The 72,089-nt window shown below is 35.9% G+C and overlaps 2 protein-coding genes and 1 long non-coding RNA gene across 9 annotated transcripts; 1 reads left to right on the top strand and 2 right to left on the bottom strand.

The window, feature by feature from the left end:
* The first annotated feature begins 13,903 nt into the window (after positions 1-13,903).
* Positions 13,904-24,158, top strand: LOC113348228 (protein NETWORKED 1D-like). Of its 3 annotated transcripts, none has more exons than XM_026591935.1 (6): positions 13,904-14,222; positions 15,300-15,372; positions 15,455-15,584; positions 16,071-16,460; positions 16,902-22,597; positions 22,816-24,158. In XM_026591935.1, the coding sequence occupies exons 3-6, from the start codon at positions 15,512-15,514 to the stop codon at positions 23,893-23,895; spliced, it is 7,239 nt and encodes a 2,412-aa protein (XP_026447720.1). In that variant the 5' UTR covers positions 13,904-14,222; positions 15,300-15,372; positions 15,455-15,511; the 3' UTR covers positions 23,896-24,158. The 3 variants fall into 3 exon arrangements, with proteins under 3 accessions (XP_026447720.1, XP_026447721.1, XP_026447719.1); XM_026591936.1 differs by lacking the exon at positions 13,904-14,222 and adding an exon at positions 14,869-15,167; XM_026591934.1 differs by lacking the exon at positions 13,904-14,222 and adding an exon at positions 14,869-15,167 and having other exon boundaries at positions 15,300-15,584.
* Positions 24,159-24,821: 663 nt separating this feature from the next.
* On the bottom strand, positions 24,822-26,774 carry LOC113348229 (berberine bridge enzyme-like 25). Its single transcript, XM_026591937.1, has one exon. It carries the CDS (start codon positions 26,668-26,670, stop codon positions 25,096-25,098), a length of 1,575 nt encoding a protein of 524 aa, XP_026447722.1. The 5' UTR covers positions 26,671-26,774; the 3' UTR covers positions 24,822-25,095.
* Positions 26,775-29,862: 3,088 nt separating this feature from the next.
* Positions 29,863-33,428, bottom strand: LOC113353642. Of its 5 annotated transcripts, XR_003361436.1 has the most exons (10): positions 33,151-33,428; positions 32,825-32,894; positions 32,397-32,557; positions 31,595-31,658; positions 31,426-31,499; positions 31,319-31,357; positions 31,123-31,203; positions 30,836-31,013; positions 30,339-30,513; positions 29,863-30,034 (listed from the first exon to the last, which is right to left on the bottom strand). It is a non-coding gene; the product is annotated as an uncharacterized LOC113353642 (long non-coding RNA). The 5 variants fall into 5 exon arrangements; XR_003361439.1 differs by having other exon boundaries at positions 31,319-31,499; positions 32,850-32,894; XR_003361438.1 differs by having other exon boundaries at positions 31,319-31,499; positions 32,406-32,557.
* Positions 33,429-72,089: the final 38,661 nt, after the last annotated feature.

Raw genomic sequence — 72,089 nt, forward strand, 5'->3', positions numbered from 1 at the left:
AACGCCTCGCATGGAGTTGTTAGATGAGGCCATGATAAACCCGAAGGTTTTGAGCCAATGAATCAACACCAGGATATCATCATCACAATCTCTTTAGATGATAATGATTGATTGTGAGCGTTCGGACCCCCTCGCAGGTTTGTGTGCTCACACTCTCGGTAATAGAATTTTTTTCCATCGAAAATAACTAAACTCATGATACTAAAATCAGAACCATCACGACTAATATCATCATCATCATGGCTAGCATCAACCAATCGCTTCTGATGTCTTTTAGGTCCATCGCGGAAACGTTGACGTAAAAGATGTAGATGAGCAAAGGCAGCATTATTTTGGAAGTGTAAGAGATTTTTCCAAGGTTTATGCAATCTAAAACTAACTTAACTGGTAACCTAGAGAATATATCTAACTTGCTTTTTACCAGCAGATCGTTAAAAGAAGTAGCTTGATCCATTGAAAAAAATTTAGGCAAGTGTTTGAGTAAACCGTAGATTTGTGTGTATTACAAAGTGAGAATTAGACACTTCCGTCTTCCTTTACGAAGAAGGATTACTCCACTAACTAACACGTCTACACCGATACGGCCCGGGAGTTACAAGATTATCGTATCGTGGCCTGCAATTAGGGGTGTAAATTCGGACAAGCCGGGCCGCCCGACCCAAAAACTAAGACAGTCCGGGCAGGCCAGGCTTAATATTTGTGAGCCCGTAAACAAATTCAGGCCGGACAGGCCGAGCACAAGTAGATAATTTACTACCCAAAGACCGCCCAAAGCCCGCTTTTTATACGGGCAGGCCAGATCGGACCGGACAGGCCACTATTTTGAATTTTTTTTTTTTTTAAGTTTAAATTTTCAAATGAACGGTATTAAATACAATATCCTTTCCTTTCCAACATCGCGTATCGTAAGTGATAGTATTATTTTATATTTAAATTACACTGATAAATTTTTAATTTTAGTATTAATAGAGTACAATAAACTTTCTAATTAAGAAAATATATTACCATTAATGTTTTGTAAAGGTTAATTATAAGTAAAAACAATTATATATTTTATTTTTCTTGACACAAAATTGACAATTATAAAATTGTAACTTTTAAGTCTTCTTAAGAGGATATTAAATGATTAATGGCACATAGGCCGGGCACCAGGCCGGGCATCAGGCCGGGTATCAGGCCGGGCATCATAATTAATCGCAAAGCCCGTGACCGCCCAATAAATTAATCCAGACCAGTCCGGGTGGTCCATGACGGGCCATAACAGGCTTTGGGATACTTCGGGTACAGGCGGGCTCGGACGGATACAGGCAGACCGAGTATTTTCGGGTATTATTTACACCCCTACCTGCAACTGCCTTAATTAGTGCTTACTCTAAAGATAATGCCAGTGGGATAGTGGCGGGTGCCCCGAATCCGCATGCTTTAAGCGTCGTACGTTACAACATCGTTTAGAGGGTGAGGATTTTATTTTTTCATGACACATAAGATTTTATATCCTCATTTACATTAAATGCATCTCCAATAATGGGTCATATAAAATATGATGGGTATTAAAATAAATACGAAGGTCTTGGAGAATGTCTTATTTAGACCTTGGGAATGACCTCCACATCATCATGTTAACTATATTTTAATTTTTTTATTTTTAAATAAATTGTTATAAACCAATAGGAAAGAGGGAATCAATTTTATCATTATCTAAAACAACAAATCTTAAAAATATGACCCCACACTATTGGAGATAGTTCATGAACAAGGCATTACTATTTTTGCCACATATATAACCTCATAAATAAGGATCTAAATAAAAATTCTACATAGGATTTTTAGCACCCACCGTTAGGATGCTCTTAGGGTGCCCACAAGAATGTCGTTTCTTACTTGAGCACTCGATCCATGTCCGGTATTTTATTTATGAGCTACCCTGACATGACAATGGTCTCTTAAAAAAAACAAAAAACTATTCATTCCGTCCCGCTATTAATTGACCTAGTAGTACAATTTAGAAATGATGTATTTCTCAAACTATACCACGGATATTCATAAATTTTATATCATTGAAAAGCATTTTAAAACACTTACGCAACGAATATAAACATGAGTATCAAATGATATAAAATCAATTATTATTGGGACAAAATCTAAAAATAAATAGGTCAATTAATAGTGGGACGGAGGGAGTATACAATACCACAAAAACCCTAGAGAACATTAGAAAAGCGATTTCTGTCGAGAGTCTCGGAACATTGCGTCACCTCTAACTGCTCAGATCTAAGCAGATCTGAGCAGTAACCATTTCAAATATTCATATAAGCATCCTAGAACTCGTATTAGTCTCCATATTTATCTTAGAACCATAAATCAATAACTATGGTTCTCGCCGACCTAATCGGCTAATCTCGACTCGCCGACCCTTCGTATTCAGTTAACGCTTGTTGCTTATTCTTTTGTGAAACCCAACCTTATACCATGATTTATCATCGTTTTGTTGCTGCTGGGATTTGATTATTATTGGATTTTATCTCAGCTCTGGTCTTCATCGAATACCCTTTTTCAGCCTGATTTCAGATCGCAATCTCAGTTTTATTTTCAGGCTTTAATCCGAAATCTTTTGAATCTGGTTTTCCATATCTTTAATCCCTGAGAACCCCATTGTCTGTTATTTCTAGCTGCTCAAAGAAAAAAAAAAGATTTCTAAGTTCTTTAAACCTTGATCTATAATACCCTTGCAATTGACCTTTCAATCTCAATTACCTTTTGTTGTTTTGGTTAAAGTTTGTTTCTGCATGTGAATCATGTGGTTCTTCATACCCTATGGAGAACTCCCCGTTTTTATTAGTAAAGAGTTTGTTTTGGTTTGAAGGCATTTCTTCCCAACCACCAGTATAGTTTTTAGCTTGCGGGTTGTTTTGTTTTGTTGGTGGCGTCATGTGTTTGTTATTGGTCTTTCCCATGCCTTGTTTGTCCGTTGGTTTGTATTGCAATGTTTTCTATAGTTTAAGCTCTTATTTAGTTTGATTGCTAGGATTTTTTTTACGATCAAGTGTTAGGTCCTTTGAGAAGCTATTTGTTTTGTGGTTGAATCCTATTTAGCCCTAAAGATACATGTTTTGTGCTTTGACATGAGCAATCAAAGCAAATATCATAGTCGGTTTGCACTCTTCTGCACATTCAATCGTCTGCACCTATTTTGAGATACCCAATCATGGTTTCATGTACCCAAATTCAGTTGGACTGGCAGTATTTCTTCAGCTTCAAATATGATAATTCATTCATGGTTTTCTATATGCCATCCTTGGTGTATCGGTGGTGCAGCCAAAACTAAGCCGTAATCAAAACCTTCTCACCTTGGTCCTATATTAGTATTCAGAATCATTTACTGTCTTGGCCAAGGTGATAGAATTACAACATCTAGCAACATAAAATTTCGTCTCCTCAGGTTGGAATTCATGGGTACTGCAATTACAAGAATATCAGTTTTTCTTAACCCTTACTACAACAACAAGCATTATCCTAATTGATATATGATTGGGCTGGTGAAAGAAAGCCACCTTTTCTTCTCAAGTTTTTCAATTTCCTGCATTTTACATTTCAAGTGAACTTGTATTCCTTTCCTAGTTTAATATAGTTGAGTCTGTAATTCGTATTGTATCTTTACTTCGGTATATTTAGTTACATTTGTAATAGAAATATTAGCACTAAACCTTCAAGGCATGAGATTGGACTATACTATACAAGACTCAATCAAAACTAGAGCCTCAATTTCAAGTGATGGATCAAGCCGAATATCAAAGAAGTAATCAGATTTCAATCGGGCAGTTCACCGCAGCATCAAGATATAAAGACTTGGCTAGCAACTTCAATCCATTGCATCGAACAACTCTACCACCAACTAAGTTTCTGTGGACACTGTTGTGTCAACCAAACGTACAATTTTTCTTGTGGAAAGCACTGACCGAAAGTTTTTTAACCTTCGACTCCAACATTCTCCCTCGATGCAACTACGTTCCTAAGACATCTTTCCTCATCCAATATCATGTTTCTGCAAACTCTCGGCTTACCATTAAAATTGTATTTGATGAATCTTGAGGTATTATATACCCTTGTGTAACAGTCTCTTAGTTATTTAATGAAATTCATGCTTCAAAAAAAAAAATGGTCCATTTTGAAGAAAATTGTGGAAGACAAGCTTACCCATGTCATTATTGCAAGTGATGTTGAAGACCTTGATTAGTTTCACGCTGGAAATTTTTATGGTGATCAACATAAGAATGCCCTATGTAGAGATATTTCTTACTTTAGTATTTGTACAATGGCTTGTAAGTTTATTTTGGCTTCTCTTAAATATAAAGTTATCCCATATATTTATTAACCATAACCCAGTTTATTTTCGCTTTTCAGTCCTCAAATCTGTGGTGATGCATCTTGATACTTCAGCTGATTTGGCTCCTGTTTATAGTTGAGGCTGACCGTTGGCCTGTTTTCCGATCCCTCATTTTTAAAATAAATAAATAAATAAAATGCATTTCTTCGTTTCTTTTTGATGGGAAGGTTAAAATATATTAATTATAGAAAATATAGTACAATCGGTTTACAATTTCATTTTTATCAAAAATATTCGAGCATGAGGTAAATCTTTCAAAATTATCTTGGTTTCCTGCAAAGTGTTTTCTGTTGTCCAAGGAATTTATGTGCTTTCCTCGTTGACGTTGTCTGCCAGGGATTTTCAATCGGTGACTACTGAAACGCTTGACAAAATATTTTCTTTTAACGATGTAACTGCCTTTAACAAGGATTTGGTTAATTTCCTCATGAAAAGTTGAAGACGCCCACTCCGATCCCGCTGATATGTGCGTGAAAGTCTCATGGTACGATGAATAAAGAACAAAGGCATAACCCATCGAGAGATCTTATTTCTTAAAAGAAGCGTCGATAAATTTTAAGGGGAGAATTTATCCAATCTGTGTTTATGTAGGACCATTTATATCTGATTGAAGTCGCCTTCTGGAGGTTTGTTTCCTTTTGAATAATTTTAGGGGGAGAAGATTGCATATATCTATTGATCTGATCAATTAGATTAATCATATCTGGGTTTATTCTCTCGGAAACAACCAAGCATCTATGTTCCCAAATGAACCAAATAATGGTGGCTATTTTTTCCGCAAATTGAACCAACTTTGGGTCTGATAGCCAACCTTTAACCCCAAGAATTAATCAAGTTTGTATTACTTCTCGAAATTATATTTTCTAGAAAAAGACCGAACCAAATAGCTCTAGCAAAAGGACACGATCTGAAGAGATAATGTTCAATTCCTGTTCTTGAGAATTACACACCTGGCAATGAGGATCGATATCTGGATTATGGGCACCAAGTCTGGAAGAAGTTGGAAGAGCTTTTAGTGTTAATTTCCAAATAAATAGTCTTATTCTTAGGATTACCTGAATTTTCCAAACTTTTTCCCAGGAAAAATCCATTGAGTTATCACTATCTTGATCTTGCTTTACTAGAAAATTGTAGATATTGTTAAGCGAGAAATTTACTGAATGATGATGCTTCCATCTAATTTATCTTGCTCTTGTCTCCTTGGAGTTATAACTTGAATTTTTTTTTGTTCTCTGGATGAAAGTATTTGTTCGGTTTTCCCTGATCCCATTTATTTTCTTCAGTTATTAGCTCTTGAATCATTTTTGGTGTCGGTTTTTGTAAATTAGATGGTTGGGAGATTATATTCGCATTAGGAATCCATCGGTCCTCCCATATTTTCGCAGACGCTCCATTTCTGACTTGCCAGACAAAATTCCTTTTGATCAGGTTTAAAACTTTTGGATGCTAGTCCAAATCCACGATAAGTTCGAGGTTCTGGAGGCTTTTAATGGGCACTTGGAAAATATTTAGCTTTAATAAGTTAGACCCTTAATTGATCTTGTTGGGTAATAAGTCTACTGGCAAGTTTTGTGAGAAGCGCTATGTTGAATTAGTGAAGGTTTTTAATTCCTATCCTTCCTTGAGAAATAGGCTTGCATATGCTGGTCCAAGCTTTGATGAACCCGCCCTGTCTTTTTTGCCCGTATTTTTTCCACCAGAAGTTTCTTTGGATACGATCTAGTTGATCCAAAATTTCTTTAGGGAGAACAATCACTTGCATTTGGTAAATTGGGTAGGCTTGGAGAACGGGTTTTACTAAACTGTCCTACCAGCTTGAGATAGGAGTTTAGATTTCCAGCGTTGTAGAGTGAAGTAATATTTTTGTAGGAGAGGCTCAAAGTTTGTTTTTCTATTCTTATCAAAGAAGAAGGGGGTGTCAGGATATATATCATTTTTACCTGCCTAGTTTGGGATCTAAGACCATTATTAGGGGCCTATGACTATAAGACAAAAAAAATATTTTGAAGTAAAAAGGAAATACCTTTATTCAACTATTTTACTAAATGGAAAAATTACCCCTGATTAATTAGTGCTAATTTTTCAGATTAAGTGATGTTTAATCAAGTTAACCCTGAAATCAACTATCATTGATTCATTACCAAAACTTGAATATTTTTTTTTGTTTTGTTTAAAAACTCGACCCAGAATCAGATGATGTTAGTGCAGTTGTAGAACGATTCTGGGTTGAATTTTTTCAATTGACGAAGAAAACCCAGGATCGGTTTTTGTAAATATCCACATACACCTATTATCATACACGGAGTTTATAAAAGTCCACATGATCCGATTGTGACATAATTTTAGAAACAAAATATTCACTACATGGTTTAGGAAATTAGCGCATTACATATATAGGACAATTCAGTATGCGAATTCCTGAATGTGATACATCAATACATAGTCAATAAACCTCCGAGCACGACGATGCAACACCGCATATTACTTGTGGTGAATGAACTTCTTTTGCCCATTACGAACCATATGACGTTGAATCATCCCACCCGTAATTAAATCAATTATTCGATGTTGTATGCAAACATTAACGATGAGATAGGTATTAAAATATAGGATTGCTCACTTTTTCAAGACGAGGAGCTTGTGGACTATGGTCGTTCACCATTTTTTTAACTTTAACATATTCTCGCATTGAGATTTTTGTGTATGGGAATCAAAAATCTAAGTCTCTCCATTTACGGTTTTTTGGATTAGTGGTGCGCTCATAATAGAACTCTTTCACTTTCTTCCACAACATTGAATATAGTTCTTTGGCATGTTCGTGGAAGACGTGGATGAAAGATTTCACGAGTTGCATATCTTCTTCCGGATCCCATTCCATTTTCTATGCTCGGTGTGTGATGCGGGAGTGGCTCAAAGAGGTTGTCCTTATATAGATAAAGACTCAATGACTATTTTTTTCGAACTCAATTCATACAATCGATTTTCAGGAATGTCCACATAGACCGATTTTGGCCTTGCAAAATCATATAAAATATGCCTCTCAATAATCGGTATTTAATATTGCACTTCTAATACGATTCTTCTCAAAAAAAAAAATACATAAAAAGTGCCACTTTTCCTTACTAAAATCGGATTATATAGGATGCCCACATAGACAGATTATGAAGGTTGTCAAAATTCCGGGTTTTTGTTTTTTCAAAATCAGTCTTTAACGATACCCACATAAATCGATTCTGAACACCTACAAAAAATGTGAATGAAATTCTTAGAATCGGTCTATGTGGTGCACTCCTAAAACCTGATTCTCAAATCTTACCCATGGAGAAATTGAAGAATAAAATTTTATATAGGTAAACGTAAACTGATTCTTGCTAAATAAATTGCCAGATCCTGCATTTTTTGCACGAGTTGGTTCTTTTGTCGCATCTTAGGGAAACACAAACAATTTTAAGACATAAGTTTTGACTCGGTCATTCATAAACTAGAGAACATGACCAAACATAATTTGACAATAAGTTTAATACATAGGTTTTGACTCCATGATTATCCATACTTAAAGACATAAGTTTGGAAAACAAAGAAACCATGCATTCATCAATATCCCCACCACAACCACATCCAGTACCACGACCACCTCGTCCTCGTTTAGCATGTCTTTCTCCACCGGTATCATGTTGGGCACTGCTCGATTTAGCTTGAGGTACATGTTCGGACTGGTTTTCCTCTTCTTTTTCTTTGTTGTCCACTGTTAATGGTGGAAAGTGAGATTGGTCCTACACGTCCTAGTCACAACAATGACAACACCTTCCTAGAATAGTATGAGAGAGAGCCTGCTTTTCATTGTACTATGTCTTTCCTTTTATATGCTTTTTCCAAAACCTTTCTTCTCATGACATCATGCCACATGTCATAGGAGTTTCCTTATTTATAATTATTGCGATTCCTCCTAATGTGACCTTCTACTTCTCTAATAATCTCTTCCTTGTCCTTTATACTTTATGAATATATATTCTATTAGGCTTGGGATTTAGTCCCCAAGCCCCCTATGCTTCATGATAGGTATATCTTCCCTTTAGGGGATCCCCAGCCCTGCTAAGGGGTAAAATATTTTCATATATCAACGTTAGTCCCCTGTCTATTGGGTTAATTATCAAAGAACCCGATAGTTAACTGACTTCCTTATGTGCGCCCCCTTGGGAACAAGAAGAGTTCCTTTTATCAACCCCACACCCACTACGACGGTTGGTTTCTACGCGACGTGCTAGAAACCTTTTCAATTTTCTTTCAGTTATTTCACCTTTTGTAACTGCCACGTTATCTTTCCTCAATATCGCCTATACATACGTCCTTCAAGTTATTTCTTCACAATGGTCGACACGTTCCTCCCACGGATTATATTCTCATTCCTCGCCTTTTTAACCCTTCCGCACTACCTTACCCTCCTGCACCCGGATGGCTCATGCATGTATCTCGAACCGGAGGAGCAAACCACCTTGTCGTTCAAGAAAGTCCCGTGTATGGATATTCACCGTGGTGTTTATAGTCTTCCTATTATCGAGATCCGTTCCACTATTGTAACGCCGTCCATATGGACGCACTAGGTATCTTATATCCTTTACAACCCCGGCTATGTAGCCATTCTTCGTTCAGCGGGAATCGAGGAAGCTATAAACTTGTCTCATCATTGGGAACTGGTTAGATGCAAATGTGATACGACTTTGCTATCGTTGAGAGCCCCCTGTCCATACTCTGTTCTTTGTGTGTGGGGAGGCTACTATCGTCCTTGAGGATGTAGTCGCGCTTACACGACTGCCCGTTCATGGAACTTTATGATGAGGCGGCTATCTTCAAGGATTTTAATGATGAAGACAATGAGTTGTGGACTTATTTACTAGATTGCAAAGATGACCGGCGCAAGGAGCAGGCGAGGAAAAATCAGTTGCTTACAAGTCCAAGGAAGGGGGGAAAGCCTAAAGCCACTGATCAGAAAGAAAAACTGACTCCCGCGGCCAAGGGAAAGTCCAAGGTAAGTTAGAGTAAGAAACTCCCTTCACCATGCCCAACATGTGAGCGCTTACTTGCCAGTTCTATCCGTGCCCATGAGGCGCTTCATGGCCCGGCTGTCGCGTCTGCGCGGGCTGCCACTCCTGATTTTGTTATTAAACATCACAGACGCGCCACTTTCCCCCTTTGGATCAAATACTGGGATCCTATAAGTTGGATGGTAAGAAGGTCGAGCCTCCCCTTAGAAAAGAGGAGAACCCTCGCGCCGAGTTGGCGGCCTTCATTGATGTCGGGACACTATTAAGAGCGAGCTTATGCCCATGGCTATATTGATGTCGCGTGGCGTTTCTTTTCCTCTAGTTTCAATGTTTTAGGAGGCCTATTGTCAGTTGGATCTGCTTTTCCATGATATTCATAGAGTCAACGCAGTTCATGAGGTCGAGACTTTTGTTCCTGCTTCTTTTATGGAGGCGTGGTCCTGAGAACATCTTCCTGAGTATGATCCCGAGCCTAATGTATTAGAGGTTCATCGTGAAGAGGAGGTTCAACATGATGATGGTGCTATCGTTACAAGTATTGGCACTTATAGTTATCTGAGAATATCACTTTGGCGCGGTAGAGGAAAGCTGACTAAGGGTTAATATAGCGAAGTTCATGGATGTAGCTAAAGATTTCGAGCCTTTTCCTTACCATGATGGTTGTTCCGGCCCAGCACATTATGATTTTACGTCTCCGCTGGAAGGCTCGAATTTGGATTCATCACAAGTTTTGTTAGCATCGTATTTTGACTCGGTGATGGCAGTGTTGCCCGGTTACCTCCCTGGTAAGTTCATGGTGATGTCTTATAACCCCGTCCGCGTATCCCGACAAGTGGGGTTCGACCAAGGAGTTCCTCGCCCCTTTCTGCCCTTTTCTGATTCTGGCATTTTGGAAATCCGCTCTAGATTGGATCGTTTTATCTTCAAGGGACCAACTCGCCTGAGTGATTATAGGATTAGCCTTTCTTTCCAACAACCTATACCTTAGCGCCTTTTAGACGTAAATGAGGCGGCCCATGAATATCAAGATCACATTCGTTGTCGCAAACTGAATTTCGTCTTCCATGAACCGGATTCCCCTCTTTTTTATGACTTTTGAGGATCTCAAATTATTGCACGCGTCTGGCCGTGTTAAAATGAATGATAAGGTGGCTGAGGAGCACGGTCTCAAGTCAGGTACTAAAGGTCTTCCTTTGGAACCGTTAGTAACTTCTTGGGCTCTGCCTGAGGGGGCAAACCTATCAGAAGAAAGAAAGGCGGAAAACCTCCCTCTGTTAGAAAGCCTGTTGCGCTTCATATTCCAAGGTTGTCGCCAGTTCTCCATCGCAGGTATTTTTTCTATTTAGCGTTGCTATGTATTTTCCTCTTCTTTTCTTTTTTTGCGTATTTTGCAAGAGCGGGTGTTGCTTTCTCAGGGAGTTCCTTTATCCGATCCCGTGGGGGTGGAAACCTCCTTCATATTTGATGGAGGAGTACCTTAACATGCCTTAGTCTGATTGGTCTCCGAAGAGTCTAGATAAAAAGGCTATACGTGACGCGGCTATATTATCTAGTACCCACGCTTGTTCCTATGTTGATGCTGTTGATAAAATTACTAATAAAGTAACTGAGAAGAAGATACTTAGCTCAAAATAATGTTGTTGATGTTGCTGCACAGAGAATGTAGAGGCACGTAGACTACGCTGTCCTAAAGGCAATATCGCCTGCCACTCCTCTGAGATGCTACAGCAGTTGGCGAGTCACCTCCAGGATACAACTACAGTTAGTACCCCTCAATGTAGCATACAATGAGGGTACCCTTAGAGCTTGGCAGAACTTAAAACAGTAGAAGAGATGTTTATAGAAAAACTGAGGGAGAGTAGAAGAGATATTTCTCTGTGGTGTGTATTCTGAGATTACAACTACTCTCTTATATAGTGTTTGTGTAGTTACAAACAAGAAAGAAAACCCATGCGTATGACAGGAAAAACTGGTTATGTTGGGTTAAAGATAGTGCAAGAAAAGTTGTTTTGACAGGCATGGAGCAGTGTGTTGCTGCCAAGCCAAATACGTACATACAAGAGAGCCAGGACAAAACACGTACAGACAAAGAAGCAAAGACAAGCACGTTCAGACAAAGAAGTCAGGAGAAAACTCGTGCAGACAAAGAAGCCAAGACAAGCACGTTCAGACAAAGAAGTCAGGAGAAAACTCGTGCAGACAAAGAAGCCAAGACAAGCACGTTCAGACAAAGAAAAGATTCTTCTACTTGTGTGGAAAACACGTACCAAAAATTTCAGCAAAAAGATAGGAACCCACACCCAAACGGACGGGCGGCGGCGTGCGTGCTTCTGTGCGAAGCACCGCGCGTACGGGAAAGGCAACCTTGCCCTAGTCTAAGCCTCCCCCCAAGCACAAAAGTCTAATGACCCAAGGGCCATGCCCTTATAGCCAACTCTATGGTATTTATGTCTAAAACTCTTTAGATTTTAGTCAATGTGGGACTATTGTTTTATCTATTCAAAAGAAAAAACAACTAATGGACAATAGGTCTAGGGATCAAAACATAGTCCATGGAAAAATTGGTAATTTTAAAGCGTTTTTTCTAACAGATGCCTCACCTATGTTTCCTGTACAGACTCAGAGGGGTGCTGATGGTAATTTTTCACAGCCTCAGCAAGATGCTAGTGGTAGTCCGACTCCTTGATTCGTGGATCGTTTATAGGGTCTTGGTGTCACATTTTCGAAAGGTTCTGGATGGTAGTCCGACTCCTTGATTCGTGGATCGTTTACAGGGTCTTGGTGTCACATTTTCGAAAGGTTCTGGATGGGTATCTCCGCGCTTGTTCGTATCCTCGGTTAATCCATTACGAGCAGAAATCATTCATGTTAGGGGTCAGGCTCTGGAGTTTGCCAGTGACGTATTGGATTCACTGAGTCCTACCACGTCGACTCGTTTGGTTATGGGTGGGTCTTCTGCTCAAGTGACACCTCGGTCAAATTTTCATGAAGGTAACTGCCCATCCTCTGTCTCACACGTGTCTCGTTATTTAATTCATGGTGTCTTTTTTTTTCTTCTATATGGTCAAAGCTACATGGTCTTTCTGGTTCCTCGGCTTCTCGGTCAAAGCTACATGGTCTTTCTCCTGATCCTCATATTTCCGAGGTTGGCCTCTCCTCCCTCTCTCTCTTTTATTAGGTGTTTTCTGTTTGTTTTATTGTATTGTTGTTTCTTACGTACCACGTTCTTTATGTCTTTCTCTTTTTTTTTTTAGGAACATGGGTGTTAAGCGTAAAGATTATGTCAAGCAAGATGGTTCTAGTAGTGTGATGGTGGGAAACGCGTTAATCTTGATGGTAATGGATCTGCGAAGCGCGTTAAACTTGATGGGGATGGATCTGTGCCGGCTGGGCGTCTGGAGAAGCGTTCTATGCTCTTCTGATTCGTTGTTAATCCCTGGGGATGTTAAATTTCTTTTCTCGACAGCGGTAATACTGTCGAGGCTGGTGTTGAGCAACAAATACATTTATAAATTAAGGAATGCAATTTTTACAAACCGTGGCTAAAATGTTCATAAACTGATTCTTTTGAATCAAACCGATTTTCCTTCAATTGTGTCTTGCATACTTCCATGAGAATATAAATAATTGAACAACTCTATAAGTAACACAATTAGATTCATTTGAGTATTATTTGTCGTTCAAAATGTTGAACAAATCTAACATTTTGATGATACGTTCCTCTTATAAGACTCTATATTCCTACCAAAAATGAGCACAATTTGAGACGTATAACACCACCATTTACCTCTTTAAATACCAGCCGTAAAAAGTTAACGGTTGAAATTAAAATCCGTAGATGATGAGGTTTGGTATCTCGAATCGTGCTCATTTTTTATAGGAGTGTAAAGTCTTATAAGAGGAACGTATCATCAAAATGTTATATTCAAATTTATTGTCGTTTGGATTTTACAGCGAAAATGACTCAAATCATATATGATAATGTCCGTGAATCATTCCTCATGATGAATTTTGGCTATTATTTTTTCATGTTTACGATGAATTCGAGGACTAAAATAAACACCGAATTTTTGAAAATTTACCATTAGACCTTTGAAGCAGATGTGGAGCCTTTCCATTTGGAATGTACGATTGTCATGTGACACGCCCAAATTTTAGCAAGAAAGTGAAATTGAACTTGATTCCGGGGCATATAACTTAAATTTGTAAAGTCCAATATGATACCATGCCTTGTTACAATGTTGAGTTGACTCTTCTTTACCGTTTGACAAAATTGAGTTGACATGGCAATAATTTAGTCGTTGAAGTCCTTACAGAAAGAGCAACACCGACTGCAGTACGTAAGACATCACGCTACAGTAAATATTATGCCAAAAGAGCCATTTTGCGTATGAGTGGTGAGTTTATGTATGTTGGGTCTTATGTTTGTCCATTGTCGAGTTCAACTCACTTGTGGTGGTTTATCTTGACACTCCATCAATGTAGTCAACAACTCAACATCTCTCAATAATATCACCAGCTAAGAAATATATTCATGTCAGAATAAAATGACCAGCTACTTCAACATCATTAATGCTACCACTGTTTTATCAAAATATAGTTCTGCCATGTTATTATTATCATCAACTGGTTTATATGATGATGATCATGATCCACTTTCAGAAGAAGATGATCTTCAACTTCATAGAATACTAAATCAGGAATCAGGAATGATTTATAGTATGTCCATTCCTCGTATCGGACTCTCAATAGCGAATTGGTATCGGACTTCCGTGCCGGTGTGCCGGTAAAACAGAGTATGTAAATATTTTGATTCTTACTTCTTAGCTTTGAATAGTTGATGTTTGTGCAATTTATTCTTCTTCCTTTTTGAGTTTTATATGTTTGATTAAATTCCTCAATGTGATTCTCTTCTTCTTACCCTGAAATTGAAGTCAACTCTTGCATGATAGACTTTCATTTCAATTTCATTGAGCTAACCTTAGTGGAATCAAATCATGATATTGAAATCAAATTTCCAGAATTACACTGGACTTGATAACACTAGAAATGAAAAGAAAGGGAAGAGATAAAATTAGTGTCCCTTTCTTTCACTTTGATCTTGACTTACTCCTACCAATCTGCTTCTACTTTGAAGAGGGAATAGACAAAAGGATGAGTGCTGGTAGAAATCTAGAGTAGTTGGAATATTTCCTGCATTTTACTGACCCCAATCCACCTGACTAAATCAATGAAAATCGCAAAATAAAACTATGCTAAAGAGGTGGGGGCACAAGCAAAAATCACCAATATTGGAACACCCTATTGGTGTTTTAAAGGGTGGGGCAAGTGCCCCACCATAGTATATTAAATCTGTCCCTTTGAAATACTAGTGTGGATTTGATGTTAATATTTTTTTGGGTTAATTATCATGTTGTCTGTTTCTTTTGTTTTTGTAAACGATTATCTTGTGTGCTGACTGCTTGTTGAGAACCATTGTTGAATCTTGAGATTAAGGCTTGCTGGCTTGGATTATTTTATTTCTTCCTCATCATGGGTTCTTAAACAACTGGCTCGTTGACTAATTTTAACTTCAAAAGAATGATTATTTGATTGTTTATATGGGATCACCCAATAGTTGGCTACTTTGGGTTGCTCCAATATGCATATATGCAATTGCAACTTTTCATAATTTCATTCTTTTGCAACTTAAACAAACATGCTGTTAGTTTCATAGTGTCTATCTACTGGTTTGCCACTATGTAAGGACAAAAACAAACATGTGTTTCTTGCTTGATTAAACATGCTGTTAGTTGTGTAACTTGTTTTACACCGTTTGACTTGTCAGTTATGAAGAATCAAAAGATCAATGATTTGTAATTTGTACTTTGTAGGGTTCGATTTCAAGTATGAATAGAGCTGTCTTGATCTTGGGGATCATGAGTACGATATCATTTTGGTGTATAGGTACAAGGAGTAACTACTAAATTTGGGTGGTTTTTGAAACCTTTATTTGGTTGTTTTTCTTAATCGTTCGATCAAATTTCAGTGTTTTGTGTAAACAAAAGAAAAGAAGAAGAGATATTTTTGGTGTTCTCGTTTAAGCATGATGACCTTAAAACGCAAGTACTCATGGTGGAGTCCAAAGCATTCAAAATGGCTTCAGGGAAATCTTACAGGTACATATTGGTTTCCTCTTTTCGGTTTTGTTTTGCATCTTTTGTTTGAGTTATGAATATTTTTGTCGAGGAATAGTTCAATTGTTGTCTTTGAGCTATGGTAATTAGAAAAATTTGTATTCTTGTAGTGTTTGGTATGATTTGATTGGAGTCGCAATCTCCAGCAAGAAATTTTAAATTCTCAATATGAAGTTAATGTTGTTTTATGTTTTATCAATTATCTCCCTTAGAGTTGTAGTGACTAGTGTAGATTTAGGCTGTAACAGTGCTGGTTGTCCAACTATTAAATTCCCAACCCATCTATTCCAACAAATAGCAGAATTTGGTGTACTCGAGTCAAGCAATGTAGTATTGATTTTTACGATCTTCAAAATTCAGCTAAACACGAAATCCCTTTAATGTTGCACCACTTTGGGTTTCATAGTCATAAGTCTCGCTTTTGGTTTGCTTACAACTAAAAAATATGCAATTACCTACTTGATACAGATATGGATGCAAAAGTAACTGTGATGGCCAATCTCATAAAAGAGGATGCAAATTATTTCTCAAGAAGGACAAGGATGTATCACAAGAAGCGACCTGAGTTACTGAAACTGGTTGAAGAATCTTATCTAGCATATCGGGCTCTAGCGGAAAGATATGATAATGCAATAGGGGCACTTCACCAGGCTCGTAAGACTACGTTAGATGTTTTTCCATACCAAATTCCCTTCAGTGTTGATTCATCTTCCTCTCCTGATGGTTTGCACAAGGAAGGTTCAGGTCTTTCTCCATCGCAATCTCGTTCCGCTGGCAAAAAAAGACCCGGACAGGTAAAACGCAAGTACTCATGGTGGAGTCCGAAGAATTCAAAATGGCTTCAGGATAATCTTACAGGTAAATATTGGTTTTCTATTTCCGATTTCATTTTTTGAGTTATGAAATCTTCTGTCTATCAGTAGTTCAAATATTTTGTCTATAAGCTATTGTTATTAGCACTTGTTGTGTTTAGTATGATTCATTGTAGTTTCCATCTGCAGCAGGCAGTAAATATATAGGCTGTAAGAATGCTGAATGCTATTTGTCCAACTATCAAATACCGAACCCTTTTATCTATTCTAAGCATGTCAAACAACAAACAGAATTCTGTGTCCTCGAGTCAAGCAATGTAGCACTAATCTAAGAGCTGCAAAACTGAGCTAAGCACGAAATTCCTTTTAGTGTTTCCAGTTCTGTAGTAGAATTTAGGCACAGCACTTTGGTTTCGTAAATGTAATTCTGAGACAAGCTATTTGTTTGTTTATTACTAATAAATATGACATTACCTACTTGAAACAGATATGGATGCAAAAGTAACTGTGATGATCAAGCTCATAAAAGAAGATTCAAATCATTTTTCAAAAAGGCCGAAGATGTATTACATAAAGCGATCTGATGAGTTACTGAAACTGGTGGAAGAATCTTACCGAGCATATCTGGCTCTAGGGGAAAGATATGATTATGCAACATGGGCACTTCGCCAGGCTCATAAGACTATGTTAGAAGCATTTCCGAGTCAAATTTCCTTCAATAATAATTCACCTTGCTCGGGCTCTCCTGCTGCTGAAGGGTTTATACTGCCACAGCCAATACGTGCATTTTTGTACCCTGATGGCTTGCACAAGGAAGGTTCAGGTCTTTCTCCAGCGCAGTCTTGTTCTGCCGGCATAAAAAGACTCAGACAGGGAAATTATCTATTTGGGTCAGGAGGAGGAGCAGAAGAACAGGCGAAGTTCGCCAAAAGAAAAGTGACGAAGGACCAAAACACTTGTGACAAAGATAATGATCCTAAGGTGCTCACTGAACAAAAGGTCAAACAGCGCAAACAAAATTCAAAAACTGGTTTATCTGGACAGAATATCAAGACAGGGTTCATGTCCGAGGATGAATTAGTTGGGAAAGTTGATGATGTAGTTCTGAAACTAAAGCAACTGATCGCAAAGTTACAATCTGGAAATAAAGCTAGCCTTCAGTACCAAAAGAGTTTGGAAAAAGTATCTAATATGAAATCCAGAGAACTAAGCGAGCAGGCAATTAAAGAAGAAAGTGAATTTGGAACTTTAACACACTCTTTCTCTAAGGCTGGAGCAGGGGTAACCAACTGTTTAGAATGCTTAGAGAGTTTATCTGATCTAGAGACCAAACTTTCACATTCCCAAGAAGATGCCGCAGTCCTGAATGAGCGGGCAAGTAAATCTGAAACAGAAGTTCAAATCCTAAAGAAAAACCTCACCAGATTAGAGGGTGAAAATGAAGCTGCTATTCTTCGAGATAAGCAATGCTTGGAGAAGATATCAAAATTGGAGACTAAACTCTCTCGTGCTGAGGATGAAACTAGAAGACATATCGAGAGAACCAAAGTTCTTGATGAAAAAAACTTGTCTTGTACCATGTCGATTAAGAAGTTGCAAGATGAAGTCTTGTGCTTGAAGGAAGCAGAAGAGGCCGGACTACAGAATGAGCAAGTATTGGTAGAGCGAGCAAGTAAAGCTGAAGCAGAAGTTCAAATCCTAAAGCAAGACCTCACCAGATTAGAGGGTGAAAATGAAGCTGTAATTCTTGGACATAAGCAATGTTTGGAGAAGATATCAAATTCGGAGACTCAACTCTCTCATGCGGAGGATGAAATTAGAAGACATATCGAGAGAACCAAAGTTCTCGATGAGAAAAACTTGTCTTGTACCATGTTGATTAAGAATTTGCAAGATGAAGTTTTGTGCTTGAAGGAAGCAAAAGAGGCTGGAGTACTGAATGAGCAAGTATTGGTAGAGCGAGCAAGTAAAGCTGAAACTGAAGTTCAAATCTTAAAGAAGGACCTCACCAGCTTAGAGGGTGAAAATGAATCTGCTATTCTTCAATATAAGCAATGCTTGGAGAAGATATCAGATTTGGAGACTAAACTCTCTCATGCTGATGATGAAACTAGAAGACATAATGAGAGAGCCAAAATCCTTGACGAGGAAAACTTGTCTTGTTCCATATTGATTAAGAATTTGCAAGAAGAAGTCTTGCTCTTGAAGGAAGCAGAAGAGAGTCTTAAAGAACAAGTTGAGCTTCTTTTGGGAGAAAGAAATGCTTTTCAGCAAGTGATATACTGTCTTAAAGAAGAAATAAATGCATTGAATGTGCAGTACCATGGTGTTGTGGAACAAGTAAAGCATGTTGGGTTGAAACCAGATTCCGTTGAGTTGTCTGTGACGAGCTTACAACAGGAGAATTCTGAGATGAAAGAGCTGTACCATGAGGCGAAAGAAGAAAATGCATCTCTTTTGGCGAAGATGGAGCAAATGGAGAAGTTGCTGCAAAATAATGCCCATTTAGAAGCTTCTCTTTCAGATGTGAATGCAGAGTTAGAAGAGTTGAGGAGAAAACTAATGGCAGTGGAAGAAACCAGCAAGTCCCTTCATCAAAAAGAATCTAATCTTGTTGCTGAGAAGGCTGCCCTTGTTTCCCAAGTAGAGATTTCTACTGAGAATCTAACAAGACTTGCGGAGAAAAATATCTTCCTTGAGAAATCTCTCTATGATGTTAATGCTGAGCTTGAAGAGTCTCGTACTAAATCAAAGAACTTGGAAGAATCTTTTCACTCTCACAAGAATGAGAGGTTGGGTCTTGTTACCGAAAGGGACACACTGGTTGCCAAGTTAGAAAGCATGCGTGAAAGGCAAGAAGGTCTCGAGAAACGTTGCACAGAGTTGGGTGAAAAACATGTGTCTCTGGAGAATGAGAAAGAGGCAATACGTCATGAAGCCACAGAAGTACAGGGCTTACTGGACCAAGAAATAAAAATGCACGCAAGTGTTGCTCAGAGCAATGAGATCCTTATAGGTAATCTTGTTGCTGAGAAGGCTGCCCTTCTTTCCGAAATAGAGATTGCTGCTGAGAGTCTTGCAAGTCTTGCGGAGAAAAATATCTTCCTTGAAAAATCTCTCAAAGACGTTAATGTTGAGCTTGAAGAGTCTAAGACTAAATCAAAGAGCTTGGAAGAATCTTTCCACGCTCTCAAGAATGAGAGTTTGGGTCTTGTTACCGAAAGGGACATGCTGGTCGCCAAGTTAGAAAGCATGCGTGAAAAGCTAGAAGGTCTCAAGAAACGTTGCACTGAGTTGGGTGAAAAACATGTGTCTCTGGAGAATGAGAAAGAGGCAATACGTCATGAAGCCACAGAAGTACAGGGCTTACTGGACCAAGAAATAAAAATGCATGCACATTTTTCTCAGAGCAATGAGACCGTCATAGGTAATCTTGTTGCTGAGAAGGCCGCCCTTCTTTCCCAAATAGAGATTGCTACTGAGACTCTAGCAAGACTTGCGGAGGAAAACATCGTCCTTGAAAATTCGCTCAATGAGGTTAATGCTGAGTTTGAAGCGTCTAAGACTAAATCAAAGAACTTGGAAGAATCTTTCCACTCTCTCAAGAATGAGAGGTTGGGTCTTGTTACTGAAAGGGACACACTTGTCACCCTGTTAGAAAGCATGCGTGAAAGGCTGGAAGGTACCGAGAAACGTAGCGCAGAGTTGGCTGATCTGGAGAAGGAGAAAGAAGCACTACTTCATGAAGTCACAGAAGTACAGGGCTTACTGGACCAAGAAAAAAAAATGCATGCAAGTTTTGCTCAGAGCAATGAGGTCCGTATAGGTAATCTTGTTGCTGAGAAGGCCACTCTTGTTTCCCAAGTAGAGATTGCTGCTGAGAGTCTAGCAAGACTTGCAGAGAAAAATGCTTTCCTCGAAAAATCTCTCGATGATGTTAATGCTGAGTTTGAAGAGTCTAAGACTAAATCAAAGAGCCTGGAAGAATCTTTCCACACTCTCAAGAATGAGAGGTTGGGTCTTGTTACTGAAAGGAACACACTTATCACCAAGTTAGAAAGCATGCGGGAAAGGAAGGAAGGTCTTGAGAAATACAGCGCAGAGGTGGGTGAAAAACATGTGTATCTGGAGAAAGAGAACGAGGCACTACTTCATGAAGTCACGGAAGTACGGGGCTTACTGGACCAAGAAAAAAGAATGCATGCAAGTTTTGTTCAGAGCAATGAGATCCTTATAGGTAATCTTGTTGCTGAAAAGGCTGGCCTTCATTCCGAAGTAGAGATTGCTTCTGAGAGTCTTGCAAGACTTGCAGAGAAAAATGCTTTCCTCGTAAAATCTCTCGATGAAGTTAATGCTGAGCTTGAAGAGTCTATGACTAAATCAAAGAGCTTGGAAGAATCTTTCCACACTCTCAAGAATGAGAGGTTGGGTCTTGTTACTGAAAGGGACACACTTATCACCAAGTTAGAAAGCATGCGGGAAAGGAAGGAAGGTCTCGAGAAATACAGCGCAGAGGTGGGTGAAAAACATGTGTATCTGGAGAAAGAGAACGAGGCACTACTTCATGAAGTCACGGAAGTACGGGGATTACTGGACCAAGAAAAAAGAATGCAAGCAAGTTTTGCTGAGAGCAATGAGATCCTCATAGGTAATCTTGTTGCTGAGAAGGCCACCCTTGTTTCCCAAGTAGAGATTGCTGCTGAGAGTCTAGCAAGACTTGCAGAGAAAAATGCTTTCCTCGAAAAATCTCTCGATGGCGTCAATGCTGAGCTTGAAGAGTCTAGTACTAAATCAAAGAACTTGGAAGAATCTTTTCACTCTCTCAAGAATGAGAGGTTGGGTCTTGTTTCCGAACGGGACACACTTGTCACCATGTTAGAGAGCATGCGTGAAAGGCTGGAAGGTCTTGAGCAATGTTGCACAGAGCTGGGTGAAAAACATGTGGATCTGGAGAAGGAGAAAGAGGCACTACTTCATGAAGTCACTGAAGTACAGGGCTTACTGGACCAAGAAAAAAAAATGCATACAAGTTTTGCTCTGAGCAATGAGAACCTTATAGGTAATCTGGAGGACCACATTCATATACTGCAGGAAAAGCATCGGTTGATGGAAAATGTACTCGAAAAAGAAGAGGATAAAGCTATGAAAGCTCAGCTGGAGATCTCCATCTGGCAGATATGTGTCCAAAATATCGAAGAGATGAGTTACTCCCTTTTGGTTGAATGCCAGAAACACCTTGAAGCATCCAAGTCATCTGAGAAGCTTATCACAGATTTGGAACAGGAAAATCTCCATCAGCAGTTGAATGTTGATACTTTGTCGAACCAAGTGGACAATCTGAAAATGGGGATCCGTCAAGTGTTGAAGCTACTTAAAACTAATGTAGATTATGCGTGTCCAGATAAACCTGAAGAAGATGAGAGACTTGTTCATCATATTTTGAAGAAGATTGAAGATGTTGTTTGTGAGTTATCCCAATTACAAGATGACAAGCAGCAATTATTATCTGAGAAGTTGGTTCTTGTTACTGTTTTTCAACAACTAATATGTGAGTTGCGAAACTCAAGCTTACTTTATCGAGATGAAAACTCAAAGTTACTTGAAGAAATCAAATCTTTGAGAAATGACTACTCAAACTTGAAGGAAGAAACATGCATGCTAGAAGAGGAAAGCATTTATCTACTCGAGGAAACCATGTTTCTGAGCAACCTTTGTTTAGTTCTGAAGAGTTTTGGTGCTGAACTGAAGAGTTTTGGTGCTGAGAAAGTTGCTGAACTTAAAGGGCTTGGAGAAGGTTTGGAATCCCTAGAAGGAATAAATGATGGTCTCGAGCAGGAAATTAAAATGATACATGAAGGGATTAAAATGGTCGAAGCAGAAAATTTCAATCTCAAAGCCGCAGTTGAGAAGTTGGAAATTGAGCTTAACGCAACAAGGAACCAGAAAGATATGGAGCTCAGACCTGTAGAGGTTTGCAACACGGACCTCGATGATGAACATACTGCAGAATTTGTAAAGCTGAAAGAAAGTCTTTGTGCATTGGTAGGTGAAAATAAAGAAATGAAGTCTGACATGACAAGATATGCACAAGATATGGGTCCTCTGGTCGAGAGTATACATAATCTTGAAGATCTTATGTTTTCACATATAAGCTCCGATTCAGCAGATAGTCAGGAGATTAAGGTAATTTATACTTTCTTTTAAACTGCTCCTTTGATTCTGTCTGAGGATAATAGTTCATTAAAATGCTAGTTCCCAGTTGTAAGATTTTATTAGGTCATGCTATGAGTATGATATATTGTCCATTGTTATCAGGCAAATGGCACTTGGCAAGTTTTCTGTTTAGCTGAAATTGTCCCTGAACTTCATGAGGAACTTTCTATTAATGCCTTAATTTACAGGATGTGGCGAAGCCTCGACATGATAGGAGCTCTCAGCTGAGTGGTGATCAGACTCTCACAATGTCAGTTGGAATCCCTGACTTGCAAGATCTGCAGAGAAGGGTAAAAGCATTTGAAAAGGCACTGATAGAGATGAAGAGACTCATTCAACAGGAAAGCATGGGCGCCAACAATAAGATGAGCAAAGCTGTTCAGGTGGAACCCCAAGAAGTGGAACATAGGGATGGTATCATTGAAGGGAATGAGCTTGAAACTTCTAGCGGTGCAAAGAATGTGATTATAGTGAAAGACATTCCACTCGATCAGGTTGCATCGTCTTCATCTTACGATCACCGACGTGACCTATATGCAACTAGCTTAAGAAGAAGCGCTCCAATTGATGAGCAACAGCTCGAGTCATGGGGCATTGTTGAGAAGGACTGCACCAATCATATGACAGTGAACAATAACCCAAAAGGGGCATCTCCTGTGAGGGAAACTGGTAATAGTGATTGCCTTCAAGAGCACAACTCTTCAACAATTTTACAGGAGGAGAAGGAGATGGTCATCGACCATCTAAAGGTCCCCAAGAGAGTTTCATGGGCACAAGAAGAAGGGAATACACAGAAAGTCCTGCAAAGACTAGCATCCTACAATATGCAACTAAGCAACCTTAAAGGAACTGTGCAAGGATTGAGAAAAAAGGTCAAGAAAATCCCGAAAAGCAGGAGGACAGAAAATTCCGAATATGATAAGGTGGAAGGGAAGCTACAAGAAGTTGGTGAAGCAATCACACAGTTGCTTGATAGCAACAAAAAATTAAGAAAAAATCTAGAAGAAACCGTTCCTGTGAAACTTAATGGAAAGAGTGAGTTAGAGTCGAAAGAAAGCAGAAATGTCTCAGTGGAAGCACAAAAAATGTGTGAGAAGATCCAGTGCCTAGATTTGGAGGTGCAGAAAATGCAGATTGTTCTAATGAAACTTGACAATGAACATGGGGAAGGAACCTCATCAGATCCTGCTAGAAGCTCATCAGCTCCTGCTAGAAGAAAGAGACTTGCACTAAGAGATCTCCTTTATAGTGATAAGGAGAAGCAGTAACCGCAGAATGAAAGACAGACAGGTCTTGTGCATGTACGGGACCTTCCATGTAACGAAACCGAGGTTGGTACATCTACTGTTGTTTGATTATACAACTTGTAAAGACCTCATCTATTAGCTTTCCATTGTATATTTTTCTTCCCTTGATTTACAATTTTCTGAAAATTGAATGTGGTTTATGTGTATAGACTAAAGATGTGTTCCTGGAACAAAATAATGCGTAATTTCTTAATAAAGCTGTGCATTTCTGAGATTGATGCAAACGACCAATTTATGTGGGTAGATTTTATCATTTGATTGTGCACAAATGGGATTTGAGTAGTTCACTTCCTACATTCTCTAGAAGTTTTTGTCTTGACAAACTTATTTACCTAAGCAAATATATCAAGGCATTAACAAATACAGAATTGAGTGCAAGGCATTCGGTGAAGTCTTCATCATCATTTCCTAATGAAGCTTATGAGAAAACAAAGAACAACAAAACCACAAGTATGGTATAACTTGATTTGTTATGTTTATTCATAATTGTGAAATTTTCTTTGAACTTCTTTTGAAAGATCTGGAAATGCTGAATTCATGAGTAGCAGGCTGGCAAACAGTTAGGTTTCCTTTAACAATCATTGACGCTGGCAAACAGTACTCACGTGGTGTTGATGAAAGGCAAACATTACCCCCACGAAATGTCGGTAGCATTCATTCAACTCTTGCTTCTTTCAACTTGTGAGTTTTTGGATATTTTGTTTCTCATCTTTGTACTAGTCATGTTGACAAGTCTTTTTGCATAGTGCATTATCTGCATGGTGCATCCGAACCCGGAAATTCCATGCAACATCCGATTTCGATCCAAAATCCAAACAAATGTAATCTTTTTCACTTCAAATGTAAGTATATAAACTTTATATATTTTTATGTATGGAATTTGTATATGATCAGTACATTTTGGGATAAAAATCCGAACCCAATTTTTATTTACGTATAATATTTTGGAATTTTCAGACATCCATAGACACAGCATTGGATACCCTGAACCTACAAATGCATTTCAAGCTCATCCTTGTATACAGTAACTTGCTTGATTGACGGAGCACTGACTGGGTAACTTTCGTTATGGAATGGACCAACAATAAAAAGTAAAAGAATATAATCATCTACCTTATGTGCTTACATCTACCACTTTTGTGCTATTTCCTTTAATTTTCTTCAAAATAATCCATCACTTGGAATGCTTTGTTCATTTCTAAAGAAGTTCTCTGGATCAACTATACTCTTAACTTGAACTAATCTTTTGTAGTTGTTCTTGAAATACTTACTTCCCCATGCAGTACCCTGCAAGTAGTTTGCAGATCCATTTCTTGACACACCCAAATCAACATCTCTATAATTGACGTACGCTTCCCTCGGGTTCTTCGAAACGTATGGAGCCATATACTCGTAAAACTTTCTCATCCAGTCTATACGCCTTTCAGTTTCTTCTGGCCCTGGCTCTGTCCATATTGTCAAGTACTGGATTTGAAGTATAGTTCCACTTCTGTGTGGAAAAGGGATCGAAGTCTCTGCAATCTCATCCATAATTCCACCGTAAGGATTCATTGTCATCACAGGTCGAACTCCTTCCTTTAGTATTTTCCATGCCCCTTCCAATGCGGCTACCGGAATGGGCGTCTTCACGTAATCAGATTTTCCCTTAGCGAACCTCTTTGATTGAGTCCTATTCAATAGAACATCTAGAGTTCCGTTGTATGGCATTCCAGCATACCAGAGTACAGACCGAATCCAACTCATTTCGATACAATCTTTACTCTCTAAACCCAGCTCAGGAAATCCCTCTTTCATCACAGGTACGAGAGTCTTAGTATCACCAAGAAACAAAGAAATGAATGAAGCTTTAATCGTTCTACGTTCGTTAGTGCCGACCGGAGCTATGCCAGCTCTAATAAAGAGCTCCCGAGGAAGTTTATGTGCAACTTCTTGCCACCTATATACCAGTGAAGTTAAATCTGCATCATCTCTCAACAATTTCTCTATTCTAAAAACAGTTACAGTTGGTGGGACGTAAACCAATCTGATCTTCCAGGAAAGAATGACGCCAAAGCTCCCAGGAGCGCCTCCTCGTATCGCCCAGAACAAGTCTTCTCCCATGGATTCTCTATCGAGGATTTTCCCGTTAACGTCGACTATCTGAGCATCAATGACATTATCAGCTGCAAGTCCGTATTTCCTTAACAAAGTACCATACCCACCTCCACTAAACAAACCACCAACACCTACAGTAGGACAAACCCCTGCAGGAAACCCAAGAGTTTTGCTTTTCTCTGCAATTCTGTAATAAAGCTCGCCCATAAGCGCGCCAGACTGAACCCATGCAGTTTTGTTTTCAGCATCAACGTTAATTGACCGGAGATTAGACAGATCAAGAATTAGAAATGAAACATCAGATATAGAAGATAAACCTTCGTAGTCGTGGCCGCCGCTTCGAATCTTCATCAGAATTCCATGTTGTTTAGAACAGATCACAGATGCTTGAACGTGGGATTCATCTGAAGGAAGAATTATGAACTCGGGTTTTAGAGTGGTAGATGTTATGAATCTGATGTTGTGCACAGTTGACGTCCATATTGATGAAAATCTTGAACTGTTGGGTGTATAGATTGGTATGAAACCTGTCTTAGAATGGAGTTTAAGGCATTCGAGAAATTTGCCAGTATCGATTGATGTTGTTCCTAATGAAAAACTGAAAAATAACACTGATATCAAAAGTATAGAATATCTCTCCATCTTAAATTTGTTCTGTCTCAGATATTTTATCACTGCCTTTATTTATAGGCTCAGCTTTTATGTAAAGGAATACTACATAGTACTATTCTTTCATGTGTAGCACTGTAGCCTGCTAGAATGTCAAGGATTTTTTTTTTGATATTATATTTATTATTATCCTTGTTTAGTTGTATTTTGTTCTCATTTGATCCGTTTTAGATAAATTGTTGATAAATACAGATATTGCGTCTTTGACCAGTGAACTAAGGTGCATTTTTAAAACGTCATATTTCTGATTATAGAATGAATGTGAAATTGGAAAGGTTAAAAACTCCATGTTCATTATATTGTTTCGTAATCAAGCCGGTAATGGTAGAACTCCCTTTACCTTAATTGAAATGTCAATTTGGAATATGAATGCTCTTTATACGGGTTGAATTCTTGCCATACATGTAGCATAAGAATTGACTTGCAGATGTTATCTCTTTGAATAAAGGTCAATATAAATTGCCTGGCCACAATTAATGCCAACCTACCTTTGGAAAAAATCTTTGGTCATTTCTTTATTCACGTATCTGGTCTGGTAATAAAGACTTGGTTGTGCTCGATCCATGCCATGGTATTGGACCATAGAAAAGTAAACAATTTGACAAAAATCCAAATAAAAGTAGGCTAGGACGCCTTATATTTTCAAAGAGGCAATAAAATCCACGGAGAAACTTGTACAATAGCTGTTTTTGTGAAGTGTTGAATTGTGCGTTTTTCAACCTTCAAAGGAACATCTATATGAGAATATAAATGAAGCACTTGCGTGTTTTTTTACGTGCAATCTTGCTGCCAGCGTGTTCTATAGTTCTATTTTTTTCCGGAAACTCTAAGACTGGGTCTCATAGTCGTTTAACGTAAAATTCACAAAATAAAGGCATGTTAGACGTTAGAAGAGAAGAGGTTTTGTAGATTTCAGTTCCAAATTTTAAAACGCAAAACTATCACTAGTTCATGTGCCTAATTAACTTTGAAAACAGGATTTCAAAGATATAGTTATTTGCCCAAGACATATTAACATAAGAAACCTAGAAACCTGGTATATTTTCAACAAGGCCCCTCACATATAGCTTTTATTGGATGTAAGGAGTGGAACTTTAATCGAATGATGCGGTGTAAGTGTAGTGAAGGGCAGAGCCAAAATTTCTACGTTGGAGATGCAAAAATATGTTTTGAGGTCCAAAAATTTCTACTTTAATCGGTATAAAGTAAGTCACTTAATAGTGGGACGGAGGGAGTATACTTTCAACGGTTGTAAAATGGTAGTTTTAGATTAGATTTGTATTTTCATACTTTCAAATGGACTAAATTAATCTTAATTAGTTAAGGTATTATTATCAAAATAATGTGGGAACTTTTTGACCAACATCTAGAGTCCGCTATTTAGTTACTTTATCCCCGGCGGATTGCTCTCATTAATGTATTATTCCATATTACTTTCTCTCTGATAATCGTTTTCTGATTACGACAGCCTGCATTCCTAAATATTTCAGTTCTCACCGATTTCTCAATTCAATACTTTCTTTATGCAAATATGTAGCCGAAGTAATGACAATCATTGTACGAGGATAGTGACAAAGGTGTTGAAGTCAGGTTAAATGAATGGAAACTTGTCTTATATCACGTTAAATAAGAAGATATCATTTTTGCTTGTAGTTAAGTTTTCACTAAGAAGATTTTTTAATGGAAACTGTTGAATTCAGCTAATAAATACTTGGGTTGGATATGATATTTTGGCAGATTAGTTAAAATGTTGGAATGGATATGGTATAATTGTTACGGATCCAGTGTTCCAACTAAGCATCACAATCGCCATATCCTAAAACATTTGTTTTCTTAAAATTTGATTTGTGTGTCTCCCTTTATGTTTTGTTTTTGGGGTTTGTCTTGAAAGTGATCATGATAATTGCCATTTTTATGGAGTGATAATAGCCATTTTTGGTGAATTATGATTCACGACTGAGAATTAAAGGTAAAATTGTGAATTTTTTACCTTATAATGGGTGAAAATTGCAAATTCACTAGAGGTGCAAATTGCAATTATCAATGATCTTTGACACTTAAATGGGTGGGAATGAGAATTTTCTTTGAAAGTTATAATTTTCACCTCACGTTATTATGAGTTAAATTGAAATTTTCATTAATTAGTGAAAGTTCAAATTTTCACTAATTAGTGAAAATTGGAATTTTCTAAGTCTCTCTTGATGGTAGTTACTCATGGCAGATAAAGAAGTGAGCTATTTTAACGAGTCAAACTAGTTAATTTGGAGAGGTCAAAGGTGTTAATTTAGGGATAAACAAAAAAAACGAGTTAATTTAGTCAAATGACGTGTTTTTGGGAGTTTTTTTTAGGAATACAATTATCACCATTTTTCCACAATGGTTTTTTCTCCCACCCCCTTAAAAATAAATGGAGTTAATTTTGGTAGGGTAAAAAGATAATTTTGTAATCTAAGTATTATGGTAAATAATTATGGGTTTTTCATTTATGGATATTTAATGCTGGGTTTCTAATTAAAAAAATATAGAAATGGGTTAGAAAAAAAGTTTCCCAATTAGAAATTACTAGTGATCAAATTTTAAGGACTAGTCATCCATTAGAGATGACCAATTAATGGTCTAGTCCATCCATTAGAGGTGATTAATTTAATCGATGTTTTTGGACCAAAAAATTTATTCTCAGTACCAAAAATGTGTAAGAGTTGTCATTTACCTTTTTAAAACAATACTATACTACAACCAATTCTGGGGTTAGCAACGGTAGGTGGCAATTCCAAAGTGGGATCGCAAGCGCTCTGTTGCGATAGTCGATGTTGCAATATTTCGCATCGGCTATATTGTCGTTGCAAATTTTCGATCGCAATAGTTTCCAACTGTTGCAACGTTAAAAGGTCGCAACTGTTCCAAACAGTTGCGAATATTTTTACAACAACATAAAAATAGTGGTTTTGACCCTAGTCAAAACCAGGAAATCAAGTCAACTTCATGTTTTGACCAGGTCAACAGTTCCCATGTAACAAGAAATTCAGTCGAAATCCACAGAAATTTTCCAGTTCTTCTTAGGCAAAACAATCAAAACATATAACCATAATAAGATTCTAAAAGACATAAATGTGTATTGAACAAAGAAATCTTTCAATCAAAAGAAACAAAGAAGAACTTGGGCAATACATTAAATTCTAAAAACTATAATTGAACTTCGGAAATTCATGAAATCTTACACTAAAGAGTTATTCAGTATACCTCTGAAAAAGAATGACAAGTAACAACAACAAAAAAAAAAGATGACATACACCGGTGAACATTAAGTACTTCCTCGTTCAGTCTTGGACCTTGGTCACTGTTTTAACATCAAAAAGAAAGACATTAAGTTCTTCAGTAGAGATATATAGTTCTGGTTTTTGATGAGAGCAAACATGAATTTACTCTTCCGTTTTTAAGGAATGAGAAAGATATTAAGAATATCAGTCTGTCACCAGTCCAGCTTAAGTGTAATGTTTTTCTGTATTTCTTTCCCTTTTCTCATACGGTACTGTGTACGGACAAAATATACTACTTGAACCGATAACAAACCCATTTTCCAGGACTGACAAACAATTAAAAAAATTAACGCTTGAAAAGAGGTAAATACAAAAGATGACTACCTTCATAAGCAGCAAGCGTAAGGCTTGTCAATTAACTATTGGTTTATAGCAGCAACATCTGATGCGTCTCAGCTCATCCTTATCACCCCAAGCAACAATAATCTCTTCTCTAATGCGTCTCAGTTCATCCTATCTGTAAAAGATGTTGTTATTTGACTTTTGGTGTTTCTGAATCCTGTAAATATATCATCTAAACATTAGATCCACCCAGACAAATCTCATATCGTGCAATGAAGTTGAAAACACATGAGTACTCATTGATTATAATATGACTACAATGGAAAAATAAAACTTCTCCTCTGAATTTTATTTTCATGCTTCTTTAAGTTGATTTAGAGACTAATAAAACAAGACTTTACACTCTATTCTCATTACCTAGTATCATTAGTTTTATCTCATCAGGAATCTCAACAAGTTAGGTCAGAAACTAGAAATAACAACCTGCAAACTAGGATAATTCATATCTCACTGGAAAAGTATGATGAAACATAACTTACGTCAGAAAGAAACATGATACGAACTCGAAGGAGAATACTGTCAAGGCGTTTAAGCTATATGATGCTTCCAGTTTGTCAAAAATGTTTCCTCAAAGCCTGCGCAACAATCATTCTTTTCCTCTGGTCCTTGTTCAAAAGCCTCTTTACAAAATCCAGCGCCATCCACACCACGAAGGACCTGCCACAATCACCAAATCAAAACGAGTTGTTGGACCCATGATTCTGCTGTTGAACTATAACTGAACTTTTTGGTCTTCAAATAACACTATTCAAGTTTAGTGGAGAACCTATAATTGGCTAATTGCATGCTGCAAATAGCCCAAAGCGTGGATGCAATTCTGAAGTGGAATCAGAGATGCTGGGTGTTCCTGCAGCGACAAACACTTACACATAAAACATTAACAACCTGCAACTTTTCTGTGACAACTACTCAGCCACAGGAAATGCAAAAGCAAGCAATTCAGTCTTCAAGACACCACCTACCATACCCCGGACGAATCCCCCACGATCACGCCCAAACACCTATGAACATGTAAACAAAATGGGTTAGTAACTAAAAGGTTAACAATATGAAATTCATATGCACCCACCTCCGCGATTGCATCCCTGTCCATACGGGTCTCTTCCTATACGGCAGAGTTTGTAGAAGCTCTTTTACCATTCCCTGCAAAGTATAACAGAAATTATAAGCAAGTGGAAATCAAATTGAAAAAGCACACTTATGAATCTAAATCCAATATGCATGTAAGATGAACTTACCACATATCTCCTGCATCTTGCTTTATAATCATCTGGGTCACGTTGTTCTTCAGGGAGTTTCAATCTTTGCAGGGCAGAAACACAAAAATGTATAGTATTATTACTACAAGATATGGTATATTAAGGTAAAAAATATCAGAAAAGCATCTATACGACAGCAAGTAAAACAAAGTAGTTTATGAGCACATGATTTTGGTATAGAAAGGATGGCCATCTTTCACTAAAGCATGCCTAGTTTCACTTGCACTTGCTAAAAGTCAAACTTCGCACTAAGTCAGGAAAATCAAATCTAGTTTACACTGTTAAAAGTCATGAATTACTTGACATAATTACTTAAATATTTTAAGTTAGACATGTAAACTGTGAGTCTCATTACAGCAGACCATTTATCAAAGAAGCAACCCACCGAACAAGCAACTAAATTGTCAACGCTTTAAGCTAAAGGATTTACAACCAGAATATCGTCGAAATGGAGTTTTAATTGTGTCAAAGTTCACTGGGAGTTTGTGGAAACATTCTTAAGGAAACCTTATTCGCAGACAATAATCCGACGACATCTGAATACTTAGAGTAATCATCTAAGAGTAGGAGTTCAACATTCAATCTGAAGAATTACAGTTGTAATGTATCAAAATATGGTATCTCAAGATGGCAAATATCAAAATCAAATGAGACAATCCAAATATATTAACTGCATTAGTACTGTCCATTAGTTTCTATTGAGAATACATTAGTACTGGCTATTAGTTTTTACTGAGAATACTAAAATAACCAAATAAGTATTCATATTTTATATACGTACATTGATTACCATGACTTTAGGAAGAAGGTTAGATTCAAACTGAGGTCTAACTACACCACTGCTCTTAGTAAGACTTCCTTACTGTAAGAATCTCTATACCAGCCATCAACATCTTCCAACTTCATGTAGTCCATGAATCAAACAAAACCCATGTCTGCAATCTGCAAAATAAACAATAAGCATAATTTCCAAATAATCTCATAAACCCAAAAAAACCTAGATAATCTATCCAGTAAACCTGATAAAAGAGAAAGAAAACGTACTACAAACAAGTCCCCAGAAAGACTTTGTTAGAAACATCATTACTTCAGAAGAATGTTTAATAAAAAATATTAAAATTTAGATAAGTAAATCTTCAAATATTTATCATATTAAGACTGAAACAATACCTACAAACTAAATCAATGCTAACAAGAACCAACTCTCACCATCTCTTCATCTTCAAAACATTACCTTCCAAACCCAATATCCCATTATTACCGTGTATTTATCCTTGAGCTGCAATCAACAAGCAATATTAAACCAGCTAACAAATTCCAAATTTAAGAAAATAAATCACGAATCTAGCAGAACCCGCAAAACACGACATCAGATTAGAAATAATACATATCAAAATTTAAGAAAATAAATCACGAATCTAGCAGAACCCCCAAAACAGGACATCAGATTAGAAATAATATAAATCAAAAGATTAAAATTCAAGAATGAAACTTCAAAATCCTAACTCATGAATAAAAAAGGATTTTACACATACACAGTTAAGATATGCAAGATTTAACAGGGAATCCAAAAATTTCATCAATTGATTCAAACTCCAAGGAATGAAATTTTTTGAGATTTGAGATTAGGGCTTGATTTGGGATTTGAGATCTCTGAAATCAGCAAATCGTTCGACCTTAATCTCGGAGAGATTATTGATTTGAGACTTCATACGTTATTAGAAACTAGAGTGATTGAACCCTAATCATCAGAGATGAGAACGAGATTTCTTTTCTTTTTTTAATCTTGTTGATAGAGAAGAGGGGAGGGAAGAGAACGAGAGAGAGAGAGAAGAGGATAAGTGAGACTTCTTTCGATAATATTAGTAAGCCGAGTCAGTTTTGATCTGAATAGGCTGAAACCGAGTCAGCTAAGATGTGTGGGCAGCCACACTTATGAGTTGCACGCGTAGAACTCCAATCTGTTGCGAATCGTAACAGAAAATGGCGGTTGCGAGTTCGTAACTGTTTTGAACTGTTGCGAAGTTTTTGCAACAAAAATTCAACTGAAAATTCGCAACAGCTCATAAGATGTTGCTAATCTGAGTTGCTAAACCCTGAATTTGGTGTAGTGCTAGAAATATCCTCTACATATACACCTGTTATGTCCTCACACTTCTTGTTTTCTCTCTCGATTCCATCGTATAAGAAGAGAAGCAAGTGATTGTGAAGAAGAAGAAGATTCAAAAATAGATCCATGAAAAAGTAGAAGAAGGAGATACAATTCATCAACTTTGGTTTTTGTTTAAACTTTTTAATCTTCTTCTTCCTCGTTAGGATATGATATTCAATGTTGGAAGGCGAACATTGTCCGATTTAAATGATGATAACTCCTCTTTCTTTTTCCGATTAGTTTGTTTCACTATTTTTGTTAAATTTATCTTTGATTAAATTGTTTTTGTTTCGATCACTTATTTTTTCCTTCAGTACATATTGTTGGATCAATATGCACTTCAGGATCATACACCTTTTCCTTTATTATATTTTTTCCAAAATACATATCAATGTGTATTGTTGGATCATCTAGTTTTTTTTGTGTGTACTCTTTTCTTCTACATCATGCCCTGTAATGCTTAATTTTCTTAACATCATTTGTGTATTTAAGATGGAATAACTCTTTCCCTGCTTTTGATTGTTTTGCAACACAGTTTACACGTAGTTATCCATTTAATTTACCTCCTTGGTTTACCTATAAAATCCAGTTGAAGTTCCCATTTCACTTATCCTACAACAGGCTGTTATCGCTCGCATTTTGCATGTTTATACACTATAAAAATAACTATATCATAGATACATCTGTTTTGTTGGGGTAAAAACATTACTGAAATGTACATGCGTTTTATTGTAGGACATATGGCGTTTTCGTCGTCATTTTATTCTTCAGTTTCAGTTGATTCTTTTCTGGTAATTCAATTCATTTATTTATTTTCTTGTTTCATTGTTTTGTCCCTAATTAACGATAAGTGGGAAATCAAAGACGAATATGTTGTCATTTTTGCTGGTCCAGTATTTTGAGGGAGAAAAATCCTCAAGGAGCTAGTTGTTATTGTAAGTCAAGGAAGACACTAAGAGGTTGTTGTGGACTTCAACTGTTTTGAAAGTAATTTTGAAAACGAAGTACGATGCGATGTTGGAAAAGGATAATAAGTATTTAGTTGATCGAATCAAAAGCATGCAGTTCATCTTTGTTGCACCGGATAGAAATCGAAATGCGAAAATGAAATTGTTTGAGTTGATACTTCTTTTCCTGAAATTAATGAAAGATATTGTTACAAAGACAGTGGAGGTATCTCTATTCGTGAGTTGCGGCTTCCACCACCAGAATCAGAAGATGATAATAAATATGATAATATAGGGGTTGGAGTGCGAACACAGAGAGTACCACAAGGAGATTTGCATAGTGTAGCTGACGGATATTCAAATGAAAACTTGGGTTGTGATTGCGGTGTTTATGGACTGTGTGTTAGTGATTATAATATGGTCGTCTACTTAACCGTTGTGGAGTTATTAAATATGAAGTGACCACACCGTTCAAATAAAGATGCCATCATAAGGATGCGTCAGAAATTTGGAGTAGAAGTTATCAGGCTTGCACCCGAGGTGAGTAATTACTTGATGAGATCTTGGGCTAATGTGGATGGAAGGTATCCATTCATTAGGCATTCTCCTAGAGAGCTGAATTTCATTGTTAATTTCTGTTCCAAAGAATATAATGGAACAGGTATATAGGAGAATTTATTAAGGAAGGAATACAATTCTCCAATAATAACTTAATCATCTTTGATGATAATGGAATATTATGAGAACTGCGCATTTAACTGCAACCACACGTTACTTGGAACGTCGGTATATAAAAAATGGATGTAATAGGTACAAAAAGATGAAAAAGAAAATGAGTTAGTTGAAGGTGAAATATATGTTAAGTTAAATAGTGAGATGCATTAACAGGTATTAATGATCACAAAGTTTGTTTGATTTAAAATTTTGAACCTAGTAATTTTCCTTGATTTATCTACGTTATTTATCTATACAATCTCCGTCAATTTTGATGTGTCCGGCCAATACTTACCTTTTTCTTGTTTTTGAACACATAAACTCTTTCTTTTCTCTAAGTCTTCTCTCTTTTTTTTAGATAAATTGACAAGCAATATCCATCCATTTGTACAAGTGAGTATTTCATGTATTATTATCTCTGTCGAACATTCAACTCAGAGGTTTTTGCCATGTTTTAGCTAAGATTTTAAGAAAATTCTAGATATATAGCAATTTAATAGAATTTTAATTTCCAGGTACTCCTAAAAATGATATTTTCATCTTAGAAATAGAACAAGGGTTAAAAATTGTAAAGCATTTTAGTGAAATCAGCTCCGGTTGACCCTTATTATTGGCATGTTGGAGATCCTAATTTAGATGTGTATGTTTTGTATATACTCTTGATTAATATTATCAATTAAAAGATTATCTTTTTCCTTGTGTATTTCGGGATGCAAGATGGCGTGCTGCTTTGGGATTGGGATATTTGTAGGACCATAATTACCTGTGAATTGACTTTTTTTGATATGATAGCAAGAAAAAATGTTTTTATCAGTTGTTAATCACCCTTACTTTTTTTGTTGATGTCAAAATTGGTCACGATTATTCTTTCAACGCTGATGAACTCTTACGTCTCTCTTTCTTACTCTTTATTAGGACCATAACAATGCACAAATATATGCACACTTGTTTTCTTACTCTTTATTAGGACCATAACAATGCACAAATATATGCACACTTGTTTTTGAAGAAAGTTCCAAGCAAGTTATTTGCTTTCATCGTGCATACAACATACTAATAAAATCCATGGAGAAACTTGTACACTAGTTGTTTTTGAAAATGTTGAATTGTGTGTTTTTCAACCTTCAAAGGAACATCCACGTCTATATCAGTAAATAAATGAAGCATGTGCGTGTTTTTTCGTGTAATCTTTCAGCCAACGTGTTTTATTATTCTAATTTTTTTGGAAACTCTAAAACTGGGTATCATAGTCGTTATTCATAAGATTCACAAGAAAAAGCATGTTAGACGTTAGAAGCGACTAGGTTTTGTGGATTATGAAAACGCGGGGGTACCAAAATACCCCACCAATTTTTTCTTAGGAAACCTGTATGGAATAAACTCAATTACAATTACGATTGTTACAACTTAATGACTCTCAATCGGGAATTATAAGAAAAGCTTATATCTCTCTCTCACAATCAGAATGTAAACAGAGACAAGTACGTGAACATGATTATTCCGTGAGAGTACTTGGACGATTCCAATACCAGTATCCAAGATCAATCAATTTGTATCCAACAAACAATGATGGATATATATACTTTGATTGATTTATGTACAACCTATAATATTTCTTTTATAAAGATAAACAATATAATGCGGAAAAAGAAATAACACAGACACCAGAAATTTTGTTAACGAGGAAACGACAAATGCATAAAAACCCCGGGACCTAGTCTAGATTTAAACACCAAACTATATTAAGACGCTACAGACACTAGCCTACTATCAAAACTTCGGACTGGAATGTAGTTGAGACCGAGTTTATATTCACACTGATTCAGTTACAGTCGCGCTCCTTACGCCTATTGAATCCTAGTAGGACTCCCCCCAATTAATTCCCTTAGCTGACGTCCTTTACAGCCTAAGAGTTGCTTCAACTAAATTTTAGACTATAAACCTATATGTGATTTCCGTTCTGATCAAAGATCAAGGTGATATAGGAAATCGATTGCAATAGACAAAATCTAGCAAACCTCAAAATCCGGTCTTATGACTCCCAAAGAGCATCCTAGATTATCATTCACCTCACAAGTAAATACTTTTGAAATCACAAAGTCTGAGACGAAGAAACTTTGTGATTTCAATCTATCTTTCCAGTTGAATCTAATGTCTCAAAAATCAAAGCAAGATCAGGATATACAAACTATCAAGATAAAGATAGTTGGACCTGCATTCACGAATCCCTAAGTGAAGTCTCTTTAGTCGCCCAACCTAAAAAGGTTTAAAGGAGAGGATGACTCTAGTTTACATTTAGGACACACAAGAATAGTGTCAGGGATTCAAAAATCTGAGTTGTTTGATGCTCTCCTTATATAAACTTTCAAGGTCAAGGTTGTTTTAGATTTAAGCTAAGGTAGTTTTGGAATCAAGTAATCAATAATCACCGTTAGATCAAAAACTTAACTTGAGATTAACATAACAGAATATACACTCTGGTTAGGATGAACCGTAACCGAACCGTGTACAATGACTTGTTCAAAAAAGGTTAGTCGAAACTGGCCAGTCAAACGATAAGCTTAACCATTTTCATATAACACTTTAAAACTTTAATGTTGAGTAACACGTGTGATCAAATATGTCTAGATAGTTTTTTAGAGAGTTGTGCAAATGTCGATCATCTCGTAAAAATAATTCTGATGCATATGAAAATATTCGACAGGGTAAGTACGTGTACTGTATTCCTGTTCATAACTAATTTTGTCATGGTACGTGTACCGGATTTGTATACCCTTAAGTTACAAACAGGTTCAAGATTCCGTAGATATTTTCCGATTTGCATACTGTGTATATGTACCTTTCCGGTTTCTAAACCAACCGATATTTTCATACTATGTATGCTTACCTTCCTGGTTCACGAGTCAATAGACTTATTACTGTATGGATATTGGGTATGTGTACCAAAAAAGTCGCTGCCGAACTATAGCTACGATGGTAAGTTTTCTGGGTACATGTACTGCGGCTGTGGAATTATAATAGTTTTCCCAGTATGTGAACTGGTATGCGTACTATCTTGTATCCAGATTTAAAGTAGTTCTATATCTCTCTAATAATCAATTCGAAACATTTCCGAATAACATCAATGACGCATATCATTTTTCTAGGCTATTTTCAAATGATTAAATCTTGAATCATAATTTAGGTCATAAACAATAAATTGTTCTTAACCAAATTCATCAATTATGAACAAATGTTTTTAAGTTTAATTAGCATATTTCGAGAAGGATAGTCAAGATAAACTTGACTCGAAGTTTCTATTATGCATGTAATGTCTAATTTAGTCATGCGACATTGTCTCATAGATAGAAAGGTGAAAACTTGAGTTTTCTAGGTGGTTCATTCTTCACTTACCTTTTGTTGAAGAAGTTATCCAAAAGCTTCAGTTGATCTTCTCATTTAAATGGTAGAACTCAGTGATGTCTGGTACTCAATTGCACACTTTTATCCTAATCTGAGACCTGACTAAATGTAGACTAGAAATCAAGATATAGGTTTGATCAACTAAATTTGACAACAAGCTTGATATAGAAACACTTGCGAGTTCAACCAAGCAATGCCCTAACAATCTCCCTCTTTGTCAATATTAGTGATAAAGCTATCAATACATATGGATTAAAAAATAAAGCTTCAAGCTCCAGAATCCATCATGTTTGATTTCCTTGGTTCTCCAACTCTTTGAATTCTTCGTTACTTCAAGTTGCAATGATTCTTAATATATTCAACTCAGCATCGTTATTGTTGAAGATCCGTAGCGATAACAACTTTAAAAACAAATATTCTCAATAGTCATTATACAAAAACATAGTATTATTATCTTCTCCAAAGTTCAATTGTATCACAACTTCGAATTAATACTACAGTGATATGTTTCTCCCCCTTAGTCGATATTTATATCTTTTGCATAATAGGTGAAACCTACAGATGTTGATTCACTCTCCATTACATGATGATTTGTAAATCATATGTATGTAGTGCGAAACTACTAATTAATTCTCCCATTTTTGTCAATAAAAATGGCGAAGGTACGATAACTATGGGATCATAATGAATTCAAACGAAAAATGCTTCAAGAATTAAAATGAATACATATCAACTTTAATTTAGATGACATCACAAAGTATAAAATACTTAACGTCTCATCTAGGAGATGTAAGATACAAGCATTCCATTTATATTCCACCTCCACTCTCCCCACAATGATATAGCAGTTAAGCACATGTTCAATTAAGAACTCCCACATTTGATGTCATTCCCAGGAGAACAACATGAGTGACCTTACTTTAATGAAAAAGAAGGATTTTGTAGGATATTAACAAATCACTTGGATTTGTATCCTAAATATCGACATAAATTAATCTCAACGCCAGTTACGAACAAGGAGATAATTCAATCGAGTATGACTCAACACAAGAAAATCTTACGGAGTGGATAATGCAGTTGTTAGTGACAACGAGTAGATCAATACTGTGAACGAATCTCACAAAGATTGTTCTATTTTGTTTAAAATTTTTGACTTTTGAGCATATATGAGATATCAGTTCAATTCACAAAAAGTAAATTACACATATATCTCATAAGACTTTCCAGTACATTAATAATGATTAAATACTGCAAGTTCATCTTCCAAAAAGTTTAAAGTTTTAAATAAAAAAATCGAAAAACATGCAAGATGAATATCATTGGAAATAGATTGTGTACTCACAACATTTGCTATTACCAAACCCTAGTTACCCTTTTGAACACAAGAATGAATTTTCACAAGAAGTTTCCTAGTACTTAAAATCCTTGAAAATTTCTTTATCATCTCTGAACTCCTTATCAACGACAAGCATAGGAATATATGGTTCATGAATAAAAGACTTAACTCGTCCAGACCTGTTAGGCTGTTGTTTAACAAGTGCTTCTTGTATCTCAAGAGATTTTTGTAGAATCGCTTCCAGTCCTTGCACCTCCTTCTTCTTTTCTTAAGTTCTTCAAGAAGAGTTTCAAACCTTTGATGATTGGAGCGGTCGGCTCTCGGTTTTTTCATATTATTCATTTTCCTTTTAAGAGATTATTCAAAAGGATATGACATCTCTTGTTCCTTTCTAGTTGGATGAACAACATCAACCATTAGAGCATAGATTTCACGAGAAGATGTTGTACTTGGAGTCTCCATGATTCGTAAGAATAAGATGAATTTGTGAAAACACAATTATATTTCTCAACAAGAAAACTTCTTGTGAAAGAGATATGGGTCTTAATGAAGAAGATATTTACCATGCAGGGTTTCAGAACAACAATAGTTCTTGTACTAGAAAGATACATAAAACCTTAGAAGAATGAAATGTCACTTTCATCCTTCTTTAAGATTTTATATGGATCAAACTTTTCAGTATCATTACTTGAGACATAGATTAAGATGAACAAGTTGGTTGATTGATCAAAACCTTAGTTGATTTATTCCATTCTTCACTATATCGAAATATCGACATCCACAGACTGTGTGCGGTGGTAGGATCAGTTTATAATTATAAATGATGCTAATGAGAATAGATTTACATAGAATCAATTATGTAATCGATTTATGACCAGATCGAACTATCGTGGACTATTTTGATGGAGCATGCTCAACAACAAAATATTGTTATTCTCTTAAGAGATGGCACAACAACATAAGTAGTCTCATTCTATCAACGAACATTAAAAGATGGAAATCCAAATAATAATAGTGGAAATTGTATTAATACCCCTCTTTTTCATGGATTTCACAAGTACCCTTATCCATCAATAGTTATACCCCTCATCTTCTAAAATATAATTCATTTAATTTTGAATCATATAAATACCTTTTCACTATTAATAAAAATTTATATGAAAATCATTTTATTTATTATCTCACATGCTGGTGGTGATGCCGGAGGTGGAGGTGGTGGTGCCACCAGATTTTGGGATCAACTTTTGTTGTTGACACCAGATTTTGGTGTCAACTTGGGTTGTTGACACATAATCTTGACCTAACTAATTTCCGATTTTTCAATTTTGGTAGCAACTTGGATTGTTGACAACAGATATGATATCAACTTCGGTTGTTGACATCAAAATTTGGTGTCAACTTCGGTTGTTGATACAAAAATTTGGATCAACTTCGGTTGTTGATACAAAAATCTTGACCTAAGTTATTTCTAAATTTTCAATTTTGTTATCAACTTGGCAGCAACGGTGGTGGATTTGGAGGCGATGGTGGTCGTGATGGCGGTGGCGGTAATGGCGGCGGTGACGATGAGTGGTGGAGTTGTGATGGTAGAATGTTGGTGATGGTTGTTAAATGATGGTGGCGGTGGTGATGGTTGTGGAGTGGTGGTGGTGGTGGTGGTGGTGAATTGTCGTCGGTGGAGTTTGAGGCGGTGATGGAGTGATAGAGATAAAAAATTATTGTTTTTTGAAATAAAGAAGAATGTCGTGTGGAATAGATTACTAAAATAATTTATTTCTAAATGGATAAAGTTTATATATAAGAGGAGGGGTATATTTATAATGTGATAGGTGTATTTTGTGAAGGGTTCCAAATCTAAGGGTATTAATTAATATACCCATAATATAATTCAAATTTGATCCACAACCCTAATTTGCACGGTTCTTGTCCCTTTTAAGGGCATATGAGACAAGATGCACTTTTAAACACAATTAAAATGTGTTGAGGTGAGCAGTAGAGTGTTCACCATTAGGTTCCCGCACAGAATTTGTAATACCCTTCTTTGCAGTATGTTTAGACCCGACTCTTCTCTTCATTTGAGATTTTACCTTTTCTTTTGAAATATTCAATCTTTTAGGAGAAGAAGGGTTAACATTACGTACCTCAGGAATGGACTTTTGAACAAATTTAAGCATGTTTTACAGTCGAATTGCCCTTCGCTGCAGTTTATTGACATATCTTAGGTTTTTTTTGTACTTGAAACATTGTGTGAATCCGTGACCCTCAATGGTACAATAAGGATATGTCTTTTTGGAGATTGATTCGGGAACGACATTAGCAGCTAAACAAAGGGTATCTAAAACATTGACAGAGCTTACATTAGTATATGAAAAATCCATCACATCCTCCAATGATTTTGATGAAGAATCATCAACCAAATTATCAAGATTGATATGAGTATTGCTACATTAGTCAAAATCGATAATTTCACCCAAGAGTACACTTGATCCATCATCCTCTTCGGGATCATAATGATCAGATGTTTCGTCAAGTGTTGCTGCAAAACTCTTGGCCGGTGTATTCTTCCGATTTGGGCACTCATTGGAAAAGTGACTGAACCCTTTACACTTGAAGCATTGTGGCATATCCTCATCGTCAGTATCGTTAGAATTCTTTATTTAACTGACATATGGAGCTTTTCTCTAGTTAAATGTTTATTTCTCTTCCTAAGACGTTCTCTAAATTGTCTTATGATCAATGAAACTGAGTTATCAAGATCTTCATCTGAAAATTCAGGATCAACAAGATTGTTCACAGAATTATCAACACTTTCACTTTTAAGAGTTTCAGTTTATTTCAGTGCCTTGAGCGCAATATCCTTTCCGTTTTTGGATTGCAGTTTATGATCAAATTATCTTTAACTTTCCAACTAAGGTATTTCTTGAAAGTGTTTCAAGTTTATTCCCTTCCATGATGACATGTTTTTTATACTCGTATCTTACTGGTAAAGATCGGAAAATTTTCATCACAATGTCCTTTTGGGGAATGGTCTTCCCTAACGCTTAACATGCATTAACAATTCCAGAAACCTTTTGATTAAACTCATCAAACGAATCTTCATTACACATACAAAGATTTTCCCAGTCAGAGTTTAGGTTTTGAAGCCTAGCTTCTTTTTCTGAGGTATTTCCTTCGAATACGATTTCTAAGATATCCCAAGCATCTTTAGACTTAGTGCACGAAGTCACATGGTGCTGAAGATTTTGTATTATGGCATGAATAATAACATTTTACCTGTGTGAATTGTGTTTTGCAACACTTATGTCGGTTTCCATGTATGAAAGTCACGGGCTTGTAAAATGGAATGCATAAAATTTTCCACCGCAAGTAATTCGTGCCATCAAAGGATGGAGGTACGTTTATCGAGATTGCATTCCTGTCCTTATAGTCAGATCAAACGCATACTTATTAGGTCTTTCGCGTATTTTCCTACTCTAATACCAATTGAAAATGTGGGTGTACCAAAATACACCACCAACTTTTTATTAGGCATCATGTATGGACTAAACTCAATTACAGTTCTGAGAGTTACAACTTAATGAATCTCAATCAGAAATTATAAGAAGGGCTTATATCTCTTTCTCTCACGATTGATGTAGTTTTAATAGTGGTAACAAAGGATTCGATTCTCGGACTATTTTGAAGGTTTGGTTTAAGACAAATAAAAGCAAAACTAATAAATTTTGATTTCCGTTACCAAGGGGAGACGAATCTAGGGTTTGGATTCCACTACTTCTTATGATGTAAACTCAATAAATATACTTGGTCATAATACTCCTAATTATCTCAAAGCAGTTTCGAACACAATCTCATGCTTTGGTGAATATAAAATTACAAGCTCATTTTTTATGACTTTCGTCATTAACATAAAGCCTAATTTTCCTTCGCTTATAAAAGATCAACCGCCGAAGACGATCCAAAACAGTTATTATGAAGCATACAAGAAGAGAAATTTTTTATGCAATTTAAACATTAAATGGAGTAAATATGCCAAAGAAAAAATTTATTAAGAATTAATCATAGAGAATTAGCTTCCTCCAAAACCCTAGAAATTAATTTAGCTACTCATATGAAGAAAAATGGAAGAAAACTGATTAATCATTGTATTAAAAATAATAGAAATTGCTAACCACGATTTTCAGTGCTAAAGACCTACAGTGACAAAAGCAGTACAATTACGAAAACTCTATTGCTAGTGGAACTGTAAACGATAGATAATACTTGCTGCTAAATATAAAACTGTTTTCTGCGACTGTTTGTGAGGGTCAATGTTCTTCGTTCTTCTTCAATGGCAGCAGCAGCAGAATTGCTGCAAAGCTTGATTTCTTCGTCTGTAGCTCTCTGGGTTATCCAAAACTCTCAGTCCTTCTCTTCATCCCAAGCAACCTATTTATAAATAACAGGGTCTCCGAATCTCACTGTTTAATGCGAATAATCCTCCCTTAACTTCTCTGCCATATCTCGAGATTTTATTTCCTTCGTTATCTCTACACACATCTGCTGCTGATTAACTTTCATTAAAGTCCTTCACGCTCCAAACATATTTACAGCATAAAAGAGATTGCGTCAGACCTTTTAAAACACAAGAAAACTCATGTTTTACCTCTTCCGTCGATACACGTCCCCTGTTTTGCTCCCATCAATTATGTATTTGGCCCTATTTAATCGATTCTGTTGGACCTACCAGTCCTGTATAAGTGTAACAGGTTTTATCCAGTCGACAGTATCGACTTAGTCTCCCTCGAAATCTTCCAAAATCTCCACAGAATTTCCCGGACCAAAACAAACCCGAGAAAGACATTACCTTCAAATCCATGATTACAGCCAATTCTGGTCGATTCAAAGACCCATACCAGACATGTTTAGCTTGTAGAGCAAACCCATTTAATTTCAACACTTTAATCTCATTATAACTCGTCCAAATTCCAAACTCTAATTCTGTTTTCTCAAACCAATTTTTCCCGTCAAATTCCATAATTTGAATTGTTGAAGATGGTTGCCCTTTATCCAAGCAGCTGGGGTGTCGATAGCAATCAGGGTGCCCCTTAGTAATTTGGGTGTCCCTTATCCATTACTGGGGTAGAAATAATAATTTTTGGCTGTAAATGGTAAATTTCTTGGGTGCCTTTAGTAATTCCTCCAGGGTGCAAATGCCACTTTTTGAGCAAATTTCCCCGCAAAAGCTTTTTTTTTCCAAAAATACCTACAAAGACATAAAACACCATAATAAGTACAAAAATGAGCACTAACAATATAGAAAATTGTGGACAAATCAGACACATAAATGTGTCTATCAACGATCAAAATGTAAACAAAGACAAGTTCGTGAACCTGATAATTCCGTGAGAGTACTTGGACGATTACAAAGATTAATATCCAAGATCAATCAAGTTGTATCTGACAAACAAGGATGGATGTATCTACTTTGATTTATTTACATACAACCTGTGATATTTCAATTATAAAGATAAACAATATAATGCGGAAAAAGAAATAACACAGATACCAGATATTTTGTTAACGAGGAAACTGCAAATGCAGAAAACCTCCGGGACCTAGTCCATATTTGAACACCAAACTGTATTAAGCCGCTACAGACACTAGCTTACTATCAAAACTTCGGACTGGAATGTAGTTGAGACTGAATTTATATTCACAGTGATTCATTTACAGTTGCGCTCCTTACGCCTCTTGAATCCTAGTAGGACTCCGCGCAATTAATTCCCTTAGCTGACAACCTTTACATCCTAAGAGTTGCTTCAACTCAATTGAAGACATTAAACCAATCTTCCTCCCACAAATAAGCCTATATGTGATTTCCTTTCTGATCAAAGATCAAGGTGATATAGCAAATCGATTGCAATACACTAAGTCTAGCAAATCTCAAAATCCGGTCTTATGACTCCCGAAGAACATCCTAGATTATTATTCACCTCACAAGTACATACTTGTGGAATCACAAATTCTAGGGTGAAGAAACTTTATGATTTATATCTATCTTGCCTGTTGGAGATAATGGCTCAACAATCAAAGCAAGATCAGGATACACGAACTATTAAGATCAATTTAGTTGGACCTGGATTCACGAATCCCTAAGTAAAGTCTTTTTAGTTGCTAAACCTAAAAAGTTTTGAAGGAGTGGGCGAATCTAGTTTACAAAAAGGACGTACAAGAATAGTTTCAGGTATTTAAAAATCCCAGTTGTTTGAGGTTCACCTTATATAGACTTTCAAGGTCAAAAGTTGATTTGGATTTAAGCTAGCGTAGCTTTGGAATCAAAAAATCAATAATCACCGTTAGATGAAAAACTTGACTTGGGATTAACATAACAGAATATACACTCTGGTTAGGATGAACTGTAATCGTAACCGAACCATGTACAATGACTTGTTCAAAAAAGGTTAGCCGAAACTACCCCGTCGAACGATAACCTTGACCATTTTCATATAACACTTTAAGACTTTAATCTTGAGTCACACATGAGATCAAACATGTTGATAGACGCATTTATGTGTCTAATTTGTCCCAATTGTTTATATTGTTAGTGCTCGATTTTTTACTTATTTGGTTATTTTATGTCTTTGTAGGTGTTTTTGGAGAAATAAGCTTTTGCGGCGAAATTGGCTAAAAAGTGGTTTTTGCGCTCGTGGGAGAAAATTACAATACGGACTCTCACTTTGGATAAGGGGTAACCTAATTACTAAGGGGCACCCCATTTCAGGGCATGTACTAAAGGGACACCGGAACTGGATAGGGGGAGGTCATCTTCAAAGTTTCAAAACTGGATTTTGGCGGGAAAAAAGGCAGCAGCGTCAACAGTTTTGGATCAAGGATTTGAGCGACCTATGAGGCGATTCAATGGGCAAATTTGGTACCCACGGATTCTACAAGACATAAGGGACCTGTTAGAAGCGATTAGACCCATCTAATTGGGCTGGATAAGTCAGAAAATCCACACAAAGTCAAGACAGTGCACACGGTTTCTGTTTAGGGTTTGAGATTAGTTTGAGAGATTTATGGGATATCTTGCGTGGGATATACATCAAAACAGTTGGTTAAAAGTCCTAGAAGATATTTGAGACGAGAGAATAGCTAGAAACAGCCTGTAACGCAACAAGAAGAAGATTATTCTTCAAACAACCCGTAAAGAATAATGGAGATTTCCAAGGGGTTTGATCGAGTTTCAAGGGGATTTAAAGCCTATAAATAGTTGGTTTTATGTCAGAGAAGGGGGATGAAGAGGTTTGGGGTCGAGCAGAGACCAGAGAGAGGCTATAGGAGCGAAGAACGGGAGCTGCAGGAAGGAGGAGTTCTGCTGCTGCTGCTGCTGCCATTAAAGAGCATGAAGAACACGAAGAACAGACTCCACAAGACAGTCGTTTATCAACAGTGACAACGACTTGCTTCTGTAGGTCTTAAAACAACAGCGTCAACAGCAGCAGTGAGGTATCGTTATTTACAGCAGTGGTGTTTTATCGTTCTTCTCTGGACGCTTAAAGAGGGTCGTAGTTTCTCTGTATTATATTTTTCACTCTTTTAATCATATTTTGAGCATCAAATATTTATTTTTAGAACATGATTATTATGAGTAGCTAAACTCCATTACTGGAATGATGGAGGAAACCATTCTTTATGCATGAGTAATTCTATTTAATTCTTTTATGACTATTTGCACTATTATGAGTTGTATTATGATTTTTCTTGATTATTTGTGATTTTATCTGATGATGTATGCTTAGTCTAGGAACTCTTGATGCATCATGCTTATGATTTACATCTAATACTTTACAAAATCTATTTTTGGCAAAGAAAAGAGTCGATATTTGTTATCATTATAAGCTATAATTGTCTAGAATTAATAGTTGATTCACATGAGTATAAGAATTGGTGGAATCCTGAGTCCTAGTATCTCTTGATCCCGTGACAAATTGTGTATATATTTTTGTTTTTAAATCTATTCAAGTCCGAGCAACGAATCCGTATTTATCGCAAATTTAATATTACAACAAAATGGCGCCGCCGACGCGGACATGTATATAGATTTGTTTTTAGGTTTAATATTTTTTTTTATTTATTATTATTTTTTCCTTTTTACGTTTCTTTTTGTGTCTTTGATTTACAGGTTCGAAGTGGAATACTAAGGACTTGGGAACAAAAAGCTTAAAGCTAAAAGCTAAAAGCTGAAAGAGAAGAAAAAAAATAGACATAATATTTTTTTTAGGATTTAATCTTTATTATTTTTTTTAATTTTTTTGTATATAGCTTTTATTTATTTATTTTAGAATTTGTAAATAGGCTTTATTTGTCATAATTTTTGTAATTTTTTGGACTTTTTTATATTTGGACTTTATTATGGACTTTGGACATTATTTTTAAAACCCTACGGAAGGGTTATAAATTAAAAAAAAAAAAAAAAATTAAATACAAACTGTTTGCAGGGAAGGACGACGATTACTATATCGTCTCGTCCCCTCGGGTTCGCACACGGCATAGGATTCGTGGCCCGAGTCGATGACAACGGTTCATCGCCCGTCTGGTACGGGAGGTAAGTCCAATAGAAACACCCGCGAATCTCCTGCAAGCGGGTTACTGTCTTCCTTAAGGTGATAATTGTTTTAGGACGAACCGGACTGTCTTTATTTTCCTAGTAAAGGGCAAGGCCTGGCCTAAACAAGATAAGGGTTCGGATTTCATCACCGTTCCCTTCTTGCCCCCCTTAGGAAAACGAAACCTAATGCGAACCCAAGCTTAAAATTTGGAATAGAACGAGACCGATAGGGTAACGAGCTTAAATAGGAAACTCGTTCGAAAAATATTGGTTGCTCTTTAAGCACACTCCAAAGTTCATGATGGTTTCTGTGAGTTGAATGCGTGACTGCGCCGCCTTGTGATAGCGGTGAGGCCTTGGGTATCAAAGCTCCACTGAGCTTCCCTCGCCTCAATTCAACTTACTTTGACTCGGATTGATTCCAGAGGGGTATGCTCAAATTGCAACGAATTCCCTTTCGAAAGATAGAAGCTGGTCTAGAAACAATCTAAGTGGAGCCATCATGCTTTTTGTTTGCTAGAAATCTTTAGGTTTGCTTTGGTGGAGTCGAGTCGGCCTTGTTTGTGATTGCGTAGAATTCCCCTGCAATTAAGAATGTCGAACTGGTATGATAGAAGCCAATACAATGAATATCGACCTGAATTTGAATATGGACATCATCAGTATTATGACCATAGTGAGAATAGTGGCTGGGGACGCCAACCTTTTCAAGGTTATGGTTCATACCATGGTGAGCCCAATTACTATCCGCACGTGCATCAGTCTTACGAGCAAGAAGATTATAGTACTAGTTCTTTGTCTCTAGAGGATACAATCAAACTATTGAAAAGTAGTCCTTTTTATGATCCTTCTGATAATTCCTCTTTACTAGAGTCAACACGTAAGTTAGCTGAGTCGACGCGTAAGTTAGCTGATATGAATAGTATAATTATAGAAGAAAGAACTACAATAATGAGTGAACCTTCTTTAGAAGACCACCTCAAGCGGATAGCTGAGACGAACGAAAGAATTGCTCGAAATTACTTGAATTGCCAATATAGTGTATCTAATAATACCCTTGAGAATGAAAATAGTTATTTACATAATTAAGATAACAAGGTTAGAATTGGTAGCACTACTTGTTTTGATGAGGTTCGATCTTTTTCGTGTTATAATGATGATTATGATGAGGATAGTATTGATGAAGAACATGAAATATGTAGGAATAGTGATCAGGAAGCTAGTAATCCAATTGAGCTTTATAATGATTATATTATTTTTACTTCAAATCCAAATAATTTTTATGATTATTCACCTATTCAAGAGGACGAGGATTTGATTAGGAATACCACCGTTTTAGACGATGTAGTATGTCCTGTTTACGAATCCGGTAAAGGTTTAGAGGAACCGGTTTATCTTGAGACTACTGTTTTCGAGTCGAACGATTTAGAAACTGTAATCGATGATGGTTTCGAGGAACGGTTTTACCCTGAGAATACTGTTTCAGAGTCGTACGATTTAGAAACAATAGTCTTAGATGAACTCGTAGAGATTAATGAGGATACACCGCAAGATTACAACTTAGAAGAATCAATTGCCCATTTTCAGGAATCTGATGACCTAGAAATTAGGGAGATTGTGGCTAGTCTAACTAGAGACACTGAAAACTCTAAGTTTGGGGGTGATTATCACTTTCCTAGTGCTTTACCTTTAACTCTCAGAAAGTCCCCTCACATAGGACTTGATATCCATGCCTCAACCATCTTACAAGATTATCTTCATACTAGGTTTCCCGAACCTAATGATGTCATGAAAAAAGTTCAGTCGTTAGAAACCCATCCTCTGGTTGATGTGGTTTGCCCAGGCTATGATACCCAGATTGACTTTGTTTTCCCACCAAATAGTTTTCTTCAATTGTGGGAACGTATAGATTTCAAATGTGTCACTTATTAAGTTCTGAGACTAAGCCTAAGTACTTTAGGAAATTAGAATCGACACATTTGCTTCAGAATGACCACTACTCTGACTGTGGTCAACTATGTAAGTCATACCTAATTGACTTAGAGGATCCTTATTTAGGTTATTTTGTGATTCCAGGTTCTTATCTGAGTTTTTCCAGACTCTAGGACCTAATAATTTGGATCCTACCTATGAGGAAATGCATCCGAGGAAAATAGTCTATTTAGACCCCTTCATAGAACCTGAACCTGAACCGCAATTAGCGATAGTTATCCAGAAACTAGGTAAGGGCATGCCAGTATTGTACATTTTCTTGGTTTACTGCAGTTTCCTTTTGTCAGCTCTTTTTGGTTTTAAAGACCCACAGTTATTCCGGCTACTGTTATACGGTTCGAGTTGACTAAACCTTTTCTATGTCTGGCTGAAGACTTTAAACTTAGCACTTCTTGGGAGGTAACCCAAACTCATGCAACCAGGTAATATCTTTCCTTAACTCTTTTGCTTCGAATGGTAATAGTTTCTCCTTGTTCATGTTTTTTTTATGTTTAGAACATTGAGGACAATGTTAGATTTAAGTTTGGGGGTATGGGGAGAAACTTTTTAGTTGCAATAAATAAACTCCAGAGCTTAGAAATTTATGCCTATTGAGGATTGCACTAACTAATCTAAGTGGATGGAAGCATTTTGATTGTAGGAGTTTGAGGAACCAATCTGATTAGATGGAAACATCTAAAGAGTCTATTCATAAAAGCACAGAGCTCAGGTGTTAGAAATAACATGATAGTTTCACCATATCTCGTTGAGTCCTTTTCACTTCTATTTTTATTTTATTTTGTTTTTAAACTATGTTTCTCTAAGTGATAGGTGGGGCCCACGATTCAAGTTGTTACCAATGCTAGGGTGAATTAGAGTGATTGAGATACCATGAAAAAAAAAAGTTGAAAAAAAAAGATGAAAAAAATGGTAGTTACCAAAAAGTAAAAAAAAAAAAAAAAAGTTGAAAAAAAAAAGAAAAGAAAAATAAATTGAAACCAGACCATTTGACCAAAAGGAATAAATTCAATAAAGTCGACCACTGGTACCCTTGTATATGCCAGTTGTGTTGACCTAGAGTTAGGTTATCGACCACTGGTACCCTTGTATATGCCAGTGTGTTGATATTAGTCAGACTAGTATCTCAATCCATTAGGATAGGTTCATTTTGGCGGAGGCCTTCAGACAGATATGGGAAACGCCGTTCACTTAGTAAACATCAAAACCATACATGTTTTTCTATATCCATCTTCTTGATCTATCCATGTGATTAGTTTTGACTCCGAATATGATGTCCATAGTGCAACTATCTGAGTAGAGCTCTGTCACTTTATATGAATTTTAGTATGCTTGAGTGCAAACTCGTGTACAGCAATTGGAATTTCGCATCTGGGTACTTCTTCCTGTAGTCAATAAGTATGCCAACCAAGGAGATTCTTTAGTGCCTTCCAAGGTTCTGCGTAGATAGCTAAGCTCTGGAGTATTAAGGTTTTGTGGGTACACCTCTGGTAAACCCCCCGGAGACAACACTCCGCCACTAGGGCCACCTAGTGGTTTAACGACTTACTGCACGTGCTAAGTGTAGTCATTTTATTTTAGATTAGATTTGCTCGAGGACTAGCAAATAATAAGTTTGTGGGTATTTGATAGACGCATTTATGTGTCTAATTTGTCCCAATTGTTTATATTGTGAGTGTTCGATTTTGTACTTATTTGGTTATTTTATGTCTTTGTAGGTGTTTTTGGAGAAATAAGCTTTTGCGGCGAAATTGGCTAAAAAGTGGTTTTTGCGCTCGTGGGAGAAAATTACTATACGGACTCTCACTTTGGATAAGGGGTAACCTAATTACTAAGGGGCACCCCATTTCAGGGCATGTACTAAAGGGACACCGGAACTGGATAGGGGGAGGTCATCTTCAAAGTTTCAAAACTGGATTTTGGCGGGAAAAAAGGCAGCATCGTCAACAGTTTTGGATCAAGGATTTGAGCGACCTAGGAGGCGATTCAATGGGAAAATTTGGTACCCACGGACTCTACAAGACATAAGGGACCTGTTAGAAGCGATTAGACCCATCTAATTGGGCTGGATAAGTCATAAAATCCACACAAAGTCAAGACAGTGCACACGGTTTCTGTTTAGGGTTTGAGATTAGTTTGAGAGATTTATGGGATATCTTGCGTGGGATATACATCAAAACAGTTGGTTAAAAGTCCTAGAAGATATTTGAGACGAGAGAATAGCTAGAAACAGCCTGTAACGCAACAAGAAGAAGATTATTCTTCAAACAACCCGTAAAGAATAATGGAGATTTCCAAGGGGTTTGATCGAGTTTCAAGGAGATTTAAAGCCTATAAATAGTTGGTTTTATGTCAGAGAAGGGGGATGAAGAGGTTTGGGGTCGAGCAGAGACCAGAGAGAGGCTAGAGGAGCGAAGAACGGGAGCTGCAGGAAGGAGGATTTCTGCTGCTGCTGCTGCCATTAAAGAGCACGAAGAACACGAATAACAGACTCCACAACACAGTCTTTTATCAACAGTGACAACGACTTGCTTCTGTGGGTCTTAAAACAACAGCGTCAACAGCAGCAGTGAGGTATCGTTATTTACAGCAGTGGTGTTTTATCGTTCTTCTCTGGACGCTTAAAGAGGGTCGTAGTTTCTCTGTATTATATTTTTCACTCTTTTAATCATATTTTGAGCATCAAATATTTATTTTTAGAACATGATTATTATGAGTAGCTAAACCCCATTACTGGAATGATGGAGGAAACCATTCTTTATGCATGAGTAATTCTATTTAATTCTTTTTTGACTATTTGCACTATTATGAGTTGTATTATGATTTTTCTTGATTATTTGTGATTTTATCTGATGATGTATGCTTAGTCTAGGAACTCTTGATGCATCATGCTTATGATTTACATCTAATACTTTACAAAATCTATTTTTGGCAAAGAAAAGAGTCGATATTTTTTATCATTATAAGCTATAATTGTCTAGAATTAATAGTTGATTCACATGAGTATAAGAATTGGTGGAATCCTGAGTCCTAGTATCTCTTGATCCTGTGACAAATTGTGTATATATTTTTGTTTTTAAATCTATTCAAGTCCGAGCAACGAATCCGTATTTATCGCAAATTTAATATTACAACACATGTCTACATAGTATTTTTAAAGAGTTGTTCAAATGCCGATTATCTCATAGGAAATAATTCTGATGCATCTGAAAATATTCGACGGGGTAAGTACGTGTACTGTATTTCTGTTCGTGACTAATTTTTTCAAGGTACGTTATCGGGTTTGTATACCCTTACGACAAAAATGGGTTCAGGAATCCACGGATCTTATCCGGTTTGCATACTTGGTATGTGTACCTTTCTGGTTTAGAGACGAACAGATATTTTCTGGTTTGCATACTTGGTATGCGTACCTTCCTAGTTCACGAGTCAACAGACTTTCTATGGAATGGATACCGGGTATGCGTACCAAAAAGTCGTTCTAGAACTAAAGCTACGCCGGTAGGTGTACTGGGTACATGTACTGCGGCTCCGAACTTATAACAGTTGTCCCAGAATGTGAACTGATCTGCATACTGTCTTGTATCCAGATTTAGAATAGTTCTATATCTCTCTAATAATCAATTCGAAATATTCTCGAATAACATCAATGACACATATCACTGTTCCAGGATATTTTCAAATGATTAAATCTTGAATCGTAATTTAGGTCATAAACAATAAATTGTTCTTAACCAAATTCATCAAGTATGAATAAATGTTCTTAAGTGCCGAGAACGATAATCAAGATGAACTTGACTCGAAATTTCTGTTATGCATATAAGTCTAATTAGTCATGCGACATTGTATCATAGATAGAAAGGTGAAAACTCAAGTAATAGGTGGTCCAGTCTTGACTTACCTTTTTTTGAAGAAGTTCTCCAAAAGCTTCGGTTGATCTTCGCCTTCAAACGGTAGAACACAGTGATGTTTGGTACTCAAATACATGGTACTTCTATCCTAATCCGAGACTTGACTAAATATAGACTAGAAATCAAGATAGAGTTCTGATCAACTAAATTTGACAACAATCTTGAGATAACAACACTTGTGAGTTCGACCGAGCAATGCTCTTACAGATTTTAGATCAAAATTTCAAAACGCAAAACCATCACCAGTGCATGTGCCTAATTAACTTTGAAAACCAGCTTTCAAAGATATAGTTAATTGTCCAAATTAACCAAAGAAACCAAGAAACTCGGACATTATCAGTTTCTTTTCAACAAGGCCCCTTACATGGAGTTTCTATTGGATGTACGGCTTGGAACTTTAATCAATTGACGTCGTGCATGTATAGTCAGGGGCGGTGCCAAGATTTCTAAGTTGGGGTACAAAACTTTGTTATGAGGTGCAATATTTTTTTAAGGGTGAAAAGAAACTTGTAAATGAAGTTAAGGAAATAAATATAAGATGGAATAATTTTTTCCCTCGTGTAAGGCTTAATTTTCTTACCCAAACTTTTGCCAAAGCTGGGGTGCAAAACTTTGTTTTGAGGTGCAATTTTTTTTAAGGGGGAAATAAACTTATAAATATATTTAAGGAAAAAATATAATATGAAATAAAAAAAAATTCCGTAGTAAGAAACTTTGTTCGTGGAAGTTACTCTCATTACTCTTCATGTAAGTTACCCCAAACTGTAATTCCGATTTTTTATTTTGAAGGCGATATCATAATTTTCAGTTCAATTTTTATAGATAGATTCGATTATGGATCAAATCTAGCAAACCCCTATCTTTTAGTATATTTTTGGATAAAATTTTGGTTTTATTAAATAGTGATTCAATTATATTTGTATGAATACTGTAACCCCTAGGTTTTATCAGGGTGTTTTTGTGTATGTGAATGTTATGTGTTTTCGAGAATGAAAGAATGGTGGATTTAGATGATTTAGGTATGTGTGAATGGTACTTACGGTATTAGTTGTTGGAAACTTAAGTATTATAATTTGAATTTGTAAAATACATTGTAATTAGTATATTAGCAGTAATGTAGCATTGGGATTGAAGATGAAGTAGTTTTGTGAAACTTTAGATGGTGCAATTAATGATAGATTTAGCCGGTGCATTTTGAGGTTCAAAATTGAGTTTTATCATTGATTGGTAACACAAGGCGCTAAGAATTGAGCAGTTATGCTTATTACATCAGCGTATATTCTTTAGATACATTGAAACCTGTATTAATTTTTTTTCCTAGATGTATTTGGTTCTTGTATACTGTATACATATGTTGTTCAAGTAAATTCCCATTTACAGTATATGATGGTGCCTTTTTATCACGACATATTAACTATTAATTTAATGTGGTGTGTGCATACATTTGAGGTACATCTTTGTTTCTCGTGTACAGTTTATGTGGCCATCATTTGACCATGACCAAGTTTCCGGCGTAATCCCTCTAATGAAATCTAAAATGTTAACAAAAGTAATACATCTTTATTATCTCTCTTTTTACAAATTCTTTTTTGAAAGGAGGGTGTGTGGCTTAAGGTTTTAGTTTCGCTTCGTTACTATCTCTTTTCTTATACTCCTTTGTTCGTCGAATATTGAGAATCATTATCAATTTGAATATTTGCAGCTTCGAGTAGTATGAAAATGGAAATTGAGATGGAACATTTGGATTTAAAACTATATGAAGCACCTACGAAATTCTTAAAAATCCAAGACTGGAGCAACATGAAACAAATGTATTCAAATATAGTCTATTCCTAGAACCAATTTTTCGGTCAACCATCTACCTTTCCTCTTGGGTATATGAAGACGGTGCTTTGGTTTACTTCTCTCCGGGAGTACAATTAGAGGTTGTGAAGCTGCAGGAGAAATAAGAAATCCTTCAATAGAAATTAAACATGTTAAAGATGAAAATGAAACAACTCAATCAAGCACTAAATCTAAATAAAATTTTAAACCTTTACCGAAGGAGGAGGTAAATATGTTGTTTCAGGAGCAGATGTCATGAGCTTAACACTATGATTTGACGTTGTTATTAAAAGAAAAGTGAAATCAAAACTCATCCCATCCTCTTCTTTGTCTGGAAGGTTCAAAATCTATAATTCATTTTTATGTCATTTGTGTTTTTTGTGATCAACTTTTCTTTATGTGTTGTTTTTACGTTTTGCAACTTCTTTAGCTCAAGTATAAAAAATTATTTTAAAATAATTAAAAAATTATATATATATATATATATATAATGATGATCATGGGAGAAATTTTTTCATTTTATCTTCTTTAAATATGAATGAAATCCAATATTAATCTTCTTAGATCTTACTAAATCTCTTTATAATATCTTTGATCTTCATGTCCAAGATTCTAAACCTTGGAAACTTCAGATGATGATCTGAAATTTATTTGTAAATCTGAAAAAGAAAAATGAATATTAGAAAAAGTAAATCTAAAAACAATATGAACTTGCACTTTCAATTTATTTTATTTTCAAAAGATATAATTCAAATCCCACAAACATACCCCGCAACTATATTATTAATCATGATTGAAATATTAAGATTACAACATGCATCATGATCTCATAAAATTGAAAAAACGAATGTCCAATGTTCGATCTTCTTTTAATTAGAATAAAGCTAATCACAATTCTGGAAAAATTGATTGGTAAACTAATAGTAATAGTAATTACCATTTCAATGGATACTCAAAATTTAAACTTAAAATCCATGTAGTTGTTGATACTTACCTGTGGATCGAATGTGCTTCCTCATTGAAAGTGTTGGGGTACCAAAATATACCACCAACTTTTTCTTAGGCAATCTTTATGGACAAACTCAACGCAACTCCGAGAGTAAAAAACTCAATCAAAGAAAGTGCCTAGAGTTATTTCTCTCTCTCTATTGTTTTTAGCACGTTTACATAATTGAATTCGTGAACCTAACTACAAAGAGAGTTCTTGGACAGTACCAAAAACTAATGTCCAGGGATCAATCAAGTCTTTTCCAACTAACAAGGTTGTACCTAGCTAATGTGATTCATCAATGCACAACCTATAATATTTCAATTATAAATATAAACAATATAATGCGTAAAAAGAAATAATACAGACACCAGAAGTTTTGTTAACGAGGAAACAACAAACGCAGAAAAACCCTGGACGTAGTCCAGATTGAATACAAAAATTTATTAAGCCACTGCAAAAACTAGTTTACTACCAATTAACTTCAGTTTGGAATGTAGTTGATCCCGAACTCAGTCTGCCACTGATTCAGGTACAGTCGCGCTCCTTACGTCTCTTGAATCCCAGCAGGACTCTGCGCAATTGATTCCCTTAGAAGATCTCACACATAACTAAGAGTTTCTTCAACTCAATTGAAAACTTTAAACCAAATATGCATCCCACATATTAAGCCTATATTTGATTTCCTGATTTACGATCTAAATGGATGATCATATCAAACGATAGATCAAGCTGGTGGAAATCAAGAGCAACTTAGAAAAAAGTCTAGCTATCCTCAAAATCCAGACTTATGCAACACGAAGTGCAGCATAGATTATTATTCACCTCACAAGTAAAAAACTTGTGGAATCAATAAAGTATGAGACGAATAGGCTTTGTTGATTACTATCTATTGATTGATGGAGCAAGGATCTACAAACAATCAAGATAAAGTTACTAAAGTTATCAAGATAAAAGATAACTGGACCTGGATTCATGAATCCCCATGAAGTCTTTGTAGTCGTTAAATCCTAAAAGGTTTTCCGGAGAGGACGACTCTAGATACAACTAGGACACACCAAAAATTAGTGTCAGGATTCAAAGATCCCAGTTGCCAAGAGTTCCCCTTATATATACTTCAAAGCCTAGGTTGCTTTATGTTTAACCTAAGATACCTTTGGAACCAAGCAAACAATATTCAGTGTTAGATGAAAGCTTTGAATCTTAATAACATATACAAGATATACACTATGGTTAGGTAAACAGTAACCGAAATGGGTATAAAGACTATGTTCAACATGGTTAGCCGAAACTAGCCGATTTGAACTTAAAAGCTTAATACTCATTTTCATGTTCAGTAAGACATTTACATTTAGTCACAATCCTGTGATTAGATGAGTCTAGTGCAGTTAATTAGAGAATTGATCAAATGCAAATTACTTCATAGAAATAATTTAATCACACTTGAATCATAATCTACATAGTTTGTAAATGTACAAAGTACAATTACTTTAATCGTTCGTGAATCGGCTAACTCGCAGTGTGCGGAAATGCATTGAAAACTTATATGCAATCACTGAGTTCCGGAGTCTACATAACTTTTCAGTTCATAAACCGGTTTGCACACTTATGCAATTACCAAGTTCCGGACTCTACATAACTTTTCAGTTCACGTACCGGTTTGTAAACTTTGAATAAACTCAAAGTTCCGGAGTCTACAGAACTTTTTAGTTCACGTACTGGTTTGCAAACTTAAGACTTTTGCCGGTTCCGGAGTTCACAAAACATTCAGCTTGTGTAAAGTTTGGGTACTAAACTGGTTCTAGAACATAGAACTGTATTGGATTGCTTACCGGTTTGATTATTTTAACCTAGTTCCTTTACCACAGTTCCACAATGATTTGTATACGAATATACATACCCCATGGTATACATACGAATATGTATATCATACAAATATGAAAGTCGATATATAGTTAATCCGCTACGTGTACGAATACATGTAATACGGCTTTAGACATACAACCGTTTTCTCAGTTTCTATAACTAATAACACTGTTTTGTATTCTGAATATAATAGTTCTATATTTCTATAAATCAATTCGAAACATTCCTGAATAACATCAATGACACGTATCACTGTTTCAGGCTATTTTCGAATGATAAACTTGAATCATGATTTGAATCCGAACAATAAATCGTTCTCCACCGAATTTGATCAAGTATGAAAAAATGTTCATTAAGCTTAGTCATTATATTTCGAGAAATTCGTAAACTAAATAATTAGTTCTCGACTCGAAATTGTTGTCTATGCAAGCTAGTCTAATTAGTTATGCGACAATCGTCTCAAAAATAGAAAGGTGAACATAACTTGAGAAATAGGTGTTCAGTCTTCACTTACCTTTTGTTAATGAAGTTCTCCAAAAGTTTCGGTTGATCTTCTCCTTCAAATTAACGGTAGAACGCAAATGATGACTGGTTCGTTTCTTAACTTCACCATCCTAGACCGAGATTTTACTAATTATAGACTAGAAATCAAGATATAGTTTTGACAACTAAATTTGACAGCAGTGTTGCTATAAAAACACTTGTGAGTTCGACCGATCAATGCTCTAACACTCATCCTCAATAAAACAATCCTATTTGAAATGAGATATACAAAATCGTTAGTAGAAAATTGTGGGGTTGGTATGATATCAAACAAAACTCATGGGGTTGGTATGATATCAAGCAAAACTTTAAAAAATAGATAACAACATCGCAGAATGTCTTATTGACATTGCTTACAATTTTATTTTTAATATCGTTTTCCTTAAAAAAAATGATTTCTATTTCTAAAAATATTTCAAAAAATAAATACGGTTATTAAAAATATCGTGGTTGCCCAAAATTATCAAAAATACGCAGAATTGAGACTATCAGCTGATATTATTTCCAAAATACCGCTTTTATTTATGAAATTTCTGGGCTTGGGAAAAATCTATAAAAAACATCCGAGCAAGGGTAGACTTACATTGTTTGCTTCGTTGTTTTTATCTTCTTATATGGTTTTATTGTTTATACTCTTTATTAATACGTTGGTTGGTGTTTTCTTTTCTTTTTTTTATATTGTTGATTTTGTTTTGCAGTTATTGCGATATATCATATATCCTCGCAATGAGGATGCAACGATGAAATGGAATCTTTCGGTTCATTTTTAAGGTGATAAACTTCTTCTTTCTTTTTAATCTCCTGTCATATTTGTTTCTTGTTTTTTCCCTATGGCTCAGATGATTTTGACCCTTATGTTATACCTTTTTTACAATAATATCTATCAGATCTTACAAACTCAGTTAGTAAACCAATTCTTAATTTTAAGCTTTTATTGTTTTATATTCTTCTTTGTTGATTTTGTATTTTATGGGTGGTTTTGTTTAAAAAATAGAAACCTATTATAGGGGTTCTAAAGAATTGGTTCTAAGGACTCACAAGATGATAAAATCATGTCATCAAATATCAATCAACAATACCCCATAGCCTAATAATTTGTTAATAGCTAGAATGTCCTTGGTTAACTAGTGTTAGTGATTAGATTAACTAAACTAAAAAAGATTAGTGATCTATATTTAGTTTTACAAATCCCAGAATCAAAAAGATTTGATGAAGAGAGAAAACAAAAATGATCGATAGAACAAGATTTTGATTGATCTATCAATCATTTTTTTTTACGAAACATAAATCTCTATATACTTCCAAAAATTAAACACAAACAAGTCAAATTAAAGGAATTGTTGACCCTTTTGGATTTTTATAGCCACCTAACTAGTTTTCCGGGGAAAACCAATCCATGTTGATCTGGTAGGTCATTCTTTTCCTTGCATCTGATGATTATAACTTCTATCTAGGGTTATTGTTTTTCCGATAACTTTTACATCATAATAAATTAGATAACGTGACAATTTTGGTTTAGTTAAGTGTTGGTGATCAAGTCACACTTTGAAAGAATATTTGATTTTGGTTTTCAAATCAAAAAAACTTGATTTTTTTTCTCTAGAAATTAAACATACGGTTGGGTTTCTTAATCGTAAACACAATATACAATTGGGAATTTATATTTTCCCAACCGTAGATAAAATCAGGATACTTTACGGTTGGGAAACTTTTGAATTTTTGTAATAAAACTTAACATACGGTTAGAAAACCCATCCGTAAAATTTATGTACGGTTGAGAGTTCGTAATTCCTAACCGTAAACGATTTCTACGGTTTGGAAAACACGAATTCCCAACCGTAGGCGTTTCAGAAACTAATTTCATAAACCCTAGTTTGATCAAATTTAACCCATTCTAGCAATCAAAAACCCCAAAAATAGGTGGGTTTTTCGTTTTTTACTTCATTGAAATGATTATTGGCTGATAACTCACGATTAATTGTCATTGAAGAAGCAAAAGGAAGAAGAGGCCATGGAAGAAAAGAAAAGAGGAGAAATAGTAGGAAGCTGCGATTTTTGGTTTTGTTTTCGATTTAGTTTTTGACTTTTAATTAGTTTTTTTGAAGCAATTAATTAGGTTTTAGTTAGTTATTAATGAGTAATTAGATTAGTTATCAAAAGATATTTTTGCACTTTTATTATAAATTAGGTCTCCCCAAACACAAGTTCGGGACATTTCAATCAATCTATAGGAGCCCCTCAAAATCAAATTCTTGGAACTCCTATAATAGGTTTCAAAAAATCTAAAGACTTAAAGGCCTAAACAAATAAAGTTCACACGTTGAACGGTGAGAAAACTCTCGCTTCCTATTGGTCGAAATATGCCTTTTTTGTATTGTATGAAACAAGCCTTTTGGTGAGGACACTTGGCAAAGCATCATTGGTTTAAAAAGAATAGGAAAAAGATTAAAAAAAAGAAACCAAATTCAATTTGGAATTCATGAAGTGACAATATTTAGGTGAGGACACTTAACAACGTATGATTGGTCTAAAAATTAAAAACTTAAAAGGAAAACCTAACTTATCGTGTTTGGAATTTTATGGAAGTCCAAATTCAATTTGGAAAACGAGTAAATAGTATATTAGGACTATTTTTTCCAAATTTAATATATAAAAGGGGAAAAAATCCACATATTTTCTATGAAATTAAAAGGAAAAAATAAATAAAATTTGCAGATATCCTCCATCTGTTTAATGTATTTGCGCCGCTACACCAAATCAAAAATACATCTCCATAGGGCGGGGCGAAGCCCCGCGCACATCATATCAAAAATGTATTTCCACGGGACAGGGCTAAGCCCCGCGCGCACCAAGTTAAAAGTAAATAAAAGTCGGCACATATTTTCCACCTATTTAATGTAATTGGCCACCCACACCAAATCAAAATACATCTCCACGGAGCGGAACGAAGTCTCGTGCACACTAAATCAAAAATGTATTAGCACGGGGCGGGGGGGGGGGGAAGCCCCGCGCACACCAATCAAAATACATATTTTCCACCTATTTAATGTAATTGGCAACCCACACCAAATCAAAATACATCTCCACGGAGCGGGACGAAGTCCCGTGCACACTAAATCAAAAATGTATTAGCACGGGGCGGGGGGGGGGGGGGGGGGGGGGGGGAAGCCCCGCGCACACCAAGTTAAAAGGAAAAAAGTAAATAAAATCTTCACATATTTTCCACCTATTTAATATATTTGTCCCGCCACACCAAATGAAAAATATATCTCCGCGGGACGGGGCGGGACGAAGCCCCGCGCATACGAAATCAAAAATACATCGCCACTGGGCGCGACAAAGAATAAAATTTTGATATGTAGATCAAAACTAACATGGATATCATTGATTTGACAAACAATAAAATTATTAATCAATGATAAAATAAAGAAAACATAAAGAAATTGAACTACATACCAAAATGATAATGGAGACAACGATATTACGTGGTTCGGTCATCTCGACCTACATCCACGGAGAAACCCATAAGGGTGAATTATATTGATGATCGTCAGAACATTCTGAGATAGTTTTATAGTTACATATGTACTCTAATTATAGAGTTGAGAAGATGAAAAATATATTCCTAATTAATATCAGAATATACTTATCTAGGAAATTAAAAGATTACACATATCTTCTAGATGTTTGATTTATTCTTCAGGTGCGCACACGCTCACTGCACATGATCACTCCAATATACGTGCCATGTATTCCAATACCCCCCTCAAGTTGGACACGAAAAACTTTTGAAGTGTTCAACTTGACAATCTCTTGAGAATAATCTTGTAACATAAACTTCATTTCTTACTGCAGGCACTTGAACTTCAATTACAACGACATTTGAATAAACTCGCGAGACACATTAATGAAGCATCAAAATGATCTTCATAGCAGACTTCGTAGCAGCAGGATACGTACACTTGTGTAAAACTAACGATGTGTAACAAACAGTCTTCCATATAGACTTTAACTGGTTGATGTTTTCGAGGGGGGGAATGTTATCATAAATGGAAGAATTCATCTTTAATTAACATTGATAAAGATGGAAAATAGATCGATATAATGGATTCCGAAATATGGAAAATATTTGATTAGAAAGAAAATATTTTGATGGAAAATATTATTCCAATATTGGATTGTATGCCATATATTATGGAATGTTTTCAGATTTATGGAAAATATTTGATTACCGAAAATGGCAAGATATTTAAAATGGGAAACATCATTCTATTTGGTTGAATATTCTTAATGACAAGAATGAAACATCTTTGATAAACAATAAAGATGCAGAGAATAAAATGGTGAAATCCATAAAGCTCATAAATATTGGAGCAAGATGGGAACCATATGGACAGAGACAAAAAGTCTAAGAAAATAGATTCTGATTAAACCTCATGAACACAAAAGATGTAGTGATCAAGAAGTTTTATTTGATTTACATCATAAATGATAACATGGAGTCAACAACTCGGATAAGAAAAAAAATAGAGGGAAACAAGGAAGTTTTTTTCATGCTTAACAGGATTAATTGGCAGAAATTCAAAATGAATTTTCGAATTAAATCAAATGAGATCAATTTGATTGATTAAGCGAAAGTGTCGAATGAATATGGCACAAAGATAACAAATGCAGTTTACTGCATGGAATGAGCCTTGTCAACAAATAACAAGATATATATAACATGATTTTTATAGAAATCGTCTAAATTGAGAAACATATATAGACGTGAAAGATAGTTTTCTGGAATGAAACTAATTTTGGAAATGAAATCCAAAAAGACGTTTATCATTTGGAAAGGAAAATATTTTCTTAAAACATATTTACTAAATGAAAATTCGATATATTTTCGGAATTGAATTGCATTGAATGTCCTCCACAAAAGGAAGGAACAGAAAATTGAGAAAAATGGTAAACATTGTTGACGAGTTCACGCTGATGTGATACAGTGAACAGAAATATGCCGGATATGGCAGAAAGATCTCCGGTTAGCTCATGCGAACCGATTTTGAAGCATAAATCCTTTATTTTGGATATGATATAAGGACATCAAATGAAAAAATCTCTTGTGATCCAGTACAACGATAAAAACAGTTGATTTGAGATACATCTTTTGATGGAAGGACAAATTTTCATAAACCATGGACATGGTGATATGAGCCTGACGTAAGAACCAAGTCTTGGACGTGAATAAATAGAACAATATTATTCACAAGCATAATAGGTTTAGAATGAGTCATATGATAGGAACCCAAATAAACCGAGCTAAAAGTCATCAATAGAGAAAGATATTACTCTTGGAGACTAACAAGAGCATATTGATGAAACCAGATCAGATACAAGAAAAACAAAGATTGAAAATTTGTTAAAGACTAAAAGCTGATTTTCTTTATATCTGGAACTAAAAAGATTTATATAAAGACCAAAAGTTTGACGATGAAAACTTGGATCGGTCTTGTAGATATCAAATCTAAAACGGAAATAATAGAGATTTTCAAAATTGAAAAAATTAGAAAGCGGAAGCGATTGGATCGAGAGCATTTATGCTCTGATACCATGTTAAATTTTGATATGTAGATCAAAACTAACATGGATATCATTGATTTGACAAACAATAAAATTATTAATCAATGATAAAATAAAGAAAACATAAAGAAATTGAACTACATACCAAAATGATAATGGAGACAACGATATTACGTGGTTCGGTCATCTCGACCTACATCCACGGAGAAACCCATAAGGGTGAATTATATTGATGATCGTCAGAACATTCTGAGATAGTTTTATAGTTACATATGTACTCTAATTATAGAGTTGAGAAGATGAAAAATATATTCCTAATTAATATCAGAATATACTTATCTAGGAAATTAAAAGATTACACATATCTTCTAGATGTTTGATTTATTCTTCAGGTGCGCACACGCTCACTGCACATGATCACTCCAATATACGTGCCATGTATTCCAATATCCCCCTCAAGTTGGACACGAAAAACTTTTGAAGTGTTCAACTTGACAATCTCTTGAGAATAATCTTGTAACATAAACTTCATTTCTTACTGCAGGCACTTGAACTTCAATTACAACGACATTTGAATAAACTCGCGAGACACATTAATGAAGCATCAAAATGATCTTCATAGCAGACTTCGTAGCAGCAGGATACGTACACTTGTGTAAAACTAACGATGTGTAACAAACAGTCTTCCATATAGACTTTAACTGGTTGATGTTTTCGAGGGGGGGAATGTTATCATAAATGGAAGAATTCATCTTTAATTAACATTGATAAAGATGGAAAATAGATCGATATTATGGATTCCGAAATATGGAAAATATTTGATTAGAAAGAAAATATTTTGATGGAAAATATTATTCCAATATTGGATTGTGTGCCATATATTATGGAAAATGTTTTCAGATTTATGGAAAATATTTGATTACCGAAAATGGCAACATATTTAAAATGGGAAACATCATTCTATTTGGTTGAATATTCTTAATGACAAGAATGAAACATCTTTGATAAACAATAAAGATGCAGAGAATAAAATGGTGAAATCCATAAAGCTCATAAATATTGGAGCAAGATGGGAACCATATGGACAGAGACAAAAAGTCTAAGAAAATAGATTCTGATTAAACCTCATGAACACAAAAGATGTAGTGATCAAGAAGTTGTATTTGATTTACATCATAAATGATAACATGGAGTCAACAACTCGGATAAGAAAAAAAATGGAGGGAAACAAGGAAGTTTTTTTCATGCTTAACAGGATTAATTGGCAGAAATTCAAAATGAATTTTCGAATTAAATCAAATGAGATCAATTTGATTGATTAAGCGAAAGTGTCGAATGAATATGGCACAAAGATAACAAATGCAGTTTACTGCATGGAATGAGCCTTGTCAACAAATAACAAGATATATATAACATGATTTTTATAGAAATCGTCTAAATTGAGAAACATATATAGACGTGAAAGATAGTTTTCTGTAATGAAACTAATTTTGGAAATGAAATCCAAAAAGACGTTTATCATTTGGAAAGGAAAATATTTTCTTAAAACATATTTACTAAATGAAAATTCGATATATTTTCGGAATTGAATTGCATTGAATGTCCTCCACAAATGGAAGGAACAGAAAATTGAGAAAATGGTAAACATTGTTGACGAGTTCACGCTGATGTGATACAGTGAACAGAAATATGCCGGATATGGCAGAAAGATCTCCGGTTAGCTCATGCGAACCGATTATGAAGCATAAATCCTTTATTTTGGATATGATATAAGGACATCAAATGAAAAAATCTCTTGTGATCCAGTACAACGATAAAAACAGTTGATTTGAGATACATCTTTTGATGGAAGGAAAAATTTTCATAAACCATGGACATGGTGATATGAGCCTGACGTAAGAACCAAGTCTTGGACGTGAATAAACAGAACAATATTATTCACAAGCATAATAGGTTTAGAATGAGTCATATGATAGGAACCCAAATAAACCGAGCTAAAAGTCATCAATAGAGAAAGATATTACTCTTGGAGACTAACAAGAGCATATTGATGAAACCAGATCAGATACAAGAAAAACAAAGATTGAAAATTTGTTAAAGACTAAAAGATGATTTTCTTTATATCTGGAACTAAAAAGATTTATATAAAGACCAAAAGTTTGACGATGAAAACTTGGATCGGTCTTGCAGATATCAAATCGAAAACGGAAATAATAGAGATTTTCAAAATTGAAAAAATTAGAAAGCGGAAGCGATTGGATCGAGAGCATTTCTGCTCTGATACCATGTTAAATTTTGATATGTAGATCAAAACTAACATGGATATCATTGATTTGACAAACAATAAAATTATTAATCAATGATAAAATAAAGAAAACATAAAGAAATTGAACTACATACCAAAATGATAATGGAGACAACGATATTACGTGGTTCGGTCATCTCGACCTACATCCACGGAGAAACCCATAAGGGTGAATTATATTGATGATCGTCAGAACATTCTGAGATAGTTTTACAGTTACATGAAAAATATATTCCTAATTAATATCAGAATATACTTATCTAGGAAATTAAAAGATTACACATATCTTCTTAATGTTTGATTTATTCTTCAGGTGCGCACACGCTCACTGCACATGATCACTCCAATATACGTGCCATATATTCCAATATATTATACCATATTTTTATAAAATGAGAAGTGCAATTACAAGGGTGAAAAGTATCAAGGAAAAACTAAGAATCAAGAACATTTCTATTAAACGGACTAACAATTGGATATGTGGGTTGATATAGCTGAGAGTGCATGCAATTGCGGATGCAATAAAGGAAAAGACGCCTGACCACGCCATGCTTTTGAAGACTTCCGGGTGAGGAAGGTCTGCCATTTTTGTCAATAGAAGTTCAACGAGTACAGCAGTAGTAATTCCAATTGAAGTGGTTGCCATTGCTAAACAAATTATAAAGAGCTTTGCTAGTTGATCACTTCTCTCGGAATCTTCATCTAATTTTATTTGTTGTATGACATCGACAGTATCACTTGGACGACTTGCCTCTGGCTCTAAGGTCTTCACACGAGTTGTTTTTTTTGGTGTTAGATAATGGCTAGATAGGATAAAAAAGTTGGAACGTTCTATGAAATATATATATATCAATGAATCTAAAAAAGTACAAATGGAACAAGAGTGCGGTTTATGGAAACTCCCGGTGAGCATGAAATTCATTTATTTACCTGGTCAAGTTCTTGACGTACAATGTCCGAAGTGTTACTCTGCTCATCCATAAGAAGTGGGCGACGGCTTACAGAACTTAGTTCTAGGGCCAAATCTGTAGAATGAGTTATAGTTGCACCAGACTCGATAAGCTCCACCTGAAAGTTTAAGCATCACAATCCGGGTTACTTGGCCACTTCTATCCAAACGCCGAATTAGCAGTAAAATAGCGAGTACAATATTATAGAACAGGATATTGAGTCTAATATACCTCACAAGTGTCTGTTTCTTCTTCATCCATTGGGTTGAGAACTAGGACACTTCCCGGAATATTTACAGTGTGATGGTCGCCAGCAACTTCCTGGTAATAAGTAGCTGCGGAGGACTTGTTTGGGTGCATGTGTGACAATAGATCGACCTGAAACGTATACATAATCCATCAGCCTCATGTTGAAAAACCTTATAGATGGTGCCAAATTGAAGATTCCTACACCCGAGGCTCAACCACTAAACCACGAATGGAGGTTTAAGCAGGAGCGGGTAAGATCACCATGCATGATTGAGGCATGTAAGTTTTGTTATAATGCCACTCGTCAACGTTATTTTTTTACTGGTACAGGGATGAATGATGCACGAAAAGAAAACCTTAAGAAAATAAGTACGGTGAAAGAAACCAAGAATGTTAGGGCTACTTGATCATTAATTTGCTTGATCTATCAAGCTAAATAATTTGTACCTGACTTCGGATATCTTCCAGACTCTAACTAGCTAGTGCAGCTTTGCAGTTGAGCAAGTCACTTCTTGATATATAGAGATCACGTTCCCTGTAGCATTTAAATATGGGAATGCACCGTGGTCCCGAAAACAAAAACTACAAAATAAAGCATGCCAAAAGTAAATTATAACGATTCGTTCTTTCTTTTTTCTGAAAAAGGAGGGACTTCACGAAGAGAAATAGTAATATACACAAATGACAACCTTTTTATTAGGTAGGAACAAAAAGCTGTAGTTTCCTACTTGGGAACATGCATCTTCCAAATAAGATCCTTGGTGGGCAATAAACCAAAAAAAAAAACAGAAAGAGTAGGTACTCTATGGAATCTTATAAAATCAGATCTGTATGGTGTAATGTGTTTGATATGGAATCTTATAAAATCTCATATACAGGCTACCGGTAACCCTGGCGTTACTCAGTCCATGGGTAATGACGTAAGTATATGGCGTTACAATATGATGTGAGCACATTGTTTATTGTTTCTTCTTTAAATTCTATATCAGAGCAACCCAGTTATGAAGGCTCTTTTCATGAGATTATCCATTTTCAGGATAGTAAGAGATCTTAATTGGAATCCAGTTTTTATTTGGCAAAGTTACTGCAAGGAGTTGTCAAATCCTAAGAGAGTTAATTAATTATTATATTTTATATAGACGAGGAGGATCCTGTTAATTATGGAAGACTAATTATTATTTCCTAAAGTTAGCTGTGATTATTTAAGGAAGGGGTTTCCTAAACCGGCTAGGATTCTTGGTGCCAAGTTTGTAACCTATATAAATAGGTAATTAGGCCTTGTAGAATTGTATTGTGTAGAAAACGATTAAGAGATCAGTGAGAGATTTCTTGTATAGCTTTTAGGGCTAAAGCTAGAGTTTCGTTGTGAGAGCATATTGGTGAGGAACAAGAGACAAGGTTATCGTCTCGGGTAATTTTTGCGGTGTAACCAAGGGTTTGCTGGAATTCAGACGACGTTGTAATCATTTTTCTTCATAGTGGATTTGAGTTGGTGCGGCTCAAAGTGGACGTAGACAATATATACAAGTTGTATGTATTGGTCGAACCACTATCAATCTTGTGTCTTACGAGTTGATTTATTTTTCTCGTATTATTATAATTGCTTGTGCTTGGTTTACTTATTATTCATCATAATATCTCAAGATCCGTTATTCCGCGGTTGTCAGTGATTCCCTAAGAAAATCCTGACAAATGGTATCAGAGCTCGGGTTAAAGCTTTAGGGTTTATCGTAGTACGATTGGAGTGGGAGTTATGGGTGATAATAACAAAAGTACGGTAGCTAGGGTTAAAGTTTTTAATGGGAAGAACTTTGCGTTTTGGAAGTCTCAGATGGAAGACTACCTATATGAGAAAGACATTGATGATCCATTAGGTGGAGTTGCGAAAAAGGGATCACGCAAAGACGATGAATGGACAACTCTTGATCGAAAGTGTGTAGCCGTGATCCGTAGATGTCTAACGGAGGAAGTCTACAATAACGTACAAGAGGAAACTAGTACGAAGAATCTTATGGATAAACTTGAAAAGTTGTATCAAAAGTCATCAGCCTCGGGGAAGATTATGTTGTATGAACAATTATTTAATCTGAAGATGCAAGAAGGCGAAGCGGTTTCAGCACATCTTGGGAAGTTTAAATCTATTATTTCTCATCTTTCAAAAGTTAGTATTACTTTTGATGATGAAGTTCAAGCTTTGTAGTTGTTGTCGTCATTACCAAAGAGTTGGGAGACTACAAAGACAACCATTAGCAATTCCGTAGGGAGCGAGAAGTTGAAGCTTGATGATGTGCAGCAAAGGTTGATCGCTGAAGAGGAAAGAAGAATAGAACAAGGTTATGGTTCTAGTACTTCAATCTCGGCCTTAAGTTTGCAGGAAGAAGATAGAGGCAGGAGTTCAAATAGGAACAACAATAGCAAATCCAGATGGAAATCTAGAGGAAAGTCTAGGGGGATATCTCAATCCCGTACTAGAGGTGTTGTTGAGTGTTGGGCGTGTAAGAAAGTAGGACACTTCAAACGCGATTGTCCGGAAAAGAAAGGTGCTAATAATGGTGGAAACAAAGGTAATCAAGAAGAGGTCAACGTAGTTGCAGATGCGGAACCAGTGAAGGTCCTTGTTGATAACAAGAAGGTGATTATGGAAGGTTTTCTACTACTCTCTGAGGAAAAGCAAGATGAGTCTTGGATTATGGACTCGGGAGCTTCTTTTCATGCAACGGGTGATAAGAGTATTATGATCTCTTATAAAGAAGGATATTATGGCCAAGTATTCTTAGGTGACGGTGAAGAATGGGACATCATTGGTTTGGGTGATGTGATCTTGAAAGTCAACGGTTCGACATGGAAATTGAAGGATGTACGACACGTTCCAAATTTGAAGAAGAACATTTGTGGGCCAAGTTTGTGATGATGACTGTGAAGTTGTGCTTACGAAACACAATTGGAAAGTGAAGAATGGAGCTATGGTATTAGCTCGTGGAGTTAGAGTTGATACTCTATACCGGACTTCAGATGAAACTACTTTAGCAGTGGATAGTAGTGGTGAAGACACTAACTTATGGCATAGAAGATTAGGGCACATGAGTGAGAAAAACATGAAGATTCTATGTTCGGGAGGATATCTACCTAAGGTGAAGTCTGTTTAT

The sequence above is a fragment of the Papaver somniferum genome, chromosome 2, assembly GCF_003573695.1.
Source record: "Papaver somniferum cultivar HN1 chromosome 2, ASM357369v1, whole genome shotgun sequence".
Classification (NCBI taxonomy): domain Eukaryota; kingdom Viridiplantae; phylum Streptophyta; class Magnoliopsida; order Ranunculales; family Papaveraceae; genus Papaver; species Papaver somniferum.

What these genes read in the sequence shown, in the direction of transcription:
- LOC113348229 (XM_026591937.1), bottom strand. Translation starts at nt 26,670, where the DNA reads ATGGAGAGATATTCTATACTTTTGATATCAGTGTTATTTTTCAGTTTT.
- LOC113348228 (XM_026591935.1), top strand. Translation starts at nt 15,512, where the DNA reads ATGATGACCTTAAAACGCAAGTACTCATGGTGGAGTCCAAAGCATTCA. An exon ending in GCTTCAGGGAAATCTTACAG is followed by an intron (nt 15,585 to 16,070) that starts GTACATATTGGT and finishes TACTTGATACAG; the next exon opens with ATATGGATGCAAAAGTAACT. An exon ending in CAGATAGTCAGGAGATTAAG is followed by an intron (nt 22,598 to 22,815) that starts GTAATTTATACT and finishes CTTAATTTACAG; the next exon opens with GATGTGGCGAAGCCTCGACA.